Source organism: Pyrus communis, chromosome 7, assembly GCF_041283825.1.
Source record: "Pyrus communis isolate YQ-2024b chromosome 7, ASM4128382v1, whole genome shotgun sequence".
NCBI lineage: Eukaryota > Viridiplantae > Streptophyta > Magnoliopsida > Rosales > Rosaceae > Pyrus > Pyrus communis.
The window spans coordinates 29,752,921-29,814,139 of record NC_142571.1 but is presented as its reverse complement, the minus strand read 5'-3'; the positions used below and the strand labels follow the sequence as shown (position 1 = coordinate 29,814,139).

The window sequence follows — 61,219 nt, the reverse complement described above, 5'->3', positions numbered from 1 at the left end:
AAGAGTTTAGTCAAAAAGAGCAGCTAGATTAAGTTTGTCTCTAAATGGGGAAAAAAAAACAAGTATATCAAGCAACTTGATAGCGTCGTTTGGAACTACAAGTTGAACTTAAATTAAATTAAATGAAGCAGGAAGATTAGGAGAATATTTGGAAAAGACTTGGACTAGTTCTTCGTCAACGAATATGTACAAACCATTCATGGTTAAATAAAGACTTACACAAGTTCTTCGTCAACGACCATGTACAAACCATTAATGGTTAAATAAAGACGTACACAAGTTCTTCGTCAACGACTATATTCTCTTTTAAGAAAGAAGAGCTGATAGATGGGTGTGTGTGCGCGCGCGTGTGTGTATATATATATATATATATATATATGTGCGCGCACGCGCGCCTCCTTCTAGGAAATTTGAATAATATTACAACTTGAGCTAGAGGTTCATTCGTTTTGTATATCTTTCAATTATTGATTCCTCATTATTCTTTTAAGAGTTTAGTCAAAAAAGCAGCTAGATTAAGTTTATCTCTAAATGGGGAAAAAAAACAAGCATATCAAGCAACTTGATAGCGTCGATTGGAACTACAAGTTGAACTTAAATTAAATTAAATGAAGCAGGAAGATTAGGAGAATATTTGGAAAAGACTTGGACAAGTTCTTCGTCAACGACTATGTACATTGTGCTAATAAAATTGAATCCGACACAATTTTCTCTTCCACATTGCCAATCATTTGTTTCCAAAGAAAACCCCTGTTATCTTTCTAGCTTGTAAGTTCATCAATACATTATACATACCGCTATCAGTATTAGTTCATGCTTTCTTTCCCAAAGAAGTAAATTACTCTACCTGTTCATATATTCTTTCAATTTTTCAGGACAATCGGTCGAACGTAAACAGTGTCCAATGATGCATGTCACGAATAATGAGTTCACCATTCAATTCAGGTTAGTTTCTCTCAAAAAGAAAGGAAGTACGCTCTGAAACGTATTTCATAATTTAGAAAAATGATTTCCACACACTTTTGTTCTCCTTTTTGCATTTTTTTTTGTTCTTCTGGATCTTCAAAGTTATGGCACAAATTCGTGTTTTCCCCTTTTCTGATTTGCATTTTCTTCTCAGCGAAAGACCTTACAATCCCAACAGACCTAACCTGCAACCTGGAGGAGCTTCACCTGGTAAAAAATTTAAAAGGCCAAAAGTGGATCGACTTCTTGCAAATATTCCACCGTGGAACAAAATATTTGTAATTTCATGTGTGATTGCTGTGTCACTGGACCCTTTGTTCTTTTACATTCCATTCATCGATGAAGACAAGAAGTGCCTTGGAATGGACAAAAAGCTGAAGAATGTAACTCTTATTTTGCGACCGCTCACAGATCTCATTTTCGTAGTGCATATTATTCATCAAATTCGTCAGGCCATTAAATCTGTCAACTCACAAGAAATGGAAAATGCCGGTTGGGAATCGAAAGCTATGGCAGCAGCCAGGAAGTTGTCTTGGCGCTCGATGGTTACTGACATTCTTGCAGTTCTTCCCATCCCACAAGTATGACAATGAGAATTAAAGCTTGATCAATTTTTTAGATGTTGTTATTTGAACTCCAGAAAAATCGTTCTGCACTCAAACCAAGTTCTTTTTCTCTCTTATATTTACATGTTTAAAGTACAGAATGTCTTTTATGGAGCGCTAATAACTTTCTAATGTTTTTTGTGAATTATATGATTAGCTTGAAGTTTAACTAGCTTTGTTTGTTTGTTTGTTTTGCCCAGGTGCTGTTAGTAGGTGTTTTGCTTCAAAATGAGAGGCTCTGGATATTTGGAGAAAAGAAAGGTTCTAAATTTTTTTCTTCTTGCCCAATATCTTCCAAGGATTTATCGAATTCACCTATCCTCTAACAACCTTTCACGAACTGGAATATGGGCCAAAGGTGCATTCAATTTTTTCCTTTACATCCTCGCAAGTCATGTAAGTTTCTTTTTCATTGTCAATTTTACTCCTATTTTAGTCTTCTAAATTTCATTATGTCGTTTAATTCCAAAAATAATTTAGTCCTATTTATCATCCTATTCACCTTACCATTGGACTAACTCGAGCAGTAATTCACTTTAGTCTTAGTTTGGCAAAACTAGCTTTTGTTTGACTTAAACATTTGTACTAATTAAGGATTTACCCTTAATTTTACGATATGAAATTAATTAGCTTCTTGTTTTTTAGGTACTCGGAGCTTTTTGGTACTTTTTTTCTATACAACGAGAGACATCATGTTGGCATCGGGCATGCAAAAACCCTAGTATGGGATGCATGAGTAGTACTTTTTTCTGTGACAATAGTACCACTAGTAAAAAAAACACTTTGCGCGACGTAGGTACTTTCGTCGCGCAAAGTAAAAAATCGTTGCCTAAGGGTTTGCGTGACGCAACCTTCGTCGCGCGTTAATCGTCGCGCAAAGTCTGAGACGCTAGGGTTTGCGCGACGCTCCACGGCGTGCGTCGCGCAAAGTGCGTTTGCGCGACCAACGGAGTGCGTCGCGCAAATCCACTTTGCACGACCTACTTTGTGCGTCGCGCAAAGTGAGTTTGCGCGACGCACGCCGTAGCCGCGCAAACCCACTTTGCACGACCAACGAAGGCGTCACGCAAACTCACTTTGCGCGACGTACACATGGGTCACGCAAAGTGGGTTTGTGCGACAGAGCCATGTGTCGTGCAAAGTGATTGGTCGTGCAAAGTGGGGAGTAGTTTTGGTCAAACTTTTTTTTTTTTTTTAATTTTTGATAAATATTGTAATTAAATTCGAAAGAATAATTAATTAACCAAGCAAAAGTATTTAGTTATAAAATATATGAAAATGTACATACAATTTCTTCCTTTGAAATTCAAATTTTTTTTTTACATAAACCCCACTATAATATATTTTTCTAACAAATGTGGTTTGATGTTATACGTATACAAGATGGAATTCATTCTTTGTAAATATTTTAAATTGAAGATCAAATTCACATCCACTTGTGTAAATATTTTAAATTGAAGATCGAATTCATTCATTGTATTCATATAGGGTCAAGGAGTGTAGTTATAAAAAATCATCAAAATCGGAGTTAAAATAACCGTTAAATCGTGATTTTTCGTTTATAACCGTTGAAAAGCTTTGTCCCGTTACTTGATCTCTGAATGTTTTTTTTTTGTGATTTTTTGCTGATGTGATCTCCAAGCATATACAAACAATTTTGACGGTTTGGATCGTTGAAATTAGTTTTGGAGAATTCGTAAAATGATAGATTGACTAACACTTAGAGTTTATTTATACTAACATAAGATTTTGTGGTATCCACTTGTGTAAATATTTTAAATTGAAGATCGAATGCATTCATTGTATTCATATAGGGTCAAGGAGTGTAGTTATAAAAAATCATCAAAATCGGAGTTAAAATAACCGTTAAATCGTGATTTTTCGTTTCTAACCGTTGAAAAGCTTTGTCCCGTTACTTGATCTTTGAATGTTTTTTTTGTGATTTTTTGCTGATTTGATCTCCAAGCATATACAAACAATTTTGACGGTTTGGATCGTTAAAATTAGTTTTGGAGAATTCGTAAAACGATAGATTGACTAACACTTAAAGTTTATTTATACTTTCATTAAGTATAACATAAGATTTTGTGGTATCCACTTGTGTAAATATTTTAAATTGAAGATCGAATTCATTCATTGTATTCATATAGGGTCAATGAGTGTAGTTATAAAAAATCATCAAAATCGGAGTTAAAATAACCGTTAAATCGTGATTTTTCGTTTATAACCGTTGAAAAGCTTTGTCCCGTTACTTGATCTCTGAATGTTTTTTTTTTGTGAATTTTTGCTGATGTGATCTCCAAGCATATACAAACAATTTTGACGGTTTGGATCGTTGAAATTAGTTTTGGAGAATTCGTAAAACGATAGATTGACTAACACTTAGAGTTTATTTATACTAACATAAGATTTTGTGGTATCCACTTGTGTAAATATTTTAAATTGAAGATCGAATGCATTCATTGTATTCATATAGGGTCAAGGAGTGTAGTTATAAAAAATCATCAAAATCGGAGTTAAAATAACCGTTAAATCGTGATTTTTCGTTTCTAACCGTTGAAAAGCTTTGTCCCGTTACTTGATCTTTGAATGTTTTTTTTGTGATTTTTTGCTGATTTGATCTCCAAGCATATACAAACAATTTTGACGGTTTGGATCGTTAAAATTAGTTTTGGAGAATTCGTAAAACGATAGATTGACTAACACTTAAAGTTTATTTATACTTTCATTAAGTATAACATAAGATTTTGTGGTATCCACTTGTGTAAATATTTTAAATTGAAGATCGAATTCATTCATTGTATTCATATAGGGTCAATGAGTGTAGTTATAAAAAATCATCAAAATCGGAGTTAAAATAACCGTTAAATCGTGATTTTTCGTTTATAACCGTTGAAAAGCTTTGTCCCGTTACTTGATCTCTGAATGTTTTTTTTTTGTGAATTTTTGCTGATGTGATCTCCAAGCATATACAAACAATTTTGACGGTTTGGATCGTTGAAATTAGTTTTGGAGAATTCGTAAAACGATAGATTGACTAACACTTAGAGTTTATTTATACTAACATAAGATTTTGTGGTATCCACTTGTGTAAATATTTTAAATTGAAGATCGAATTCATTCATTGTATTCATATAGGGTCAAGGAGTGTAGTTATAAAAAATCATCAAAATCGGAGTTAAAATAACCGTTAAATCGTGATTTTTCGTTTATAACCGTTGAAAAGCTTTGTCCCGTTACTTGATCTCTGAATGTTTTTTTTTTCTGAATTTTTGTTGTTGTGATCTCCAAGCATATACAAACAATTTTGACGGTTTGGATCGTTGAAATTAGTTTTGGAGAATTCGTAAAACGATAGATTGACTAACACTTAGAGTTTATTTATACTAACATAAGATTTTGTGGTATCCACTTGTGTAAATATTTTAAATTGAAGATCGAATTCATTCATTGTATTCATATAGGGTCAAAGAGTGTAGTTATAAAAAATCATCAAAATCGGAGTTAAAATAACCGTTAAATCGTGATTTTTCGTTTATAACCGTTGAAAAGCTTTGTCCCGTTACTTGATCTCTGAATGTTTATTTTTTATGATTTTTTGTTGATGTGATCTCCAAGCATATACAAACAAGTTTGACGGTTGGGATCGTTGAAATTAGTTTTGGAGAATTCGTATGCCATCAATCAAGTTCCGTGTGTGTGTGTGTATATATATATATATTTATTAAGTAGATTTAAATCTATTTATTTTGTACGTATAAATTATAATTGACTGGTACACGGAATAGTACATACATCACGTGTCACGCGTGTCATTATAAAAATAGTGAGATATGTCATGACAGTAATGTGTGTGATAAAAAGTTAATAACTTAAAAAAAAAAAAAAAAAATTTCTCACCACTTCTATTAATTTTCATTTTTCCCTCTCTTTTTTGTTTCCTTTTCAACTTTTTCTTATCATTTTCACTTTTCCCTCCAACATCTTTCCCTAATTCCCTCACTTTTTTGTTTCATTTTCAACTTTTCTTAACATTTTCATTTTCCCTCCATTTTTTTTTTCAAAAAGGGCGGCAAGTTGGCAACGGCAAGAAATTCATTATTGAAATTTGAATGGAAACAAATCACATCAAATTTCAATGGATGCAATGCAATGCATCATATTCATGCATATTAAATTATTAATTCATAATTATTATAGTTTTTATAAAATTTAATATATATATATATATATAATTATTATAGATAGACTTAATATTTTGGGGGTAATTATTATAACGATGGCGCGTGAACGAATGTGTCATGGGTGGTAATTCATATAACAAGACATACTCGAGGCCAAGGCACGGTACGGGACGTGCGAGGCTTGTGTGTTTTGGTGTGTGGATTAACAAGAACGGATGCGGGAATGATGGAACATTCATGCATAGAGAAACGGGAATGATGGAACATTCATGCATAGAGAAACAAAAAATGAGAAATTTGCCGCACCCATCATATTCCGTCTTAATTTTCTGTTTAAAAGTTGTAAAGGTACCCTAAACTCCCGCACTGGTAACACGAATATTGAGCAAGGTCAATAACATCATCACTTAAAATTTTGATGATTTTTCTACTAGTTCTACAGTTTACCCTCCATACAAAATTAGCAAGGTCAATAAGTAAAATCTTGAGTATAACCAAAAGTATATTCTCTCTATCAGATATGCCCTTGTTACGCGGTAGAGAGTCAATGACTGGGTCAACGAAATTTCCTGCCTATTTGCAGTTTCTGCCTCCCAAACTGATTAAGTGGAGTAGGAAAAGTCGTTGACTTTGCGCGACGCACTTGCACATGCGTCGCGCAAACCTGTTTTGCGCGACGCCAGTCTTGTCGCGCAAAGTCAACTTTGCGCGACGCAAGTGTACGTACGTCGCGCAAAACCACTTTGCGCAACGCATGTGCACATGCGTCGCGCAAAGTTGGAAAAAAAGCGGTAAAACATTCTTTGTTTGGCGCCAAGATATTGCGCGACGTACAAAATGTCGCGCAAACGGCATTTGCGCGACGGTACTTTGCGCGACGGTACATTTCGTCGCGCAAAGTATGTTTGCGTGACGCACAAGTTCCTGGGTCGCGCAAAAGTATGTTTGCGTGACGCACAAGTTCCTGGGTCGCGCAAAGGCTGTTTGCGCGACGCTTTGTCTTTTAGGTCGCGCAAACATACTTTGCGCGACGAAATTTGGTGCGTCGCGCAAGATTCCGTCGCGCAAACATGTTTTTCTACTAGTAGTACTACCCCAAGAATCATTGCATTATCTCTGAATGAATCTTGTCCCATAAATGTTACTGCAAATACTACACCACCGTTTGATTTTGGAATATTTCTTGATTCCCTTCAATCTGGAAACACGGCGTCGTTGGATTTTCCGAGCAAGTTCTTCTACTCGTTTTGGTGGGGATTGCGAAATTTAAGGTTGGCAATTCATCAACAACGAATTATGTAAACATTTATCTTATTTTGTCACATTTCTTGATCATTCTTTGAATAAATTTTTTGCAGCAACTTTGGCACAAATCTGACAACAAGTACTTATGTGTGGGAAAACTTGTTTGCAATTCTTATTTCTATCATTGGATTACTCCTATTTTTATATCTCCTAGGAAATGTACAGGTTGATATTAAATTTCTGGGTTTATTTATAAGTGCTTTTAAAATGACTGAAAGTGTTTTTAGAAAAAAAAAAATTATTTTTGGTGCTTTCTGGAGGAAGCAACAGTTATATGCTTTTTCCACAAAGCACTTCAAGTGTTTTTCCAATATTCACTTGCTTTTTACCAAGATAGGTTCCAAAAATATTTTCACTAAAAGTCTTTCAGTCATTTTAAAAACACTCGCTCTGTTGTTTTTCCTTAAAATTTTCATTTAATGTCCTTCTTAATTAGGGTTTATTTTCAATGTGTAGTGTGACAACATGTGTATCAGTTTTTTATTTTTGGTGTTTAAATAGAATTACCAATAACAAGTATTTGTTGTGTGACGTACATACAGACGTTTATGCAATTGGCAACTACAGAGTCGGAGGAGATAAGACGGAAGATTAAGATGAAAGAGCGACAAATAGAAGAGTGGATGGTGAAAAATGATCTCCCAGAAGATTTGAAAAAAGAGATCAAGAAAAACATAAAACAAAAACTGAAAGAAAACAAAGATGCTGATCTGGAGAATCTGTTCTCCATTCTTCCTTGGTACACCAAGAAACCCCTAAAGCGTTTTCTCTTCATGAGTACCCTAAGGACAGTATGTGCAACCTCAACCCCTCTTATATCTTTACATGATTAATAATCTATGTGATGCGATTAATTAGATATGATTAAGCTAATATGCATGCATGCATATAACATGTATAGTACCAACGCTCAAAGAAATGGATGAAAAAGTGTTGAAAATGATCTGCGACTATCTGAAGCCAGTGTTGTACGACGAGAATAGCTTCGTTATTCAAACAGGAGAATTTCTCGATTGGATGATCTTCGTTACGGAAGGGTTTATTTAGACTTATGTGGGCGGTGATCAGAGTCGATATGGTGGTGGATCATCATCGGGTTCTCAATCCTCGTCAATGCCAACCAACACGTTTAAGAAAGGCTTGTTCTACGGCGAAAAGCTTCTCTACTGGGCATCATCTCCGTCCCATCTTCCTATCTCCGCCCAAACCGTCCAATGCCATACAAAAGTCGAAGCTTTTGTTCTTATGGCCAAGGACTTGACAAGTATAGTCTCCAAATGCTCCAAATGTGCATTGTGGCGGGATTCAAACAACATGAACCACAGTAGCAACAACAACAATATTAACGTTACTCATCATGGACAGCCCTTACTGAGTGGCATCGAGAGCTCTACAAGCTCGACGCCAAGAATCCGGTATCTCAAACCTGATGTACGCCCCCATTAGTCCTCCTGCACGTCCCATGTCCATGTACCTTATGAACAACTGTTCACGATTGTAGTTGCAGTTTTTTAGCGTTCTCTTTCTCCTGTTTTGGTCAACGTGGCATGTCTTTGAATTCTCTCATGGCATTGTTTAATGGGAGGAACAGAAAGGTCTAATATGGCCCATTGGGCCTGGTTTAAACATATAGATTACAAGAAAGTGGGTTTCGTTGTAAGTCGGCCCATTGGACCTATGAGGAAATAGTTTTTGTTTTGATGGACGGCACTTAATCTATCATAATCCAAACTAATTTTCCCACACACCGTTACAACTTGGACTAACCCTAAACGTGAATCCAAAAGTCGTTATGTTATTAGCGCACTAAAATAGTATTAGAACGCAAAATTATTATTCAAACCTAAACCCTAAGCCCTGAACACCTACCTGAGAAAATCGGAATTTTGAGTATAAAGTATAAAACCATAATTTAAAGTCGGATACATAATTATTTGATCGCCATAGTAAAATTTCCAATAACATTAATGTCAAATGTCCATATCATCCACAATTATTGAAATCCAACCAATGCCTCTAAAGGAAGAGCTTACCTATTTTCTAGTTTTCCATTTGCTACTCAAGCAACCGTTGTCTCTCCTAATAACTACTTCTCGCCGATTTGTCCTGCCGGCGTTGAAGATTCACGTAGCGCACTCACCTCCCTTCTCAAGAAAGCAGGCAACGCAAAGGCAGCTGAGTGCATCTGCCAAACAAACAATTATTTTGCTTTACAAGTATATCTAAAGCAAACGAAAAAGATGCAAATACAGCAGATTGCTATGTAAGCTGAATCAGGAAATGACTCCTACCTCGGAGTTATAGAACTTGAGTTCTCTCTTATGTTTGAGAGCTCCTTCTAACTTCTCAATAGAATTGACGGGGTTTTTGAAATCAACGGGAGGCCCCGCTGTCGAGCACAACAGAAAACCTATCACACCACTGCATGACAAGTAATCTCACAAGTAAGAATGATTTCATTATATCAATACAACTTCACACGGAAGCTCAAGACTTCTTTTCTATGCTAAAAACTTGTAAATATATGTAAAGGTTGAGAGTGAGAGAGTAGATTAATGCGAGGAAAGGAAACTGCAGTGTTACCTTGGATACGTGGGAACACTCGCCCAAGCATATTCGACAGACCCCTTGAATGTTTGATGGCAAACAGAGATCATATCTTGAATAAGATGTGTATGGAGCCACATGCTCTCTGCCATGTTACAGAGAACACCACCAGGCCTTAATGCTCTAGCTATTGTCTCAAAAAATGGCTTCTCTACAAGCTCTTGGGCGGGACCTGCATCCAAAGGAAACCGTACATTTAAGCACTAGATTTAGAAACCTTGTTATGAAAAGTCTTTACATTGCATATCGAGATCAAGCAAGGGAGATACGGAGGAGGGGGGCACAGAAAAGAAAGTAACCAGAAACAAACATGTCATCTGTAATATTTATACGAAAACCACAGCAGACAAAGACATCTTTAGATGCTCACAAATCAATTCAACAATAATTTGAAGTCAGCCAGCCAATAAGTGCACGGCAAAACTATTGTAAAAATAAAAAACATACCAACAGGGTCTGACGAATCAACAATTACAGCATCGTACTTCCCTTCAGGTGCAAGCCTTAAGAATTCAGTAGCTGTCATGGATTCAATATGAGATATAATCCAAATACAAAGTCAATTTGACATTAACAATTTAATCAACAAATAGTAAGTATTAAACCTACCATCAGCGATGTGAAGGTGGACGCGAGGGTCCTGAAATCCAACAGCTAACTGAGGAAAAAACTTCGTGGACACCTACAAAAAGCCAAACAAAAGAAATTAGTTAGTCATCTCATATTCTTAACATAAAATACATGGAGGACCTTACACCACTTACATCAATAACCATCTTATCTATCTCACATATATCAATATGCTCAACAGAAGGATGGCGAGAAACCTCCCTAAGAACCGCACCATCACCACCGCCAACAACCAGAACCTGCACAAAAAATCATATAAGGCGATATAAGAAAACAAAAACAAATATATGAAGGCAAAATGCTTCTCATTTCCAGCACAAAAGTAAATCAAACTGCAATCACCAGGCTGTCACCAAGTCAAATTATTATAAGGATGTGGGTTTTGAATTCATACTAACACTATTTCACATTCGATGCCCTATTCTTTGCCGAACAAGGAAACTGGTTCACAGAGCAAATGGTCATCTACAGGATAACTGCTGCCAAATCCACTCGCAGTGTGACAGAGTAATACCATTGTGCAGATATGGCTACAAAATCATTGCATCCAAGTCCAGCCAACATGAGGTAGATAGCTACAATTTTAAGAGCCAAACACTATATCTGATGCCTGGCTCATAAGTCATAACTAACAAGGGATCCCAAAATGTATAGATAACCTTTACAATTCATAGTAAGGTCAGCAACATGACCATGAGCTCACCTATTCGGGTTCAGTTGACCATTACCATCTTAAGCTTCCCATACAATACCCACTGAAACTACTGAATAACACCAGAACATGCAAAAGAAAAGTGCATGAAGAACATTCAAACTCTATTCAAATCCCAGATAAATTACTTTACTTTTGGAAATAAACGCTAAAAATTGATCTTAATCTAGTTATACGATCTATTCTCATGGTCATGGGTGATTGTTTGATCAAGAGATTCAGACCTTAAACACGCACAACAAAAAACACAAGGGATGGATCATGTAAAATTACTGTCTTGGGGGAGGTAATTGAACAAAGAGGTAGATGTGCTATCATCTCCTGGTATGCACATTCATCTTTCTCACTCAGCTGGACAAGGCCATCAAGAACAAGCACTTTTCCATATATTGAGGACTGCATAAAAAGGAATTCACGTCATAAATAAGAACAAAAGAAGGAACACAAGGTAGATAAACAACCAAATTCAACTGTCTTAACACAAAAATGACCAACCTCAAACACCAAAATCTCTTGGAACTCTGATTTTCCCCTATACAGAATATTTTCTACTTTCAGTGAATGAGCTTCACCTGAAAAAATAATAATAATAATAATAAAAACAAAAATGAAAGCCATCAAACACAACTAGATGCACGGAAACTATTTCAAGTTAGAGGTGCGAAATTTCAAAAAGGAGTATCTTTATTGGAAGCGAAAAAGTTTAAAGAAGCACTACTTTAAATGGTGAGAAAAAGAAAGAAGAAGACAACAATTACCAAAAGCTTCAACAAGTTACCAAATGAAATTCAGACCATGGAGTTGCCAATACAAGATATCGATGAAACGAAAACAGCTACTCCGTTCCTTTTATCTTTCCTCATTACATGAAAACATTGTAAATTTGACAAGGGGTTCCTCTAATGGACAAGTTTTCCTAAAGTAATACTGAGAAAGAAAGATCACAAAATAAGCAAGAGATCATGACCAGCAATAAAACTTAGCAACCTCAGTCAAGAACACAATAAAGGGATCTTGATCCAGACGTCAAAAATGAAACATGCGCTGTGTGGTATATAAAAAAACTACAATTGAGAACATGAAATGTGTGGATGCGTACAAGTACATACCTGACCACATCGGATTGTTGAAATAAAGCTTTTTACAAGCCTTCTCTGCAATTACAAAAAATAAAAGAAAGTTTCAAATTATACAAACAACCAACAAGAAGTCCATTTACAAAGGTGAAAAATCATAGATAATGACCAGAGCGAGACTGGGATTCTGAGAACCACCCAGAAACAACAGTAGGATGACATTTTGCCTCCGGCTCAGGGATAGAAGCCCTAGCCTTCAAGCAACAAGAAGGGATGGCCTTCTCCGAACCACTCCCGTTACTCGCCTTCCCATCCATAGTCTTCTGGCATTCCAAACCTCTTCCTGCGCCTCCCTCCATATATTATCTTTTTCTTATCCGTCTCCAGTCTCTAACAATCAATACATACTCATAAGTAACATATAGCGGAAAAAACACATTCGCAATGAAAACCATCTTCAAGAATTAAAAAAGGATTCTTCTGTCACAGCACAAACGCACTCATGTTGCACAAAGTTAAAGCATCTGTCTTGAACAATCAGATTAAAACAAACAATGTTAAAACAAATGGCATACCAGAAGAACTATCACAAAAACTATTCCAAGCTTAAAGGGTTTAAGCTAAAGCATCAGGAATTAAAAAAATGTAAAGTTTAAAACTTTTTGTTTAAGTAAGCTTGATTTGCACATAGAATCTTCCTATTAAAGCAGTAAGGATTTGACTTAAGTCAACATCCACAATCAATGCAAGATCTTTTCCAAACTAAATCACATCACAAAATTCACAACACAAGCTATTAATCTACTAATTAAATCATGAATTTCTATCACACACCACCACAAAGAACGAAAGAATCATCTGAAGCTATTTAATTTATGTACTGGGTCCCAAATAATTTTTTTATTACCACGAAGCCTTGGCGGAAAACCGAGAATAGTGCGTTCTAGATTCATGCAGCCGACTCCAGATTCTATTGCATTAAAAAAGAACTAAATTTCTGAATAGTACCAGACTAGTTCCAGCATTACCTCAGCAACAACGACCACAACTTATTATTTTTAAATTTTCCAGTCAAACGCCGCAGAGTAAAGTCCTAACCACCGTCAGACCTAACACCGAATAAAGAAAGTATTACCCACCCAGAGAATCCCAAAAACTTCAGAAATCAGGTCCTCTGTACCAACAAGTACCAAAAGCAAAAGAAGGGAAATTAAAAGATAAATGAATTAAATTGATATATTCATTGTTGTTTTCTCTCCTGAAATTCTGTTTGGCTGCTGAGAAACCTTTCGAGCAAAAGGAAAAAAAGGCCTACGTTTCATTTGTTTCAGCAATCAACAGAAAGTAAAAGTTTTTTTTCCATTTCTCGGCCACAACTTTCCCGGGAAACAACAAAAGCCTAGGGTTTTAAGCCATTAGCAAAAGAGGGTTCCCAAAAGCGAAGGCCGAGAGGGTGAGAATATCACTCTGCTTATGCAAAATTAGGAAAACTAATAAAAAAATAAAAAATGGGAAAATTAAGATCAAAAGAAACCCACATTTTTCTACAAAACTTGCAGAGCGGCAGAGATTAAATAGAAAGAATGAGGGAACGTACAGCAGGTCGTTGAGACGTAGAGAGAGAAGCAGAAACCAGAGATATATATTTAGAGAGAGAGAGAGAGAACGAGAAGGGTTGTTCTTGCCTGGGGTTGATCACAAATTGGGTTTTCGTGACGATTCAAGTGAGCGGGAAACGAAAATTAGCACAAACTGTTTTTATAGCCACACTCGCACTCTCGCTCTCTCTCTCTCTCAGAAGTCTGTCGATAAATCTTTGCTCTGCCTCCTTCTGGTTCTCTCTGCTAACTTCGGTGTGCACGAGGACGCCGACAGAGACCAAGTATTTATACTACTTTTTCTTTATTATTCTTTAAAAAAATATTATTTTTCTTTTTTGAAATTACAAAATTTGCAGGTGATGCTTCCATGTGTCGTATGTGGTACGTAAAGAACTTTAACTTAAAAAAATTGTGTTCGAATTACAGTCATAGACTTTTTTACTTATGATTAAAACTGTTAATATTATAAATTGCTCTGTAAAGATGAATAAAAAATAAAGTTATTTAGTCGACTAATTATAGCAAATACATAAACAATTCATAATGCTTCTGCCAATTTTATTCCTATGTTTAAAACAATTCAACCACCAAATGGCCTAATTTTAATCGATTTTTTACAAATGCTATCTTTATAGAGCTATATATAATATGAACAGTTTTTATCATAAGAGAAATGCCTACTCTTCAAGTAGCGAAATAGTATTCATACAAAAATATAATCTCTCTAATATTTTCAATGTTATAATACAAATCTAACAATTCAAATCGTTTATTATTAAATTTACCATTTCAATATCATAAAATCGAAAATCGTATCTTCATCAATATGTATCAAATATACGAAGAATCCATTTATAAGAATCTTAATCATCTTTTTTGGCCTCTCAATCTGGACTAGGGACCTTATGTCCTTTGTAAGGTTTGTTTAACTTTTCAGAGTTTATCTGCAACTCTCTAACATGTGACGTTTCTTCAAATCCTCCCAATTTAACCTTCAACAAGTTTAGCTTAGTTTCAACTTTCAAGTCCTATTTCTTACGCGGTCGGTGTGAGGAGTGAAAACGTCAAGTTCGGTTTTGAACATACTACCAAATTCACACAAAATCTTTCTTTCATCATGTGGTTCTGGTGTCGACTGAAGGAAATGATTTAATATGGAGATCGGCGTGAGTTTTACTAAAAAGTTAAATAGTCGATTAATTTAGTACGTAGATGGAGTTTTACCTCAGTAGCGAAAGATAATATTGATTAATATATATTGGTACGGATTCGATCCCTTTTGATTCTCTTTTCCTTTAATATTTAATAATTTAACTCACTAAATGTCCAAAAAAATGAAAATATACAAAAGGATGTCCAAATAAATGTAATTAATTTTTGTTGTGATCTTTTTTTTTTTTTTTGAACACACGATGTTATCTACACAAAGAGGGAAGGGGAGTAGGCTTAGCCTCACAATGTCCTAGCAATAATATGGTACAAATTCGCTTTTGGCGAGAATTGAACCTAAGACCTCTCACTTACTAGTGAAGAGGAATATTACTAGACTGTAATACTAAATGACAATTTGTGTTGCGATCTTTAAAAGACGATTAAGAACTAAACAATTTCGACTACAAAGTTTGTACACTAAAAAACATTGGTCGCAACTAGTTGAACAACAATCGCAGTTATATAATGAAGCTAGAATTGCACATATGAGAAATGTTAAGGAGACTCTCTTATAAATGAGACTCTCCATGGACTCTCTGCAACTTCATGTTTTTGGCATAATGTTGGCATGAAAATTAACGTTAAACTGTGAGGTAAGAGGGTTCATAGAGAGTAATCTCCTTAGCATTTCTCTTGCATATATATTTTGGCACATCATAGCCATTTTATCCAATTTTATTGAAACGACAGAGCGGGAAAATAGGTCAAATCGTGATTCTCATTACTCACAAATGGCTAAATTTTGTGCGCTAATTCTCATTTGATTAGCGAATGATGTTGATTGTTCATTGACTAATCACGTTTTTCCTCTCGTGGAATGTCATAATCTTATCTTTCCCACACGTAATTTTCTCAAATTTTTTAGTGATAAATCATAAAACTGTACTTTTTGTTTAAATCAAAACAATACTTAATTATAGGGTAAAAGATATTGGTGGACAACATGTTGCTCTTGCATAATTTGCTAAGTTTGGTCTTCTTTTCCTCTAATTTGACAAAGTGCTTAGTTACACCACAAGTTGCTCAATCGTGTGCGTGTTGCATAATAACAAAAATATTGATCATCTGCCCTCTTATTAGTTAGAAGTTAGATTTAATGGTAGTTAGCAATTGTTTTATACATAATTAGGATTTCTTTATGCATGGCGTCAAGTCTTTCTTAAAGAGATAAGTGTTGTGCAAATCTCATTATTGACATTGTTGGTTGTTTCAGGGTTTAAAGCATCATTTAAGAGCTTTGATATTGGTTTTCTACATATTAGATTGGTTAATCACCTCAGTTAATAAAGGCTCGTTTGATACCTATTTCGTTTTTAATTTTTAATTTTCACTGTTTAAAAAGCTGAAAATTCAAACCTTTCTTAGTAACTAATTTCATTTTTCTAATTTTAAAAAATAAAAATAAAAACTAAAACTGAAAAGTGAAATCCTCAAGGCCAAATTTTGAAAACTCAAGAAATAGTGAAACTGAAGACGACATAATTATCAAGCAGCCCTAAGTAGATCAACATTGAACAACATTGAGTTTTTTTTTTTTTTGACAAATGATAGTATCTACACTAAAGGAGAGAGAAGTGGGTATCACAATAAACTAGCAATAATGTGGTTTAATTTCGCCTTTGGCAAGAATCAAACCTAAAACTTCTCTTACAAGTAAAGAGGAATACCACATAAATCGTAATACTAAGTGACTTGAGCAACATTGAGTTGAAAAAGTTTTGTATGTGTATAATTTACGTATAAATAAACTTGTGGTTCATGCTGAACATTATCGTTCGAGTCTGGAAACATCGAGAGAGAGATATTTCTCCATTCAATCTTCCATCATGTATGTTAAACAGCGTCCACGTGAATATCTAATTAAATTTGTCGGCACTGAGGATTCTAGCTAGCTTTTGATTCATCCATTCTTGTCTCGCTATACTGTCGGTTCCTTCAATCAGTGCCTAAAATCAAAAGGAAACCAACAACGTACGGACTTCAGCAATTATATAAATAGAGGACAGCATTATTTTTGCATGCATGTGAAACTTATCACAGACTTCACAGTTTATTGTAATAGTCTGTGCACTGCTAAATCTGTATATCTTACTGTGTACTCACCAAGCACCAGGCATTTTTCCATTCCTACATTTAGTCAATTATCAAATATTTTGAGCAATTCATCTTAATTAACAATACTTTTACTTCTATCTTCGGGTTTAGGGTATACCAAGATTTATTGTTTTTGGTAGCAAAAATAATGTACGATAACCTGGTGGGTACATTTTTGCTCGTGGTCAAATAATAGTAATGCTCATCACTATGGGTGGAGCTACCTTGGCCTAGGGGGTGGATGCCCCCACTCATTTTTTGTGAAAATGTGTACTTTTCTAGTTGCTTGTGACATTAGCATCAACTTTTCTATGTGCTACTATCATCGTTGAAAGAGCATTTTCAGCGGTGAAATTTCTGAAGATCGATTGAGAAATTGGATGGGAAATCAATGGATGAAAGATAATATGGTTATTTTTATAGAGAGAGATATTTGAAGGTATAGGTAATGAATTTGTCATGCAATGCTTTCAAAACATGAAACGCGTCGAGAAATGTTGTAATATGTTGTATGAAAAACTTTATGGATTAATATATAAGTATTTCGTTTTGTATATTCTTGAGCTTTTTAATTTGTGAGTGTTGTTTGAGGATGCCCCCATTCATGTAGACATTTGACTTCATCCCTACTCACCAACCTACTTATTACCATTTGATGAGTTTAAATTTTGAAATTTGTGTCGATCCACTACATGAATCTCAAAAGTTAAACTCATCTAACGATAATAAATAAGATAGAGAACATCATTATCACTTGAGGGTGATAAGTAATAATAAAGTAATTAGATATGCACACAACTCCTTAATTGACAAACAATTAGTAGTTTTTTGCTCGCTTTTCTTATAGTGGGTGCTACTGCTAAGGGTATATATATAAACCAAAAACGAAGAAACTCCTTGTGCTTTTTACTTTGGTACGTACTACAGGACCATTGGTTTGAGGTGGAAAGACACTAGGGTTTCATAAAAAAAAGAAAAAAAAAACACTAAAAATGGTGGTGCTTGGTTGTTTGTTATTTAAAGTATTTCTGTCAAATTTTTACTGGTCTCTTTCACAATCAATTCCAATTCGGATACACGTTTCTCTTTTTGAAATATGTCCTTGTCATTTAGGGTTTCTAGTCCATTTACAACGTACAATGGTGGTTGGATATAGCCATCAGCCTAAATGATAAGCTTTCTCGCTTTTATTGATTAAGCAGGATGTATATAGATATGGGGGATAAGCTACATTTTCATCGGCAAATTAAGCAAAAGATGAGTCACTCTTTCAACATGTGTATTAAGAATCAAGAAAAATGCCTATCGAAATCATACCAAAGAATGATAAATAAAGATGTCATTGCAAAGTACAAAAGTAATTTTAACGCTATGCGTACATCTTTTTTCTTCATATGTTACGATTGATACCAAATCTTGCACCATCTCTTAAAGAGACTTTGGAGCACTGGAGTTCTCTCTAACAGAACTGATTCTCGGTGACAATATACTCGTAGTATAAAAGTCTTTGTCAAAGTATGACCAATACTAAGTACAACGGACTTTAATAAACCATTAAAGAATGGCAACCACAAATCCATGACACCCGTCCTCATACGTCGAGAATAAATTACAACATCAAAGGCTTCCATTGATTACGTGATTATCACTCATCAACCTTCTTACATACAATTGATGTGGCAACTCTAAAGTCTTGACTCTTGATATGGGATCGGTAATTTTCTAATCACCAAGTAATTTATTAGATAAGGATGTGGGAAAGATGACTAGAAAAGGTTTTCAAGTAACACGCGGCATAGTATTTAAATGAGTGCAGAACATTCGGTAGATAAAGGACAATATTTTCCGGTGGATGCCGTAGTAGAGTAGAAAAAGGTGTTTATGCACTTCTTAATATATAAAAAAGGGTGTGCATATTGTTATGTTAAACAAGCATGCATGTAAAGTTAAATCGTAAATTCATAAAATAAAGAAGGAAATCATTATTCCCTAATCACGAAATGCTTCTTCTTTTCAAAAGGTTGGGGAGTTTGGTTTCTCTCACATCTCATGATCATACCCAAAGTTGATATTTCATATGGGAATTAACTTGGCTCCTCAATGAATGAGGAGAAGTTCCTCTTTAAATTACTATGTACGTAGCCGATTCACAGAACTTTATGTTTATGATCGGAAGCGTTCATATTATAAATCATTATACAAAAACCATCTTTGCAATTAATTAAATATGAGATTGTATAAATCATCAAACTATATAAAAACATACGAACGAATTTGATAAATGAATTAAAAATGGTATATCTATTTACTACAACTGATTAACTAAAAACCTTGATTTTTTGTTAAAGTAATCTTTATAGAATAATTTATAATATGAACTGTTTTTATCATAAGTACAAAATTTTATAAACCGTTCACTTAATGAATTGAAGAGAAACTCCTACTCAATCTTGAGGAGCCAAGCCTCTCTATTTCGTATATATTTGTAGTTACTATTCAATTGAGCATCTTTATTTATGCGTCAACAATCTGTTGGTGGATAAAAGGACTACACCCTATCTGAAAATTCCACTTCCCCTATAAACCCCAAAAATAAAAAGTAGATGGAACTTGATGACCTCGGTTGTGAAAAGCAACCATACTTACTAATACACTTCAATGCGACTTCAACCCCTCTCTTTCTTTACAACTTAATCTACTAACGATATCACTTGTCCAGAAAAAACAAAAAAAAAGATAAAACTAACCGAAGCCATTGTAAATTGCCCTTTATTAGGATGTACTAAAGGGCTTATATATACTCTCTTATTACCCCATTAATTTAAACAGCACAGATTCTACGATTCTAACACAAATGAATTAGTATCGGAATAATGAAACAGCCAAGAATGATCGACACACATACATATATAAGCTTCAATTACCCAATTAACAAAGGAATTATGTAACTTCAAATTCGAATGTGTAAAGGGGTAAAGAATAATATGAGTTAACTTATGAAAACAGTATATTTACTGAAAAAATAAAATGCATGCTGGCTAGCTGGCTAGCTGGTTTTTGTGAGGTCGACGACAATCACACTAATGTTATCTCTGCTTCCCCGAGCCATAGCTAGGTCAGCCAAGATTGCTGCTGCCTCGGATGTGCGACTCCGGACATTTAGGAGAACCCGATGTTCGTCATGAATGGAAACTCTCCTCATTCGGCCATGAAGACACTTCTTCACCACCTGACATGCTACGTCGTTTGACATAACATCCCACAGTCCATCGCTGGCAAGGATGAGGAATTCATCCTGGTCGGTTCGTTTGGTCACCGTCACCTCTGGTTTTGATATCACATATGGCCTCAGGTAATGGTCACCTGCACCCCGAATTAATTTGAAAAATCACAAAATCAGTGAGGTGTACTAGCAAAGTTTCTATATTAATCCGATACTCTTGTGTATTTTGAAAATTAAAGCAAATTAGCAAGCGGCTCTTTACTACAATAATAGAAAAAAGTTGAACCTTTACATGATGGCGTGATTTAAACCCTATTGATAGTTAATCTAACATCTAATCTAACAAAATCAAATCTATCATTTGCCCAAAAAAAAAGCTAATTAACCTAATGCAGGTGAATGTTAATTTATAACTGTTTAAAGGTGACATTGGTCATTCACTTGAATTAGGCTCTCTCGATTTGCTTTGTCTAATTAATAGCAAGGATATTATTTGGCCCGAGATACCTAGTGATTTTATTTGTAATGCCCTTATTGGGGATGGTTGTTAACTTATACAAGATTAGGGTTCATGTCCCGCTGTTTGTATAATGTACGTACCTATTGATCTGGAAGTGGCGAGCACACCGAGTACACGGTTTCCGTTCCAATTGATGACCCTTCCACCCGCAGCTTCAATTCTCTTCAACTCATCAACTCTGTCAGGCTTATATATGCACGTAGAAATTATGAAACGTTGTATGAATGGAAAAAAAATGTGTTCAGCTAGCGTAATAAGATTTTCGAGCAGCCATAAATGGTATTTGGTTAAACCTAATCATTTAACTTAATAATAAGGTACATAAGGCGTTAAAGAAGACTTGTAGCTCAAACGATTAAGTTCATTCATTCTTGCATACGAAATCATGAGTTCAATTTCCTCCTTCGGCCAGTATTGTTGGATACAAACTACAGTGGAAAAAGTTAATTCTCTTCCGATTGTTCCAAATACTAATTACTTAGGACTGGTTTGGTATTGTTGTACTTTGAAAAAAAACTGTTTCTGCAATGGTGTGAGAATAAGCAACTGTAAAATAAAGCAACAGAGTGTTTGGTAAACTTTTTTTTGTAAAAGTGCTTTTGAAAAAAAAAAAACAGTATTATAGTGTTTGGTAAACTTTTATGTAAAACAGATGTGAAAAAAAAAAACCGATTTTTCAAAGCTGAGTTTTGCAGCTTCTTGTTTTTTATTTTTTTTTTACCCAAAACTGTGAGAAAAAAGCTGAAACTGAATGTTTACCAAACACAAAAATAGCTCTCAAGCTTTTTTTTATACCAACTTTATTCAGAATCACGTACCAAACCAACCAAACCAGGCCTTAGTCTAATGTTGTTCTTGCTACCTGCATCACATATTAACTACCCCTAATTTTTTCAACAATATATATTTTTGGAGTATATTTTCTGTCTTCCTTTTCAATTTTATAGCCAATATTATGCAATTTCCACTCAACAAGGTATCCTTATCCTATATATATGTAATGTGAATTTATAATAATTACAAAATCTGGAACAAATTGTTGGCATGTGTCACATATATTTGGGCCTAATTTGCCCACACTAATTAGGGTTTTTTTTTTTTTTTTTTTTTGTTGGATAGTTAGAATAATGCTTTATAGGTGAGCTCATTCACAATCATTCGAAACGAAGTTAGAGAGATACATATATAAAGTTTGTTAATTACGCACCTTATGATCATTGGACAAGGCCAAGGCAACACCCCCTCTTGACAAAACAGCCCTAGAATCACCACAATTGGCCACCACCACCTGCTCCTCCGTCACCACCGCCACCACCGCTGTCGCCCCAATCATCCTCGCCGCTGCAATATCCCTCACCTCCCCATCTATTTTACCAAAACACTCATCCATCACCGTCTCCCAATCAATGGCATCACCTTTGTCATCATTTTTACTTATAATCGCTTCCATTTCCACCGCCTCTGCCACCACCTCATGCATCCTCTCCCTACAAGCCCCGGCCACGTCGGGCCCACCGTGCCCGTCATACACCCCGAAAAAGTCAAATTTCCCAAACCCTACCTCCACTCTCACCGCATCTTCCATTTCCTTCCTCATCCCCTTCACAGATACGACGCCGTACCCTCCCCTCGCTTCCAAACCCTCACTATCCCTTTTCCGTCCTCCTTTATCTGATCCGGCCATGGACCCAGTAGACAACACGACTTCGTTTTCCGATGCCGAAAAAGACACCGACATCATCTCCATCGAAGCCCCAACATCTTTCTCTTGTTTCTTCAGCTCCAATGACTTAGGATCTTCTGGAGCATGTTTCTGGTCGTCGTCACCGGTGATCTTCACCTGGATATTCTTCGTATGACACGTGTACTTCAGTCGCCGGACTCCGAGTCTCTGTCGCCGAGCATTCTTGGTTTCGATGACGAAGCTCTGTCGTCTCATCTTTTCATTCATTCTACCGCCTGAAAGTGAAGGGCTACTTTTCTTCGAAGAAGGGCTTCTTTTCAATTGCATGAAAAAGCTGAGAGACGTAGACCAGCTTCTAATTTCAGCCGTTGATTATTTCTCCGCCGTCGGATGATCGCCAGGCGTGTTTATGCGGACCACTGGCTTGGAATTTTGAGAGAGACGTGGACGGTAGGATGCTATCCAGGACGCGTGGCGCGAAGGAGGTGCCGTTATTGATTCTTGATTGGCTACGAGATCTTTTGGTTCAGAAGGGGCCCACAGGAAAATGTGTACGTGGCGAGTGGTGAGGGGATGCGGTGGTGCCTCTCATTACTTTCTCGGGCGTTTCGGCTCGCTGACAAGAATGTTGACTTGTGAAAGACGTAGCAACACGTGTCGGATTTGGACCTCGTACTATGTTATTGACGATTGTCGTGTCTGGTTTTTATTGGTTCAAATACTTTTATTTATTCAGAACACGCACTCATCCATTGAAATTTCGAAAATTAACAGAACGGGGAGCAGTTCATCGGCAAGCACTCTTTTTTAACTTTTTATTCATTCTTCTTCAATTCAAAGAAATATGTAAAATATAAAAATAAATGTGTAAATAACATAATTATATAATGATATATGCAGATAGACACATAAATAATTTTGTATTATCGAAGCAAAATGTTATTGTGACGAAAAAATCGTTTCATGTAAATTTTTCATTATACTATGTGATTTCTGATTTTTTATTACTGTTATGTCGTAACTAAAGTTTTGACAATGACTACAATGACTTAAAAACTCCAAGTACAAAGCAACTTAAAGTATACTAAAAAATCTCCAAAAATTAAATATATAAAAAATCGAATTATTTTTCAAAGAATGAAAATAATCACATGGTATAAAAAGCTAAAATTGTGCAAGTCTGCAAATGACTTGTAACTCAGTTAGTTGAGATTATTCATTCTTAAGGTCTCATGTTTGATTTCACCTCTTCATAATTTTGATGAATTAATGTAAATTATCTTACAGTTTGTCAAAAATAAAAATAAAAATTGTCCAGGCCTCTTCAACCCTTGGAGTAAAACCTAAATTTTTTGTTCAGAAAATTTAAGTTTTAACCCATAAATAGTTTTATGCTCCAACCCTTATGGCCTCAAATTTTAACCCCAAATTATTAAAAAAATGAATTTATGCTTTTTTTTAATTAACTTTAAAAAAAAATTATGTAGACTATCTTAAATTAATTTTATGAACATTTTAACCTAAAAATATTTAAATTCCGATAAATATTGAAAAACCACTAAACCAACACTATGAAACTCATTAAACATTATGAAAGAATATGAAATGCATGAAAGAATATGAAACACTGGTACTTACAAATGTTTTTGTAAGATAGTAAAGAAAAAAATTGGAAGAATTGTAGGAGAAAAGTGAATTTTGTGTGGATGTTTGAATAAATACATAGGTATTTGTAGAGTTTTTTTAGTGAAGTTTGAGTTAAACTATATTTTTAAATTATTTTAAAATTGGGGTCTTTATATCTTACTTTTTTCCATTGGATTTGATTATATTAGATCTCAACAGTTTGATTCAATAAATTTATAAATATAAAACAAAAAAAATTTAAAGATGAATTTGGGCCGTTGGATTAGTCAACGGTCCAAAGATCCAAACCGTTGGATTAAATCAAAGAGTTGTTAGGCTCTCAATTCTTGCTGACAAGCCCTTCTATTTTGTAGACATGGCCACATGCATGGGACCTAGCATGTCTGGTTTGGAAAAGTTGGGGGGGGGGGGGGGGGGGTGGGGGGGGGGTGAGGAGGAGGAGGAGGAGGAGGAGGGTGGGGTGTGCGGGGGGCGCGTGAGATTAAAACAGGCACGTCAAATCCCATGTAGGTTGCCTTTATTGGGCATGTTCAGTCGCACCAGTGGGGTTAAAACTTAAAAGCTAGCTGGTATTTGGCCCAACTCAGGCAAGTCAAATCCCATATAGGTGGCCTTTATTGGGCACGTTCAGTCGCACCAGTGGGATTAAAACCTAAAAGCTAGCTGGTATCTGGCCCAATTTTGAGTTTTAACTCAAAATCAAATTTTAGACCAAGGGTTGAAGTGAAATGGGATGGGTTTAGAAGCCAAATTTTGAGACTTACTCCAAAGATTGGAGTTAGTTTGAACACCTTATAAGGACATGTTATGTTACATATATTGTTGAGAATTATACATAATAACGTGGGAACGATGTTTAAACTAGTCAAATATAGAGCATGAAACACCTATTTTCAAAATAAAGCATGAAACACATATTTTACCATCTCATATTTTACAAGTATCCACAAGAGTATCGTGTCGGGTTTAGAGAGTGAAATACCACGCATTGGATTGTACTAGGGCTTTGAACTTTGCTCTTATGCATTCGTGAAACACATGTACGAAAGAGAATTTTTGCTAAAGTTATGCTTTCTGTTTATAGAGTTTTCAATTGTTTATACAAACAGAGTGAAAAAATGACGTATCATAGCTTGGGTTGAACCGCGTGGAACATGTGGAAGTGCCGGTGTCGATAACATTTTCCCAACTAAAATTTGGCCATGTGAACATAAGTGCTTCTGTCTTAAGTATGGTACGACCGATCTGAATTCAATGAGATGACAAGAGGTGATCTCACTGGGCCATGCAGTTTAGGAAGGACCAAAACAACGATTTACAGTTACTTACGAGGAACCGACGAACTTGATCATATGTCGTGCATCCCATTTCAATGAGGCATGTTTGGCCTTCAGAAGAAGAAAAAAAAAAAAAACCACTGAAACTCATCAGACTCGCAGACACGAGATATATATTGGATTAAAGTAAATTTGGTTCTAATTTGCTAAACCACTGAGACTCATCAGACTCGCAGACACGAAATATATATATTGGATTAAAGTAAATTTGGTTCTAATTTGCTAAATCGTTTTTTTTTTGTCAAATTGTTTTCAATAGATGGATTACATATCACATGCACTCATTCAACTTCTAATCAAAGTAATTAAGTTGGATCATATTAACTGTGATATGCAAAAGTTCTCTGTCCATGGCACACCCGTTTCTGCTAAAAAGGACAAAGAGTCGAAAATAAATTTTGCTCAGATGATGATATTGTTATATTATTAATGACATATTGATAGACAATCTGTACGCTACTTCCCCTCCTCCGGATTACAATGAAATGCGTGGTTTTTTCCCTACTTTCCAAGTTATCTTTTGAGATGGGAAGACAAAAATAGTACTGGCTGTGGTAGTTGGTGTTGGTATTCAAAGGAGTTTGCTAACTCAATACCAAAATATGTGGGTGATAAGTTTACAAACTCTATCACACCTCTCATTTTGCACTCTCAATAAAATTGGACAAGGAAAGAAATAGAGAAAGGAGGGAAGCAACAAGCTTTGGCAAAACACTTGGACTTTGATATATAAAAAAAGGTTTACAAACTGATGGAATAAGAAAGCTTACAAGCTTCTTCACAATTGGAAGTGGGATTCGGATGGGATAATTCTAAAGCCTAGCAAGGAGGCTTATTTATACAAGCAGAAAATGAATAAACAATAAGACAACACATGCAAACAGATCATGTGACCCTTGGACAGCTTGCACACAGCAGCTCACATCTCTTCTGTCTTTCAACACACTTTCAGCTAGCACATGGAGGAAACTTTAGTCTTTGTAGTTGCAGCATGTGTGGATACAACCTGTAAAGAAACTAGCAGCAACCTTTTACAGCCTGTTTTTATTTGAATTTCCAACACGCCCCCTCAAATCAAAACGCCTTCATGCCTAACATTTCACGTAATAACCGGAATGATTCAACTGGTAGTGGCTTAGTGAAGATGTCAGCCACTTGTTCCTTTGTGTGACAATAGACAAGCTCAATTGTCTTTTGCTTCACATGGTCCCTTAGAAAATGGAACCTGGTATCAATGTGCTTTCTCCTTCCATGTTGAACAGGATTCTTTGCAAGTTTGATTGCAGACACGTTATCCACATGAATCACAGTCGATTCCACTTGTGGATGACACACTGACTTCAACAGATTTCTTAACCAAATTGCCTCACACACGGTTGAGGCTACAGCAACGTACTCGGCTTCACACGATGACAAAGCAACAATTGATTGCTTCTTTGAAGTCCATGAGAAAGCTGTTGATCCTAGAAAAAACACATAGCCAGTTGTGCTTTTCCTTTCATCTTGGTCACCTCCCCAATCACTATCTGAATAACCAAATAATTTTGCATCTTCACCAAAATTATAAAATAGACCATAGTTTAGAGTACCTCTTATGTACCTCAAAATTCTCTTGGCGGCCAGCCAATGAGACTCCCTTGGTGTTTCCATGTATCGACTCACGAGTCCAACACCATAAACTATATCAGGTCTTGTGATTGTAAGGTACCTTAGGCTTCCAACCAAGCTTTTGTACACGGTTGAGTTTACAAACTCACCTTCTCCTTCCTTGGACAGCTTCAATCCAGTTGCAACTGGAGTGTTGACAATATTGCACTTGTCCATATTGAATTTCTCCAATATATCTCTCATGTACTTTTGTTGAGAGATGTAGATACCGTCACTTTCTTGCTTCACCTCTATGCCATGAAAGTATGACATTAATCCATTGTCAGTCATCTCGAATTCACTGAACATGGATTGCTTGAACTCATAGAACATTGCTTCATTGTTTCTTATAAACAACAAGTCATCTATATAGAGACAAATAATTAAGAACTCCCATTTTTCACCGTTCTTCATGTAAACTGAATGCTCGTATGGACATTTCTGAAATCCATTTTGGTGAAGGTAGTTGTCAATCCTTGAGTTCCAAGCTCATGGTGCTTGCTTGAGGCCATACAAAGCTTTCTTCAAACGATACACCTTATCTTCTTTTCCTTGTACTTAGAAGCCTTCTGGTTGTTCCACGTACACTTCTTCCTCAAGAACTCCATTAAGGAAGGCTGACTTGACATCTAATTGATAAATTTTCCATTTATGCTGAGCAGCAAGAGAGATTAGTAATCTTACCGTGTCAAGTCTTGCAACTGGAGCATAGACTTCATCATAGTCCACTCCATACTTCTGTTTGTAGCCCTTTGCTACAAGCCTTGATTTGTATCGATCCACACTTCCATCTGCAATGCGTTTGATCTTGTAAACCCATTTGACACCAATAGCCTTCTGATTTGGTGGGAGCTTTGTTAACTCCCAAGTGTCATTCTTCTCGATGGCATGGATCTCTTCTTCCATGGCTTTTTTCCAACAATCTTCTTCCACAGCTTCATTGAACGAGAGAGGCTCATGGTCTGCATAGAAGCAGAAAAAATTGGTTTCTTCTTCTTCTTGTCCATAAATCTCTGTGAGACTCCTTAACCTCACTGGAGTTGAGGAGCTGCTTTCCTCACTAGATGTAGGACCACTCCTTGCAATTCTGTGCACTGGAGTTGTTGTGATTGTTTGAGCAGGCTGTTGCTCAATAGGTGGTACAACTTCTGGTTCTTCAAAATCAGTGGAGACGATCTTTTCTTTACTGACTTCTTTGTTGTTCCACTTCCATGTCTCTTCCTCACTGAAGATGACATCTCTACTAACCACTAGTTTGCCAATTAGTGGGTTGTAGAGCTTGTATGCCTTGGACTCTTCACTATAGCCCACAAACACACACTTCTCACCTCTATCATCAAGTTTCCTCCTCTTGGCTTCTGGAACTTGAGCATATGCAACACACCCAAAAATTCTTAGGTGTGTAACATTCGGCTTGTATCCACTCCAAGCCTCTTGTGGTGTCATCCTCTTGACATTCTTTGTTGGACATCGATTCAACAAATAAATCGAACAAGCTACAGCTTCTGCCCATAACTCTTTTGGCAAATTCTTCTCCTTAAGCATGGACCTTGTCATGTCAAGGATGGTTCGATTCTTTCTTTCGGCTATCCCATTTTGCTGTGGGGTATAGGCAGCAATAAGTTGATGCCTAATTCCTTGCTCCTTGCAGTATGCTTGGAAAGCATTGGAGGTGTACTCTCCACCTCTATCTGATCTCACAGCCACAAGCTTGTGGTTACTTTCAGCCTCTGTGAGTGCCTTGAACTCCTTGAAAATTTTTAGGGCAGCTGACTTCTCCTTGAGAAAATAGACCCAAGTCTTTCTACTGAAATCATCAATGAAGGTAATAAAATACCTATTACCTCCATAAGACATGGGATCCAATGGACCACATATATCTGTGTGCACCAACTGCAGTGGTGCCTTTGCTCTCCATGTATCACCAACAGGGAACGATAGTTGTGCTTGCTTGCCAATCACACAACCTTCACATACTTGGCGTGTGGCTTCAATTTGGGGTAGACCACGAACCATTCCTCCACTTGACAGCAACTTTAGGCCTTTGAAATGAAGATGGCCAAATCGAAGATGCCATTTCCATGACTCATCTTCCATTACACCGATGTTGCAGCTTCCAATCTTTGTGTTCAAATTCAACGGAAACATCTGGTTCTTTAACATTCGAACACGTGCAATAAGCTTTCTCCTTGCATTCCTGAGAGTGAGAAGCATGTTCTCCATATGTATAATGTACCCTTTCTGGAGCAGTTGACCAATGCTTAGAATGTTGCTCTTCATACCTGGTATGTAGTAGGTATCGGAGATGTATTCTTCTTTACCATCCTTCTGGATGATCTTGATCTTCCCTTTGCCTTCAACTGGCAACTTTGAGGAGTCACCAAGACTTACAGATCCATAGGCCCCATCTTTGAGTTCGGCAAAAAACTCCTTCTTTCCATACATGTGATTGCTTGCACCAGAGTCCAAATACCAAACATCTTGTTGGCTACTGGAATCATGGTGTGCTAGCAAGACTGTAAGTTCTTCATCAGTATTTCCACTTGATTCTGCCATGTTGACATGCTCACCATTTTTATGTGAACATTCATTGGCATAATGTCCATATTGCTTACAGTTGTGACACTGGATATGCGCATTTCCTCGAGTAGATCTCCACTCCTGAGACTGACCTCGATTTTGTGCATAGCCTCGACCTCTTCCTCGAGCTCGTCCTCAGCTACGGTTAGATGAACTCCCACGACGTGAGTTCCACTGCCCACGACCTCCATTTGGTTTGTCAATATTCAACTTTGACTCCAAAGCTTGCTCTAGCGTTGTGGGGTTTGCATTCTTCTGAATGCGTTGCTCGTGAACTAGGAGGGATCCTAGTAGCTCCTCTGCGCTCATCACCTCCAAATCCTTGGATTCCTCAATGGCAGTCACCACATGCTCAAACTTAGATGTGAGTGACCGGAGTATTTTCTCCACAACTCGTACTTCATCGAGTCTCTCGCCATTTCTCCTCATCTGATTTACTATCACAATGAGCCTTGCGTGATAGTCGGAGATGCACTCCCCTTCATTCATATGAGCAGTTTCAAAATCTGCTCGAAGTGACTGTAACCTCACTTTCTTGACTCGATCTACTCCTTTGTAGATTGTACTGAGTGTATCCCATACTTGCTTGCTCGTTGTTGCTTCTGCAACCTTCTCGAACGTTGAATCTTCCAAACCCTGGTATAGAAGATACAGCGCCTTTTGGTCCTTCTTTCGTAAGTCTTTGAGAGTGTTCCTTTGATCCGCAGTATATACGGCTTCTTGCTCGGCAGTGGGTACAACATACCCACTACTGACAACTTCCCATAGCTCCTGTGATCCAGACAATGCTTTGAATTGGATGCACCATCTTTCATAATTTTCTTTCTTCAATGTGGGAACTTGGAGTTGCACTAAGTTGGACGTCATAACTGCTACACCTGCCAGAATGGTATTCTGGCTCTGATACCAATTGTTGGTATTCAAAGGAGTTTGCTAACTCAATACCAAAATATGTGGGTGATAAGTTTACAAACTCTATCACACCTCTCACTTTGCACTCTCAATAAAATTGGACAAGGAAAGAAATAGAGAAAGGAGGGAAGCAACAAGCTTTGGCAAAACACTTGGACTTTGATATATAAAAAAAGGTTTACAAACTGATGGAATAAGAAAGCTTACAAGCTTCTTCACAATTGGAAGTGGGATTCGGATGGGATAATTCTAAAGCCTAGCAAGGAGGCTTATTTATACAAGCAGAAAATGAATAAACAATAAGACAACACATGCAAACAGATCATGTGAACTTTGGACAGCTTGCACACAGCAGCTCACATCTCTGCTGTCTTTCAACACACTTTCAGCTAGCACATGGAGGAAACTTTAGTCTTTGTAGTTGCAGCATGTGTGGATACAACCTGTAAAGAAACTAGCAGCAACCTTTTACAGTCTGTTTTTATTTGAATTTCCAACAGTTGGATGGTAGAGGCCTGGTGATTCACTGACTATAAAACTTGAGATGCACGGGTAAATCTAGCACTATTTTCTTCTTTTTTTTGGTAAAGGAAGAAACATAATTTTTCTCCATACAAAAGAAATAGAGAGAACACAGAAAACAGAAATTACGTACAAATTGAGGGGAGGATGAGCAGAAGATTTTCCGGAAAAATGTGATGGCACGTGCATTAAAGTGTCACGTATGAACTATCACGATGGATAATTCCGACAGTTAAGGCAAGTAGCATTCATTTGAAGCCATACATCGATGCAATCTGCATGGAAGCAATGTTGGCATTTGAGGATGGTCTTCAATGTCTCCTTGGGCCTGTACGTGGACAAGCATATCGGGCACATGCTGTCGTCAGGCTTTGGTAAGCGCCGGCTTTCGCCAAGGACTCTTTTTGGGTAAGCCCTCGAGCCCTGGCTTATCAAGGCGGTGGTGGGCTGCGGAGCCACTGCGGAATTAAACTCAGGAAGAGTTATTCGCCCCTTTGTGAAAGAGTTGACCTTGCCAAAGACGCAACACAAAACCCCCCAAAACGCACAAGATTCCTGACACACCAACTCCAACAATAATAGCATAGCGTACGCTCCTTGGGATTCCTGATCGAATTAGCAATTCAGATTTAGATTAGATTAAGTTGTTGCAGATGAATAAGAGAAAGTGAAATATAGATTAGACACATGCATATGCAAACACAGCACCCACCATGTTGTGTTCGAGGAGTATTCAAGCTCGGTTGTATAGAAGTTGTTTTAGTCAACTAATTTAACTCAAATTATATACATATAATCGTAAATTTTGTTGATGGGTCGTAACTCATATCATAAGATAAAAAACTTGTGTAGTAGCATCACCCGCAGGAGATATTGGGGAGGTTTTCCACTGAAGTACGAGACGCTATGTTTTTGGTCCCTCTCAACCTATATTAATTTTATTAATGTGAGAGTTATTCTAATCAAACAACCGTTAACAATTTTCTCGGAATATAATGCACTAAACAAACTTTCCTAATCAGACTGAATATGTCGAGTTTTAATTACAGGAGATATTACTAATCTAATCTATACTGGAAAAAAAAAGTCTGAACTTGAAACACAACTATAAGTCGAAAAGAAAGAATTAATCTAACCACAATCCACCACTTGCCCATAATGTCGAGTTTATACAACCATTTCCCAACTCTTTGCGTGTATGGAGGTGTTGACGAAATAGGGTATAGACTTTAATTAACGGCTGGCTCTAATGGGAATAAGGTCAATCTAAACCGAAAGCTATGATGTTATGAACTTATGATTGCAGTGTGGAAAGCGTTGAACGCAGTTCCAGCAGAGGAAGACTCTGGTCTCGTTTGAAAGTGTTTTTAAAATGATTAGAAGCGTTTTTGGTGAAATTGATTTTAGGTTCCAAAAGTACTTTAAGTGCTTTTTGGAAGAAGCACCAGATATGTGCGTCTTTCAGAATTTACTTGAATTTTTACTAAGAATTAGTTTTAAAAACATTTTCACCAAAAACACTTTTATTCTTTTTAAAAACACATCCAAACGAACCCTCTAACACTTACAATTCCAACTTTACACTTATCTCCAAAAAAATTGCCAACCAATCACAACCTTGGTAAAATCAAATTGTTGACCACGTCCATTAAAATCCGAGTAATGTTATTCATACCATGTTTTTATATCACCTTTCTATACCACCTTAGGTGACATCTGATGTGAACTGCCATATCATTTGAAAAATTTGCAAAACCCAAGAAAATGAAGGAGAAAGACTCCTCGTATACCACAATCATAATTTAATTAATTAGTTTTTTCTTAATTATTAGTTTATTAAATAATAAATTAAATTTAAAAATCTGATTAATTCAAATGATGTGGCTGTCCACATCAAATGCCACACGAAATCACATATGAATAAAATATAATCAATTCTTAACTATTAATGAAATTAGCTATGCTTTCGTCATTCGACTATATATGCACGCCCGCGATTTTTAAGCATTAACATATCATCAACGGTTAAAAATCACGCACGTGAGTAAAGATGAATGCTCGTACAAAAAACTTTTATGCACACACCTCATAATTTGTACTAAACAAGTACTTTGAAAATGAAATTTAATTATATGGGAGATACGGCGGTGGTATGAGTAAAGAGTCGAATTCAAACAGTATGTGGAAGGAACAAATGTTTTACCGGTAAAGCTGTATGACGGAGCATGAGTGTTTGAAAACTAATAAAAATAGTAGAAAACAACTACAACTAATTAATCACGAGTTAGGAGCAGTAATAAGGCTAATTATTAATCAATTACGTCGTTGCGGAAGTCTTGAGCAAACAACTTGATGACAAGAATTACTCTTCACCCCACACCGGCCACCACGAGTGGCGCAACCGCCGCACCCTGGCCTGTCCCATGCAAAGCCCGAGATGGCTAGTCAGGTCCGACGACATAAACTCCTCGTACAACGGGAATTCAACCGGAATAACAAACGTACCGATTCGATTGCATGTCGATGTAGACGCCAAGTAATTAATCACCCTCGGAGAAGTGGTAGCAAAAACAGTGTAAGTAGAGCCACTCATGCAAGCAATAGGGTTTAATGTGTATTTCAAATAATCCAACGAGCAATTAAAGTACGTGAAACTTTCATTTGTGACGCCATAAAACGGTGAGCCCAAGAGATTGAGGGAAAAAATTCGTTGTGCGAGGCATTTGTTTGGATCGTTAATCCATATTTCTTGTTCGGCATAGTCTATACCCGGGAGAGCAAACTGTCCAGAATAAGGAAGGGTGAGGATTGTTTGGTTGGTGTTGTCACAGGACAGGTTCAAAACCGGGATAGGAGCATGACTCTGGCCCCTTTTTTTGTATCCCAAACGGGAATTCGATGACCGGCTCGCCGCCGCAAATATACGCCTCCATGCAATTTTCTAAGCTGCTTGCAAGGTATGAGGATGACAAGAAGAAGAGGAGGATGGAGAAGAAGGGCAAGATTACTCTGGGAATATTCATTTTTTTGTGGGGCAACAATTGATGCTTGAAAATTGGAAATTGGAATATGGATAGCAGGGCATACTTCCAATATGTATTGCATTAGATCATAGTTGACTTTATAGAATAAAGGCCAAGTCTTCATTCACTCTTCAATTTTTTTTATTTTAATATAATTTTAAACTTTGTAGACTAGATTTGATCAAATACAAAGGAGATGATCTTCTATTTTTCGGAGTAATTTTCAGCGTACTTAAAACTCCACCACATGGTATTGTTATTATATATGTTGTAAAAGTGCTATATATGCATATATCAATTGTCGTTCATTCATATTATCCTATAATGTTGCTATTCTACAATGAAATGCCTGTTTTCCTTCCCTACTTTCTCAAGTTATCATTTGAGATGGGAAGAAAATAATAGTGGCCGTGGTTGTTTGATGATAGAGGCCTGGTGATTCACTGACTATAAAACCTTGAGATACACCGGTAAATCTAGCACTTTTTTCTTTTCTTTTTTTTTTTTTTTTTTGGTCAAGGAAGAAACATAATCTTTCATCATACAAATAAATAGAGAGAGAAAAGAAAACAGAAATTATGCACAAGATTTTCCAGAAAAGTGTGATGGCACATGCATTAAAACGTCACGTATGAACTATATCACGGTGGAGAATTCCGACAAATAGGGCAAGTAGCGTTCATTTGAAGCCATTCATCAATGCAATCTGCATGGAAGCAATGTTGACATTTGGGGATGGTCTTCAATGTCTCCTTGGGCTGGTACTCGGACAAGCATATCGGGCACGTGCTGTCATCAGGCTTCGGTAAGCGCCGGCTTTCGCCGAGGACTATTTTCGGGTAGGCCTCGAGCCTTGGTTTATCGAGGCCCCTGGCGATGGTGGGCTGTGAAGCCACTGCGGAATTAAACTCAGGCAGAGTTCTGCGCCCCCTTGTGAAAGACTTGACCTTGCCAAAGACGCAACACAAAACCCCCAAAACGCACAAGAGTCCTGGCACTCCAACTCCAACAGTAATAGCATAGCGTGCGCTCCTTGGGATTCCTGATCGAATTAGCAATACAGATTTCGATTAGATTAAGATGTTGTAAACGATTGAAAGTGAAACAGAGATTAGACACATGCATGCAAACACGCGCCCAACCATGTTGGGTTCAAGGAGTATTCAAGCTCGGGTGTACGGAAGTTGTTTTAGTCAACTAACCTAACTCGCATTATCTATACAGTCGTAAATTTTGTTGATGGGCATAACTCATAAGATAAAAAAACTTGTGTAGTAGCATCAAGCGCATGGGGTACTGGGGAAGTTTTCCACAGGAGTACGAGACTATGTTTTTGATCCCTCTCACCCTTATATTGACCTTATTGATGTGAGAGCTGTTCTAATCACAACTATTTACAAGTTTCTTAGAACATAATGCACTAGATAAAACTTTCCTAATTAGACTGCATAATGTCAAGTTCTGATTAGACAGGAGATATTACTAATCTACTCTACCCTAAAGAAAGTAATTTAAACCCGAAACGCAACGTCAGTTGAAGAGTGAGTCTAACCACAACCCACCACTTGCATATAATGTCGAGTTTATACTGCCATTTCCAACTCTTTGCGTGTATGGAGGTGTTGACGAAATAAGGTTTAGTGGCCGGCTCTAATGGGCAAAAGGTCAACTTAACCGAAAGCTATGATGGTATGAACTTATGATTGCAGTCTGGAAAGCGTAGAACGCACTTCCAACCGAGGAAGAGTCTAGCGCTTACAATTCCAACTTCCCACTTATCTCCAAAAAATTGCCAATCAATCACAACCTTAGTAAAATCAGATTGTAGACCGTGCCCATTAAAATCCAAAGACAAATGAGTCAAGACCTAAAAGTCAATGCAGATAAGTTTGGCACATATATAATGACATTTTTTCATCTATTTTATGATTACAATTTATAATTATAACCATACGATGAAGTCACATATGAATGCAACATAATTAACTCTTGAACTATATATTAATGAATTGAGCTATGATATGGTCACTAGACGATATACGTACGCCCGTGATTTTTGAGTATTCATATATTTTTTATGATTAAAAGCGTGATTTTTTAGTATTCAGATATCATCAACAATTAAAAGTCACTCACGCGAGCAGAGATGACTGCTCCTACCAAAATCCTTAGCGCAAACACCTCATAATTTGTACTAAACAAGTTTTTTGAGCATAAAACTGACTTGAAATTTAATTATATGGGAGATTCCACGATAGTGAGAATTAAGAATCGAACTCTGACAGTATATGGAAGGAACAAATGTTTTACCGGCCGGTAAAGCTGTTTGACGGAGCATGAGCATGAGCATGTTGTTTGAAAACTTAAAAATAAGAAAACAACTACAACTAAATAAACAGGAGCTAGGAGCAGTAATAAGGTGATTAATCAATTACCTCGTTGAGGAAGTCTAGAGCAAACAACTTGGTGACTGGAATTACTCTTAAACCCACACCGGCCACCACGTGCGGCGCAACTGCCGCACCCTGGCCTGTCCCATGCGAGCCGGAGATTGCCAGTCAGGTCTGACGACATCAACTCCTCGTACAACGGGAATTCAACCGGAACAACAAACGTACCGATTGGATAGCATGTTGAAGTGGACGCCAAGTAATTAATCACCATCGGAGAAGTGGTAGCAAATACAGTGTACGTAGAGCCACTCATGCAAGCAATAGGGTTTAATGAGTATTTCAAATAATCCAACGAGCAATTAAAGTAAGTGAAACTTTCATTTGTCACACCATAAAATGGAGTGCCCGACAGATTGAGGGACAAAATTCGTTGTGCGAGGCATTTGTTTGGATCGTTAATCCATATTTCTTGTTCGGCATAGTCTATACCCTGGAGAGTGAACTGTCCGGAATAAGGAAGGGTGAGGATTGTTTGGCTGGTGTTGTCACAGGACAGTTCAAAACCGGGATACGAGCATGACTCTGACCCCTTTTTTTGTATACCAAACGGGAATTCGATGACCAGCTCGCCGACGCCGCAAATATCCGCCTCCTTGCAAGTTTCTAAGCTGCTTGCAAAGTATGAGGATGACAAGAAGAAGAAGAGGATGAAGAAGGACAAGATTGCTCTGGGAATATTCATTTTTTTGTGGGACAAAACTTGATGCTTGAAAATCGGAAATTGGAGATTGGAATATGGATAGCAGGGCAGGCACAGATACTATACACTTCCAATATATATTGCATTATATCATATTTGACTTTGTAGAATAAAGGCCAAGTCTTCATTCACCATTCAGTTTTTTTATTTTAATTAATTTTTAAACTCTGTAGACTAGATTTAATTAGATATGAAAGCGATGACGATATGGAACTCTTCTATTTGTCAGAGTAATTTTCGGTGTGCTAGTTAAAACTCCATCACATAGTGTTGTTATTATATATGTAGTAAAATTATATATATATTATATATATCAATTGTCGTTCTTTCATATTATAACATGTAAAATGATACATAATGACATAAAATTTTGAAGTACATAAAATATTTTCTTATTTTTGGACGATGATGATGGTGACCAAATTGAGTGCCCACGCAAGATCAGGATTCGATGGGAGAAGTAGAGAAATTTGGGGCTTCCTCACTGCATCACTCTTTGCCAGTAAAGACCGACCTGTTCAAAAGGTTTAGAGGTGGTCTATTGACTCGAATCATGTGGAAAACACTGTATGATTTTTTTAATTGAAACCAAAATATAATAAAACTGTGATATTAATTTTACCACAAATATTGCATAGGTTTAAGCCAATAATGGCTGCTTGATTAGGATACTAATTTGACATTTGAACTTGACATACTCTACTAATTAAATTAGAGAGCTACTAGACCCACCATATTGTCTTATTTTCCTATCCACGTTATAATCCTACCCACCTTTAAAAGTTAAAAAATTAAAATGTTATTTCGCCACCCACTATTATTCCCAAAATAACCTTTAATATATACATACATATGAAATTATAAAATTATCCCTTAAAAAATATAACAAATAATATGTAAATGAAAACCACTAAAGTATGCAAATTCATATGGAAACGACATAGATATTCAAATTCAAAAGAATTTGACAACGACAAATTCAAAAATATGATGAACAAATTCAAATAACTTACACATAAATTATTCTTCTACCTCTTCTATAGAAGCGTCATCTTCCCACCTGTTCAATGAAAAAGTCATCTTCTAAGTCCATTGATATTTTTTTACTTTCTCTTAATGAAAGGAGAAGAAAATATGAGTCAGGGTTTTAAGGTAGACAAATTGTCTTCCACGCCCAACCTTTTTTTTTTTAAAAATTAAGCAAAATAAGATAATTAATGTCCTTATCAGTCTTTTTGTAAATGAACAAATTTGTAATTAAAAAAAATCATTAAAAGGTGAGTGGGAAGATAAGACATTGGGGTGGAAATAACATTACTCTTAAATTAAACAAGAATTAAAGTTTGCATTATTAATTTTTTTGATAATATATTAAAAAGTCCGGTATAGAATTCTTCTGATATGTGAAATTTGGGATTGACTTGCTCCGCTTAATACTGCCATATCCGTAACTGTTGTTAATACAAAACTAATGGCCTTTCAACTATAATTTATCTATGGTTGGTTTGTAAGAGCTACATATTTTAATACCCTTAATATAACCTTTACTATTTTCTCTTATCAATACTCATATATCATGCAACGTATATAAACGACTAATCGTAACATTATCAAATAAATAAATCTGATTAGATATACAAATATCATGTCACCAAGGCTGTATATTTTCAAATGAGTATAACATAGACGACGTGACAAGTCCTATAAAACCATCACACCAATCTTATTCATGTGACATGTAAGAATCTCCCATTACCTAGATGGTCTTAAAAATTGATGCAAATAATTACAATGGTATGAGTTTCATATCAGACCATCTTGGATCAACGTACAGTTGAGATGTGTTGTATTTTGCGTCATGCACAGCTTGAAATGGTCAAGCTATATATTGAAAGGATTAGATCGATCAATATATAGAGCTACAGCCAGTTATCAAATAAAATTATAGATTGATGAAATCCAACGGTTGGTGGTTCCAAGCCACAGACATAGTCCACCATCATGACCAATGGCAAAATGGCGACGACGATGTACGTGTGTGAGATTAGGGCACGGCTCACTGTGGCGCTCCTGTTAGCAGCAGGACTTGTTCAAAGTAATACATGGCAGAAAAGTAAATACAAAACAAGAAGTTTAAAAATATATATTATCTTTTAGACGAACGATTGTTTAATCAAAAGCGAATGATTGCTCCTGAATTATAAATCATGCGGCATTTGGTTATGCAAAAATTATATGGCACTTGCTTTTAGATTAATAATATTATGGGTTCGCATTTGATTCAGCTAGCCTACCATTGCTTATAGACTTGGAAAGAACCAAGGACCGAAAAATATGTCTGAAAACCGGAAACGTGCAGCATATATATAAAGTCATGAGCACACACATATGAAAAGGATCAAGGGACCCGTGCTAGACAAAATCATAGTTTCAGGTATAAGATACTATCATTACTATCTGAATAATTAGCCATTAAACCAATAATCGCAGTGAACCAATTGTTGCAAATTCTAAGGTGGGTAGAACCAACTTTCTCTTACCTCTAATTTAAATTAGGTGGTGCTACTCATAAATATTTTTTTACCTCACACACCCCTCTCAATTCTGACCGTCGAACATTGAATGAATAGAAGAATATTAAATGACATAAATTAACAAGAGATATATGAAAAAAAAAATTGATGTGTGGATAGCATCACCCTTTAAATTTGTTACCCATTTTCAACTTCTTATGTTAAGAGTTCAGTTGACCCCAAAGGGAAAAACACTCTTTGTTAGGATGATGAGGGGTTTGTCTACGGTAGATTAATGTAGTGAATGCGAATTTGGAAACATCATGGGGCTCCATTGAGTTGTGTAGCACCACTTCAAGAATAACACCATTTGATTTAAAATTTGAAAATTAATTATTTGGAGGTAGTCGTACCTAATATATTAAGAGGAGGCTATCCAAAACCCTAAATGATGAGTACCAATTGAAAGTACTATCATTGCGACTCATTGAGGACTTGTTTGAAATTTTTTAAAAATAACTGAAAACATTCATATAGAAATGTTTTTAAATTCTAAAAACATTTAAAAGGATATAGAAACCTTTTCGTAGCGTGGCATGTCATTGGCTTGTCACGACTGACTGGTGATCTCCTAGAGGATCGCACTGCCGATAGGCTTTGATCTTAAGGGTTCGAGTCATAGCATCCGTGCGGGGACTTGAAGGGTTAAGTTTCTTCGTTCTTGGTTTCATCTGGCGCCGTTTCGAGTTAATTTAGCTCATCAAAACAAACAAATAACCAGAGATTTCGATCAACAATGTTTATTGGTTGGGTACCCATGTTTTTATTTTACTCATCGAATTCCAGATTACAATCAATCAAATCACTGCAACACAAAATCCAACTTAAACAACGAGAAAATTCTCCAAAAAAAAGTAAAAAAATTACATAATATTATGATCATAATACGATCAAATCTGGAGAAAAAGAAAACTCAAAAATCAGAGCAGCGACCGTTTCGCTCCCAATCGCCGAAACGGGTGGGCTCCGGTCCTCTGGGCCCACCGACCTCGCCGGTCTCTTTATTCACAAAGCCATCGTCGTTATCATCATCATCATCATCTTCTTCTTCAGCTTGTTTTTCGAGTTTTTCTACGATGGGTTCACCGTGCTCCTTGCTGGGTTTTTCGTGCTGGGTTTGCGATTGCGAGGCCGACGAGCACCGGAGCCGACTCACCGAGTTGACGCCGGCGCGAGTTAGAGGTTCGGTCGCGGAGATTGTCGGGATGGTCTTTGATGCGAATAGACGGCCCAGATTGATCGCCATCTCTGTTGATTTCTGTCCTTTCTTACTCTGCGAGATAGGGACGAAATATAATTAGGAGGCGGAGGGAATACAATTGTGGTAGACATACGGCGTCGTGTCGTGAAGTCGTAGAGCCACGTGTTAGAAAAATTTCAAGTATCCAAACTATTTGTATTGGAAAATGATCCTTGTTCCCCGGATTCTTTTCCTAGATCTAGAGAATCTTGTAATCGTTAAAATGATTTCTGATTGTATAATATATGATGAACAGTTACGATTACAAGATTCTTCGGATCCTTAAAAAAAGAATTCGGTAGAAATCCTTTTTCATTTGTATTATGGCTTGATGTATTTAACTGTATATTTAGCATATTGAAAAATCTCTCGCTATACCAACTTTACTAGGTTTAAATGCAGGAGATCCTTCTGCCCACCTGCCAGACCACATCATGTGTCATAGACAAGTGACTTAGGGACAACTTTTGTGTTCGATAGTCAAATCATGTCATTTCCTGTTCCGCTTGACTTCATGTGGTTACAACTTTAATACAAAGAGAATGGAAGACAAGATTTTAAGGAGAGAGGATCTTGCCGGATCCTTTTGCGAGGATTCTAGAAATTCTTCAATTACATCTATTTATTATGTATTGTACGGTCAATTTTTATCCAGTATTGTATTAGATTTAATTTTAAATAAAATAATTTCTGACCGCATAATTTACGATGAACGGATATAATTGAAGAATTTTCAGAATTCTCATAAAGAGAATCCGACGAAGATCCCATTTGATTCGACTAGAAGACACGAAAACTTGTCTTCCATTCTCTTTAGGCAAAAGTGAGACTAGTGTCGCACTTATTTGTGTCTAACAAATGACGTTGTTCGACAGACATACGTAAGAATTTATCCCTCAGTGGGCTTGTTGTAGGAAGGTGGTGTAAAAGCCTAAAAGACAATTAAATCGTTAATTCAGTTTTTACTTCGGCTTTAATTTCAAATTCTGCTCTTAAACAAAATAATTTTCCTTATAATAATATTTTTAAATAATTGGTAAAGAACCAAAACTGTACATTTATTCCTTTAATAATTAACCACGCAAAAACACCCGGGTAAAAAAATATAAACAAATTATAATTTATTCTAAAACCCCCAAACCCAGCTCCCGCTGCAAACTAGTTTGATTTTATAGCCACCAGCTCCTGCTTCTGCTGCTCCTTCCGGCAGCAGCTCCATCCGAAACCGAAACGTGCTAATCTCTCTGTGCTTTTTGCTGCTGCTGTTTTGGTTCTTTAATAATAATCTTCGATGATCGTGGAGCCATCTATGTCATCACTGTGTGTTTGCTGGTGCCTGTTGGGTTTCTCTTGCTGAGGTCTTGGTGCCTCTTGCCAACATTTTGATGGCTCCCATTGCTGATGGTGTGGTCTTCTTCTTCGTTCGAGAGGTACTTGTCAACCTGTGCAGCGGCTTGCCTTCCCTCTGAGATTGCCCACACCACAAGGGATTGACCGCGCCGGCAATCCCCAGCGGCAAATACCCCATCCACATTGGTTGAGAACCGACCATAGTCCGCCTTGTAGTTTGAGCGTTGGTCACGTTCCAAACCCAACTTCTCTGCTACCGTCTGGAACAGAAGACACAGAAAAACCTAGTGAGCAAAACATGTATTCGAATTTCCAAGAAAGCCTGAATGTTAGTGGATAGGAATTCAAATTACTAACCGCCTCTGGTCCAAGGAACCCCATTGCGAGTAGGACGAGGTCAGCCTCGAGGATCTCCTCAGATCCCTCGATTTCCTTGAATTGGAACCGCCCAGTTTCATCCTTCTCCCATTTGACACGCACCACCTCGAGTCCTTTCACGGCCCCATTCTCATCTCCCACAAATCTCTTTGTCAGCACCTCATAAGTTCTTGGATCTTTGCCAAACTTAGCTGCAACTTCTTGGTGCCCATAATCCACACGGAATACACGAGGCCACTGCAAATCCAAAGTAAAGAAAATAAATACAAAAGACGTGTAAGAATACACTTACAATGTCATAAAACTTGGTTAATCAGCGATCCAAGCAAGAGCGATGTAAGAACAGACGGACAAGATTTTACAGTAATCCAACCTGTGGCCAAGGGTTTCCTGGAGCCCTTTTTCGTGGTGGCTCAGGAAGAAGCTCCAAATTTATGATGTTAGTGCAGCCATGGCGAACGGATGTTCCAATGCAATCAGTGCCAGTGTCACCTCCACCAATTACCACAACTTTCTTGCCCTTGGCAGAGATGTAGTTACCATCCTCAAGATTGCTATCTAGTAAGCTTTTGGTGTTTGCATGAAGAAATTCCATAGCAAAATGTACTCCTGACAGCTCTCTCCCTGGTACAGGAAGGTCCCTGCAAAAACATAACAAGACAAGAAAATAAACTTAACTACTGTTTACCATATTCAGATACTTCCGTAGCTTCACGAAGACTATATATCTACAGGATTTCACAAGTGTAAGTTACCTTGGTTTTGTTGCTCCTACTGCTAAAACAATGGCATTGTTCTCCTCTCGAAGGCGATCAAGTGAGTACAAAGGATCATTTCCAATATTAGTATTAACCACAAAGTTGACACCTTCCTCAGCCATAAGGTTAACCCGCCGTTGAACTATCTCCACTTTATCAGTCTTCATATTAGGCACTCCATACATCATAAGCCCTCCAATTCTATCAGCACGCTCATACACAGTCACTGTGTGGCCTATTCTGTTTAGCTGATCAGCAGCAGCTAGACCAGCTGGCCCGCTTCCTACAATGGCAACCCTTTTCCTGCAATTATAAGAAAATATCAAACTAATGATTCGTGCACAGAAAATTTGCGAAATAATATTCTGATAACAGAGCATCAATCTTAGGCTGAGAAGAAAACCATACCCAGTTCTCTTTACGGGAGGTCGTGGCACCATCCAACCTTCCTCAAAAGCCTTGTCTATGATGGCACATTCTATGCTTTTGATAGATACAGGATTCTCAATAATACCCAGAACACAAGAACCTTCACATGGTGCCGGACAAACACGACCAGTAAACTCAGGGAAGTTATTTGTCTCGAGAAGTCTCTCTAATGCTTCACGCCACCTATTCTGGTACACCAACTCATTGAACTCTGGTATTTTGTTACCAAGAGGGCATCCAGAGTTCTCCTGCAAATTTAGTTTAGAGAACGTATTCAGTAATCGGTTGAGGTAGTCTGTCCATAACTAGATAATTCTCGAATCTCGATAACAGGTAAAAGAGCCAACAAAAGAGTACAAGTTCTCACCTGATGGCAGAAAGGAGTCCCGCAGTCCATGCAACGGGCTGACTGAGTCTTCACAAGTGGTCCAGGTTTAGTTTCCTCCATAACTTCCTTCCAGTCATTCATCCGAACATTAGGATCCCTATATTGAACGCCCTCGCGCTCATAATAAATAAAACCACGATGTTTAATAGCATCAGTGACCTGAGAAGGCCTTTTCAATGCTTCAGCATCTTCTACCTTCTGCAAAATTCACCTCTCATATAAGAACCTTTAAGATTAAAGAATCCATAGAGATTACCAGGACGCAAATTCAAAATAATCATATTTCTGTATAAAAACTTTAAACCAATTACGCTTGTAATGATATGAACACTTTCAGACAAAATGAAACCAATGTGAATACTATGAAGATCAGAGAATGTATGTTCCACATATACTGACATTATACTCGTGAAAACAAATCAGAAGGGAGATTCCCACAAAACAAAAATTCTTTTGTTCGTCTAACACAAAGGGGGGAGAGAGAGAGTGTGTCAAAGAGAAGGCGAACTCATGCTTATCTGTAAGGGTAAACAATTCAATTACCTGATTGGATTTCCCATTTAAAGATGCAGCCGCCAACTTCTTAAGTTCTTCAAAAGCATCTTTCTCTTCAAGCTCTGGCTCATCTTCCTTGTGCTCTATAACCTGTTTGGTTTCCTCTTTCATATCTGCAAGAACTCGCTTGTACTCTCTTGGGATAACCTTGATAAACTTAGGCAGAATATTTTCAAAATCAGCCAGCACCTGAATGGCCAGCAGGCTTTTTGTGTGACGTTGATGTTGTTGTATCATCATTTGAAGAGTCAGAATATCTTCTTCTTCAAGTGTATCAAGATCTACAAGCTCAGGATTACATCGAGACCGAAATTGTCCATCCACATCATAAACATAGGCAATACCACCACTCATACCAGCAGCAAAGTTCCTGCCAGTTTTCCCGAGCACAACAACAGTGCCACCTGTCATGTATTCACAGCCATGATCACCAACACCCTCGACAACTGCCTTAGCCCCTGAATTGCGAACACAAAATCTCTCTGCTGCCATTCCATTGAAGTATGCCTCACCACTAGTGGCACCATATAAAGCTACATTACCGATGACAATATTTTCTTTTGGGTCAAACCTGCTTCCCTTGGGAGGATAAACTACAATCTTTCCACCAGACAGACCTTTACCAACATAATCATTACTGTCACCCTCAAGCTCAAGCATGATTCCAGAGCACAAAAATGCTCCAAGACTCTGTCCTCCACTTCCACTAAATTTGATATGAATGGTGTCAGCAGGAAGCCCAGCCCTGTTGTAACGTTTTGTCACCTCGTGGCTAAGCATTGTACCAACAGCACGGTTCACATTGCAAATTGGTGTCTCAAAATATACAGGAAGAGCTTTTTCCAAAGCAGCTTTAGACATAGAAATTAGCTTGTGATCAAGAGCCATATCCAAGCCATGGTCTTGTTTCTCAACACAATATTGTGCAGCTCCAGGCCGAAGGTCTGCTGCAGGTCGAAGTAACAAAGATAGATCAATATTGTCAAGCTTCTCATTGTTTTTAGTCACTTCTCTATCAACTTCAAGCATATCTGAACGACCAACCATCTCATTTATAGTACGGAAACCAAGCTGTGCCATTATCTCTCTGAGTTCCTCAGCTATCATAAAGAAAAAATTAATAACATGTTCAGGTTCTCCAGCAAACTTCTCACGAAGTACTGGATCTTGAGTTGCAATACCAACAGGACATGTGTTCTTGTGGCACTTCCGCATCATAATGCAGCCAAGGGTTATGAGAGGTGCAGTGCTGAAGCCAAACTCTTCCGCACCAAGAAGTGTAGCTATGGCAACATCTCTTCCAGTTTTTAGTTGGCCATCAGTCTGGAGAGTTGTGCGGCCACGAAGATCATTAGAAACCAAGGTTTGATGAGTCTCAGCCAAACCAAGTTCCCATGGAAGCCCTGCATTCTTAATTCCTGTCCATCTAGAGGCCCCTGTCCCTCCATCGTGTCCCGAGATCAAAACATGATCAGCATGCCCCTTCACAACTCCACTAGCAACTACTCCCACACCTACTTCCGATACCAACTTGACACTAATTCGAGCTGCTGGGTTAGCGTTCTGCATATCAATAGAACAGAATCAACATCCAAATTAACCATGCATTGCTCCACAAGCAGTAGATGCAAAATCATTCATCCATTTAAAGGGAGTTAAAGAGGATAGCAGGGGCATAGAGCAGTTTATAGGATCCATTACAAAAACAGAACATACCTTAAGATCATGAATTAATTGGGCAAGGTCTTCAATCGAGTAGATATCATGATGGGGAGGTGGACTGATAAGACCCACACCTGCAGTAGAATTCCTGGTGACAGCAATGTCTCCAATAACCTTGTGTCCAGGAAGCTCACCTCCTTCACCAGGCTTGGCACCCTGGCAAGACAAATAAGTTCAGTTTATGTTCAACTCCAAGAAACATTTAATGTAGGAACGTCGGGGAAAATAGAAGAAAAATCCGAGGTCCAGTGTAAAGATACCTGAGCCATTTTTATCTGCAGTTCATCAGCATTCGTCAGATAGTAACTTGAAACTCCAAATCTCCCACTGGCAACCTGCTTAATTGCACTCCTCTTTGGATTCCTTGAACCATCTGGAAGAGGCTCCATACGAGATGGCTGCTCACCTCCCTCACCTTTTGGAAGGAAAAAAAAAATCATTAGCAATATAAAAAAGCAATGGTTGATGTACTAGAAAATATCCAAGTAAAGATTTGAGAAACAAACCTGTATTCGACTTTCCTCCAATTCTGTTCATAGCAATGGCCAGTGTACTATGCGCCTCCAATGATATTGATCCATAACTCATAGCACCAGTACAGAATCGTTTAACAATCTCGCTAGCAGGTTCCACTTCATCCAAGTGAATCTGCTGGTCTGTGTTTTTAAATCTCAAAAGACCCCGGAGATTGCAGGCTTTATTTAATTCATGAATGAGCTTGGAGTATTCTTTATATGCAGCAACACTGTTAGTTCTGGCAGCCTCTTGAAGTTTTGCTATAGCAACAGGATCGTTTAGGTGTACCTCACCACCTTTTCTCCAATGGTAATCCCCAGGATTTGGTAGCGCTACAGCTTCTGCACTTCCTGGAGGATAGCTTCGAGAGGGAAATGCCAATTCGTGCATATCAAGTTCGTCGCGAGCTAGCATCTCGAATGTTGCACCCTCAACTCTACTAGGGGTTCCTGCAAAGCACCTCTCAATTACTTCAGATGCAAAACCCAAAGCTTCAAAAATCTGTGCACCCTTGTAAGAAGCCAAAGTAGAAATCCCCATCTTGGCAAGAACCTTCATCATTCCATATGTGCTTGCTTTGAAGTACTTTTTAACCAGTTCATCTTTGGAGTATATTGCACCATTAGCTATTGGTGGAATCTTTCCGTCCACCTGCAGCCTCCAAATGGCCTCTATAGCCAAGTAAGGGCAGATAGCATCTGCACCAAAACCAACCAGTGTACAGAAATGGTGAACTTCACGTGGCTCAGCAGATTCAATTATCAACCCCACTTGTGTGCGTTCAAGGTTTTTAACTAGATGTTGATGAACAGCGCCAACAGCCAAGAGGGAGCTTACTGCAACGCGCTTTGGGGAGAAGGCTACACATTGAAACAGCGACAAGTAAAACATAGTTTTCAATTAAGTACTTAATATTTCAAACTCAACGGTAAAATAAATAAACAGGCCATACCTCTGTCTGAAAGAACAAGAGTGGTATATCCCTTCTTTATTGCTTCATGTGCTTCAGAACAAATCCTGTCCAAGGTTTCCTCCAATCCTTCCCTACCACATTCCTTGGAATAAGTTATATCAAGAACTTTACAGCGCCAACCTCTATAGTTCATTTTCTTGATTGCTTCCATTTCATCAATGGTTAAAAGAGGACCTTTGAGTGAGAGACGATGACATTGTTCTTCGGTGGTTTCTGTCAAATCACCCTCTGGACCAATCATGCATTCCATAGAAGTGACTACCTTCTCTCGAATGGGGTCAATTGGAGGGTTTGTTACTTGAGCAAACATTTGCTTGAAATACTCAAAGGTAAGCTTTTCTCTCTTAGACATAACAGCCAATGGGGTATCATTTCCCATCGACCCAAGAGGCTCTACGCCATCTTTTGCCATGGGAAGCAACAACATTTCCAAGGATTCAACTGTATAACTGTACAGTGTATATATTTCAGTTACATGAAAGTCAAAAAGGCTATAACATAGGTAAGACAAGGAAGAACCACATACCCAAAAGCTTTCAGCGGTGCCAATAAACCGTGGATTCCCATGTTTTCCATGGTTTCATCATTAGTAGAAGCCTAGAAGACAAATGATATATAAAAATCAGAATCAACCACAACACAAAATCTAAGAAAAAAACAACAAAGGCAACTTGCGTATATAGTTAAGTCAACTTACAGGAATAACTCCAGCTATGGACGGAGGGACCCTGTCAGATTCATGAACAGAATCTACAATGTCCTTGAGCTCAATCTTTTGCCTTTGAAGCCACTCCCCATACGGCCTTGCCAAGGAATATTGCTGCTTCAACGCTTCATCATCCACCACAACGTGGTTCTCAAAGTCCACCAAAAGCATCATTCCAGGGTTAAGTCTTCCTTTCCTGCTGACATCTTCCGGTGGAATGTCTACTACGCCAACTTCACTGGCCATAATAACCCGTCCGCTGTGAGTGACGTAAAATCGACCAGGTCGGAGTCCATTACGATCCAGTGTAGCTCCCAAATAGCGGCCATCAGTAACTGGAACAATTATTTGTTAGCACGAAAGTACACAAAAATAGTAACTGATGTAAATGTATTACCGAGTCCAAAACTATTTAGAGCATATATTACATGATATGAGAGCTGGCCCATCCCATGGCTCCATGAGAGATGAGAAATACTCATACAGGGCTTTCCTATCCAGGTCCATGTTCTTGTCATTTTGCCATGCTTCAGGAATCATCATCATGATAGCTTCAGGAAGGCTTCTTCCAGCTTGAACCAGAAGCTCAAGGACACCATCAAAAGCTCCTGCATAAAGGAACAGCGCTTGTACAATCAGACACTAAAAAAAAGGGACAACTAACCTATTACGCTCTTGTAATATTCCATTTAGTGAGAAAGCATATACTGATTTATCCTTGTATTTAAATTAAAATTAATACAGAGGTGCATGCACATCCTAACTCAAATTTTATAAACTCACCTGAATCCGAAGAATTGGCATCCACAATGGGTAACAGTTTTTTTAACTCGTTTTTTGATAGACCAAGTTCCTTACACTTCAGCAGTCCCTCGCGTGCCTTCATCCTGAGTACATTTTACAAGAACATCAGGCAATTACAACATCCAATATTGACAAGGGCACGAGGCACAAGTCATCAAATGAATGAGCACAAAAGTATGGTGCAAAACCCACTTTCAGCTAAAAAAACATACCAATTAACATTTCCTCTGAGGGTGTTGATTTCACCATTGTGGCCAATGACACGCATAGGCTGAGCACGATCCCAGCTGGGAAAGGTATTTGTTGAGAATCGAGAGTGTACCTGCACAAATAATCAAAAGAACAAACATTATCATGTACAATTCCATTTTCTTTATTCATAATATGGAAACCCGATGCTAAAAACCACACACAAAATCGTCTTCAGGCAGCTCCAGTAAAAACCATACTGCAGCAAGTACAGTTTAAAATCCTAAGCTATACTTCAACCAAACACTATTTCCGTCCACCACTCATTCGTACTTTTCATCCTCAACAACTGATCATATAGAGCACTGCACCAAGTTTCTGCAAACATGATTTACTTGATAATGAGGTTTCTTACCAACTCACCCAATGCATCCAATCCAGCATCCAATTTCAATTAGTAATCAAGGGAGTGGAAGAACTTAAGAGATCATTCAAACCTCAATGCCTCAGAAGTCATTCCTCAACCTTGCACCTCTTCAGTTACTGGTTGTTCCCACGCTGTTTGTGGAGCATGGAGTTAGTGGAGAAACAAAACAAGTGAATGGATAAAACATTTACCAGGGCCATGTAGCTCGTAAACCTTTCATTGCCTAGATCTGCATAATAATAACCCTTCAGCTGAACGGGCTTCAGCTGACCTTTGTAAACAACAGTCCTACATAAAATCAAGAAACAGAATGAATTAAATGATCGCATAAATTATAAAACTTTGTGAAAAAGAAAACATGCTAGATATCTAAAGAACAAACCTTGATGACAGCGAACATATATAAAAGTCTTTAGCACCACCATGTTCAAGGTTTAATGCAGCTTGGATAGCAACCATTGACAGCCTTCTTAGTATGTACATCTGGAAGGAAGGAAGTGCAAAACAGAATCATACTATTAGGTAAATACAAAATTAAACTACTCGTTTTTTTGTCTCTAAAATAACTCCACATAGACCTCAAATGGTTGATTTACAACATGGGAAAAAATACCTGTCGTTCGATGTCAAGTTTTGACTTTGGAGTCGCAGTAAGGAACACTTGCTCAATAACAGGTTCAGTCTGCAAAGCAGAATTCCCCAAGTCCGAGTTATCTGTTGGAACAGATCGCCACCCCAGAACAGTGTGTCCAAGGGACTCTGCAACCTGAAAAAATATGAACAATATTCACATAAATGCCATCGGACAAGAAATGAACGTCACGATTAGAGATAGTAATTAACACTATTACGCTAAAAAGGTCGACCTAACAACACATGGGCATGCAAGAACAAAATGACACAAACAAGTTAAGCATTCTGCAGGACAAGTGCGTACCGTCCAATAAGAAATTATACGAAATTATTCCCTTTTCATTAGAACATTTGGCTAAGCAACTATAACAAATGTACTGAGTTCAACAAAAGTGGTAAAGCTCAAATTGACGTGCGTCAACGGAATCATAAGATTACCTTTGCAAATACTCTTTTGCTTTCTTCTCTTCGGCTCTCAGATGTGGGCAAGAAGAACATTCCAACAGCGTACTCCCCTGCCGGTGGAAGATCAAACCCGGCATCTTTGGTTACCTGAAAAACAGCAACCCAGTAATTATCAGTGCTGAGTATGCAGAACTTGGTAACAGTTAAGTTTTTTTTTTTTTACTGATTAGCTTAAAAAATTACCTTTTTCACAGAAAATTACCAAGCACATCAAATATATGAAAACAAAAACAAATTAAAATTAAAATCTGAACAGAACCAGAAATTTCAGAAAGAACAAAACTTGGCTGCTTAAAAAAATGCAAGAGCTCCCGCTCTCACTCAATAACATCTTGACAAGTGTCCAAGTTGTTTGTTCAAGTTTTAATTTTCCAAATTTTTCGGACACTTGTCAAGTTATTATTGGGTGAGAGCAGAGCTCCTGTTTTTTTTAAGCAGCCAAGCTTTGTTCCGAAAGAGGACATGATTTATAAAGAAGACGTTACTTTACAAAGCGATATTCTATTCCAAACTATAAGAAAATTTGTATACAGTTACGAGCACATGATCAACCGACTAACCAACATCAAATATTTAATCTCATTAGAACCCGCCAAAATTCATACAAAAAGTAAATAATAAATAAAAAAAAATTCCAAAAAATTACAGGTAATCCCCACCTCCTTGTAGAAGTCGTGAGGAACACCGACGAGAATCCCAGCTCCATCACCGGTATTCGTTTCACACCCACACGCTCCTCTGTGCGCCATCCGCACCAGCATTTCAATTGCATCCGCAATCTTAAAAAAAAAGCCACAAAAAATCAATAAAACGACACCAAAACGCGCGTTCTAGCAATTTTCAATTCTTACGAGAATAAACGAACACAACGGCGTACCGTTTTGCGGCTGCCTTCGCCGGACAATTCGGCGACGAAGCCGACACCACACGAGTCCTTATCGAACGACGGGTCGTATAGCCCTAGGCGCTTCTCTGGAACGGCGGAGAGCATGTTGCGTACGACGACTCGGAGCTTCGGCGAGCGACCGGGACCATCGGAGCGCCACAAATGGAGCCTCTCGGATCCGGATGCCCTCAATCTGGTCCCGAAGAACTTCTTCGGGAGAGCCTTGCTAGATTTCCGGGGAGCAGAGCAGGAAGGCATGAGCGACGGTTTGGTTCGGAGCTGAACGACGGAACCGCCAGTGCTCGCCAACATTATTCAGAAATAGAATCGGATTGGATTCCGATTATTTGAGCGAGTATATAACAATGATTATATAGAAATATATATAATGACTTTGTCAAATATGTGCTTAGAATCTGAGTCGTTTCAGGAATCTTAATCCCGTATTTGAGAGTTTGATTAGGAGACTAACACAGGATTTAGATCCAGAGTAAAAGAGAGACTGAGGTTTTCCTCTGAGATCTGAAGACGACACCGTTTCGAGACTGGGGAGGAGAAAGACTGGAAGAGGGAAGGGGAGAAAAGGTCAACAAATTCGACGGTGTTTTCTATGCCCTGCTACTTCCTGGTGTCGATTTTCCCAGAAAGTAAGCGAGAAAGTGATTTTCCCGGAAAATAGTGAGAGAAAACTGAGAGAGGGAGGGGGAGGGAGGCAGCGCAACCAGGGAAATGGGTGGCCCTTTCAGCTTTTGGGTTTCTACAAGGAGAGGCAGGGCGGTGGTTTTATAGAGAAATCAGAAACAGGTTTTCTAGAGAGAGAAAGAGTGAAAGGCGCAGAGTGATGTAAGTCCTAGAGAGAGAAAAATACCGGGAGCGTGGGGACCACAGGAAGGGGAGGGGTGGACCCGGGGGTTAAATTTACCAACTCCCATAGTAGAAAATTTTTATTGTGATCAGGACACAGGTGGTATATAATGTGTTTTTATATAAATAATGGAAAGTTTTATTTTTTAAGTTATTAATTTTTAGCACACATATCTCATTATTTACGTAATAACATGTGTTGTATAATCCGTGTTCCAATAATATTGAAAAATCTGTCCTCATCGCTAACAGTTTTGTTTAAGTGACGTGGTGCATCTCAGAATTCGCAAAATGCCACGTGTGCAGTGCCCGATGCGGCACGCGAGAGCCGCTGATGGCGGGGCCCGCGTTTTAATACGTATTTTCTGTTTAACTAGATAAACTCGTTGGAAGTTTGCTTTTGTTGTTTTTCTGTTTTTGTTAGGCTGCCTCTTGGTGTACCCGAACCTGCAGATCTGACTAGGTTTGGACCCGACTCTGGGCTGCGGTCAAAATACGGTAGGTAATTTGCTGATTTGGATAACCGGGTTTTTCCCTTTTGGTGATGTTTGTCTGACGATACGCGGCCATCGGCATGCGATGATCGGCAGCCCGCAGATTCATACGCGGCCAACGGTAAGAGTTGGCCTTGGCATGAGAGGTGGTGAAGTTGCAGGTGTCTTTGGCATGAGTGTCATTGGTCTTCACTGTGAGGAGCAGAGGAGCTGAGCAGCGGTTTCTTTTTCAGAGTAGTGTAGTTGTGTTTTTGCTTCGTTTTGGGGGTGTTGTGGAAGCGCTGTTGTGATGGTTAGATTGGTCTTTGTCTTTGAACAATAAGTAATGTGGTCTCGTCTATCAACGATTACTTAATGTAGTCATGCTCTATTGTGATGACTTTTTGTGATCGCTTATACAGATTGCTGATGAAATACTAATGATTACGATCAATGAGATTTGTTGACCTTTTTTTCTCCATTGTTCTATTCATTGAAAATTTTGCAGGATTTTGTTTTAATGACTCTTATCTGTAAAAAAGTCTTTACAACTTTTTTCAAATGTTTTTATCTATTAACGATTTTACACATAATTGATTGAATAGATATCATAGATTACCTAACTTGACAAATAACCATATTTAAGAATAACGATACGGAGATAATAGTAACCGATCGTGAATGACAAGTTGGTTTAACAATACTTAATTTTTACTTAGTTAACAAGATTAATATTTGACTTTGTTTGGGCCCTAAATAATATTATTGGGCCGAGCATAGGTTTATGTTCGGCCCAAAGCTTTTCCTAACGTACTATGGGCTGTCTAGCGGTCGTAAGCCGCTCAGTTAGGGCGATCGAGTCCTATTGCAAGAAGGAGTGATTTGGATAAGAGGGGATGGGTCGAAGTCCTAGTACGATAATGAGTCTCAATGGAGTGAGGACGCTGAGATTTGAGAAGTGAAGGTAGCTGGATAGAGAGTTTGGTTCAAAGTCCTAATATGAGTAGGATTGGTCTAGCCCTGGTTGGACTAGGATGAGGAATCCTAATCCTTATAGTTATGATTCGACCAATATGAGATTGGTTGCTATAAATAGGAGAGGGTGGATCATTCAAACCCTCTCCAATTCAACAACACAAACTGCCCTGCGCAAACCTCTCAAACATCTTGAGATTTTTTATTTTATTTTTCCGCCAACACATCTTCAGTTTGGATAAATAGCACTGTGAAAGCAACCAGTGACATCTTCAGTTTGGATAAACATCACTGTTGCCGTAGAATCAACCAGTTTGGATAAATAGCATTACGTCGAGGCCGACTGGTTACCTATCCAAGTCTCGGTCGAGAAGGGCTTTCGAATCATTATTGGCAGAGGTCATCTTATTAGCCTTATCAGCAAAGTAAGGTGTTACAAGTTACTACATTTGGCACATTAAACGCTGAGTGATTTTATGATTGGATACTCACAATTGAGTTTCAGAGTTAGGCATTCTAATGACCGAACCACATTTACCATCAAGGCATACATCTCTTTTGAGTACATGTGTCCGTATTGTTTGGAGCCAGTTCGACATGCTTATACTCTTACGAATATAATCACCGTGACCGAACCTGGCGTCGACGATTCGTGAACTTCGCAGAACTAGTAGCCTTGTCTTTAGGCTCGAGAGCCCGAAGACCGAGATGTGTTTCTTCCTCATTCGCAGTTGCAAGATCAAGAAGTCAATAGCGCGTTCAACGCAACATCAACAAATTTTACTCCTCCGCTGAGCTCAGTTGACAAGTTGGCACGCTCCGCATCAACCGAATGATGTAGTTAGGTCATTAGTTACTCGGCCTACATGCCACTTAGGCTTGGTAGTTTTTAGGGTCAACAGACTTACACAGATGCAATGTTAATATTTATAGTTAGAGGATAAGCTAAAACCATGTTGAGATTTGAGAAAGAGAATTGTTATTAGCATTCCAAAAATCTCATTCTACACTCCAAACTTTCTATATTTGGAAAGAAAAATACACTTGTGAGGAGTGTAGAATGAGATTTTTGGAGTGCCAATAACACTTTATATATACTAAAACCCAAGGAGAACATTGTTCTAACCACAGTGTTTTTACATCTTGCCCCTGTTTTAATGTTTCTCCCCTCTTATTTTTTTCACCCTCAATAGTAAAAAGACGATAATGGCTGATTTAGTTATTGAACTGTCAAAAAGACGATAATGTTTCTCCCCTCTAATTCAATGATTATTCTTGAATAATTGAAAGGAATAATCTCATTTTTCAATTATTCAACCACATAATAAAGTTCAAACATATTATTGCCACTTAAGTGTGAAGGGTGATTTAGAACACCTTGCAAAGACAAAGATCTTGGGACAATTAGCTCTTTTTTACTAGTTCATGTTCGTTAATCATGTCAATAACTTACATTTTTCTCAAAATTTAATGTTCAAGTCGACTCATCATGTCCTTTTGTCTCGTGAGTGAACAAACAAATGGACAACAATGATAAAAGACCCCGTGGATGATGGATAAAAAGCATAAGAATGACTCAGTCGGTGTTAATGGATCGCTACTGTACAACCCTAGGGTGCTCAACAAAATGCTTCGCTTGCAACAATTAGCAATTGTCGGCAAGCTTTATCGACAAAACTCAACGGTTGTCGACATGTCTTCTCTCTCAACAACATCTATAAACACATCCTTTCACTCCCAAACAACTGTCAATAGTTTATGCTCGCAAAACGCTTTATTTTTAATGACTTGACATAAACAACGTCATATTTTTACCAAAATTATGAGTGAAATTACCATTTCTAAATTTTACATTGTTATTAGAGTAAATTATAGCCATGGTTCCTCAATTTTAACTCAATTGGAGCAATGGTCCCTCAACTAAAAATTCATTACCATTGGTCCCTCAACTCATCAAAATGTGCAGCTATGGTTCTTTAACTAAAAATTCATTACCATTGGTCCCTCAACTTTAATTCAACTAGAGAAATGGTCCATTAACTTTAACCCAATTGGAGCAATGGTCGCTTAACTTTAACCCAATTGTAGCTATGGTCCTTCCAACATGACTCATTTTGACAAAATTCTGACGAAATTGACGAAAAAAAATCATATCTGCACCTTTTGATGAGTTGAGAGACCTCAACTGTAGCAATGGTCCTTTCAACATAACTTATTTTGACAAAATTCTGACGAAGTTGAGGAAAGAGATCATAACTACACATTTTGATAAGTTGAGAGACCAATGCTCCAATTTACTCTTGTTATTAAATAGCTGCAACTCACATGTCGTCACCTAATCCCACATCCTAATTAGCCTATCAACTAGTAGGAGAAATTTTTAGTTGTGATACAAACACAAATGATACACCATGTGTTTTAATAGGAGTGGTGGGAAATTTTATTTTTTAAATTATTAACTTTTAACACATATATCCCACAATTTGTATAATAATACGTAAAGTACCACTCCATGTACCAATCACACTGAAAAATCTCTCCAACTAGAAGGTCGAGGGGGCATGGGATGGGACCAGCTCATGCAGCTGTCTAGATCAAAGGGACTATATCATGAAAATTTTGAATAAGTTAGGGCACTTTTTGAAAACCAAATTATAAGGACTCCTTTGTATCAAATATGAAAAGTACGGTTGCCCGACAGACTTTTCATCGTCAAAGTGAAAACCTTGTCTCGAAAACGATGTCAAATTTTGCGCAAATTCCAAAAATTACCCCGTTGAATTTTCTAATTTTGCAATTTTTATTTTAGATTTAATTTTTACATTTTTGGTTTAAGGAAACACCAGAAAAACACACACGTGGTGGGGATTTTGTGGTCACAACCTCTGTTACGGTTGGTGGGATTTTAACAGTTAAAAGTCAAGGCGCAACGTGGACTTTGGTTGTCCGCCTATACGATACGCTGTATATCAAATCGTTGGAGACTCGTTAAATGCGAGAGATTTTTTAATGTGCAAAGAATACGGGATGATATGTCATATGTTATTATATAAATAGAAGAAAATTTGTTTTGAATTGTTTCTGTATTTGTATAATACATATGACGTATGTGCTTGTATTCTGGGCAGATTAAAAAATCTCTCGAGGCATGCAAACTTTATTTTGTGACGATTTGTTTACTTTCACAAACCTAGTGGAACTTCTGGTTTTCCAAATCCATGCATGTGTAGTATATACGTCTAGGATATATTGGAAGAATCATCATTTTCTTTTCTTTTTTTCAGAAGAAAAAATTTTGAATGCTGAATTTCTAGTCTATTGAGTTAGTTCGGTAACTTACCAAATACATGTATTTTCACACATAAGAAATGAATGCAATGAGTTTTTTAGAAGTGAACAAACTTACCTATAATCACAATGTTGTGACAGTATTTTAAAACAATCTAACTTTTATGTGTTTTAACTTTTTTACATAATAATGTATAATTGAATTGTGGTACTACCATAATGGTATTCTCGTTACATGAGAGTTTAATATTGAAATTGAGTTTCCCTTTCATCATCTAAATTGAGTTTTCATTTCATCATCTAGTCAAGTAGGCTAAGTTATTTTTATCGAAGACATTTATAGGGTTTGAAGGTTTTTTTGGATTTTGAGTCTCCTTAGCGGTTAGCACCAAAGAAAATGAAAAGGAAAAAGAAAAGAAAATGAAAAGGAAAAAGAAAGATCAAGAAGCACAAGTTAATTTTATGTACCATACAAAAAGAGAGAATCGTATGTTCAGATATCGAAAGTTTGATACTTTGTAAATTAAACTTATGCCATTATACGTTATATCGTACGTGATTAACACTAATTACAATGGAAAATGATGATGATTGTTAAATGTGTACACAAATGCTTAAATAAGCAAGTTTTTAATATGTTCTTTGTAATAAGAGGAAATTAAATTGATTGATGTATACATACACAAACGATAAGTTGAGTTTGTTGTAAAAGTTGTTCTGGATTTGCATATAAAGACCTCGCATACCATATTACTTGTCGTATACAACCCAAAAGAAATGGCTTGGGTTGTATACGATTAAAATTTAATTAGAAGCGTAACCATGATCATGAATGTCTTTTTTATCGACGAGTATGTTTTGGCTGGATTATGCTCATAATTCATATTCTTACTAAAATTTATACGAACATTGACGGTTGAAATCTTTAGTTTTAAGAAATTAAGAGGACGTATAATTAAAGCATGAATTTAATGGGAACTAATGTATGTGGATCAAACTAGTTTTGACAGAGTAGTGTGTCAGCCTCTGTTATGTTTCCCTTTATAATTATATTTGCGAAGTAAGTAAATTCGTTGAACTCATTTTATCCTTAATTAGAATAATTGAGAGTTGTCATTTTCATAGAAAGTACCTTATGATGAATCAATGAAGACGAACAGATTAAACTGTTTGTTAAGATCAATCATCTATATATATAAAGTGAGAGCCCCAGTTTGGTGAAGCTTTATAAAATACCAAGAATGCCCTTATTTCAAAAAAAAAAAACAGCACAAACCCATTCCTATATAGAAGGACTATAATTGTAATACACAAATAAAATAGGGTTAAAATCGTAAGTCATGAGGCAAAAACGAAAGTAATATTTAAAATGAGGACAAGACAGTAAAATCAGTGGAACAAAACAAAACACGGAGAAGGCACACGGGTAATGGATCGGAAATTGCTATGCGTCTAACCGGGAACTGTTTTGCGGAAGGAGAGAACGTGCAGAGTGGGTTGAGGAGGAAAAGAAACGCCCTAATCGTGAAAAAAGGAGCAGTTTTGGTGGATGAGAGATATATAGAAGGACACAAAATAAGAACCTGAAAAGAAAAATCTGAAAAATCTTGCAGGAAGAGAAGATGGTACTAAAGCCATTGCTCGCTCAGGTTTGCTCTTCTCTAATTCCATGCAGTTGTTGGAACACTACACTCTTTTCATTCTTTTTGTTTTTTTCAATGGGTCACACAATTTGGTTCTAAGATGAGCACACAGTTATGTTTTCATATCTTGCAGCTTTATGAACAAGGATTGGGTGTTTATTTCTCTCTGGTGATTCTGTGGGTGAAGTCGGTTTCCTTTCTCCACTTTTTACTGATTTATCATCTATGCCATATAATTGTTTGGGAGCTTATTGGAATTTAATTCAATTCCTCTTTGTGTTTCAATTCAAACGTGGGAGAGGAAGCAGTTTTGCGGAAGGAGATCTAAGTAGAGCACAAAATAAAAGAACCTGAAAATAGCAAATTGAAATTGTTTTGCTGGAGCCCGGAGGAGAAGATGAAATTGGTGAAAAACCAACAAGAACTGGTCATTCGATAAAGTATGTGTATTTTATTTTATTTTAATTTTTTTTTTTGCTGTTAATTGAGTTTAATTCCTCCTCCATAGTTCTCAATTATTAATTAAACTTTTGTATTTTGTTCTCTGTCACAGTGCTCCTTATTCCTTACTGTTAATCTTCTCATGCATTTTCACATAATTATTGAATTGAATTTCTTCTACAAATCAGTCACTGGAATTTACCAATCGTGGAACAAACAAGTGACGAGGTTTGAAATTTGTTTTCTATGTAATTGATTTTGGCATTCTGTTTTTGGCTTGAGTAGGCTTTGGCAATGGGTAAGTTTTTGTTTTTGTTTTCGGTTTTGTTTGAGGAGGCTTTGACAAATTCCGGTCAGATTATGAGTTTCACTTTTGATTATCTTAATATGCTATACGTGTGCTATCGTAATTTTAAAAATTATTTGTTTTCATTCTTAGGATATTTACAAGAATACCCACAAAAAATGAAGAAGAAACCTATTGATAAGATCTCAAACAGACGTGTTTCTATTTTTACACCTGGTTGAGAGATATCTGTCAGAGTAAAAACTACTGATCTAAGCCAACTGATTCTCAAAGAGTGGAAAAAGAAGAAGCATGAGCAGTATGTATCCTAAATTATATACAAATTTGTTACAAGAAATCTAACATTATATATACCTTCAATATATAGGTGGCGCATGAAAAAGGCTGTGGAAGAATTAAAACCTTTAACAACTCCTCAGATCATACGTATTTGGAATAAAGTCCAACAAATAAGGTACAACACCATTTCTTACCTATTTATTTTTAATGGCATTCTCTATATCATTCTACAAATTAATTATCTCAAATTATAAAATAAAATAAAACAATTTATGGGTGCAGAAAAAAGATTAACAGTGGCCAAACAACTTTTCTAAATACGGTAAGTCTTCTCTTATTTTCATACAAAAGTATACTATAAATTCAAATTGCATTCAATTTTCAAATATAAATAAAATTGCATTTTTTGTCAGTTTTACAAACATCACACCCGTCTCAAAGTACAAAGGTTGAAGTACAAGATTAAGGTAATATTTCTTATTATTTAATTTTGTAAATATGGTTACAATTTATTACCTCAAACTTGACAAATATATTTATCTTTCAGTATTCTACAAGTAACTGGAGTAAAAGTATTGCCATGAGAAAATTGTCAAACTTAAAGGTATTTAGGTTAAGTTGCTTACAATCTTTATAGTTGGGATTGTGCATTATAGTTAGACTTCTTATTTTATCATCATTGCTTGCAGATTAACCATGAAAATCTAAAGCATCAAG

At 37.2% G+C, this 61,219-nt stretch overlaps 4 protein-coding genes, 1 long non-coding RNA gene and 2 pseudogenes across 14 annotated transcripts in view; 2 read left to right on the top strand and 5 right to left on the bottom strand.

Annotated features, from left to right (window-relative positions):
- Positions 1 to 615: 615 nt before the first annotated feature.
- Positions 616 to 8,805, top strand: LOC137733653 (cyclic nucleotide-gated ion channel 1-like; annotated as a pseudogene). The gene is made up of 9 exons (XR_015964250.1): positions 616 to 768; positions 876 to 945; positions 1,121 to 1,547; positions 1,772 to 1,967; positions 2,217 to 2,335; positions 6,847 to 7,026; positions 7,114 to 7,225; positions 7,603 to 7,855; positions 7,962 to 8,805. The product of XR_015964250.1 is annotated as a cyclic nucleotide-gated ion channel 1-like (transcript).
- Positions 8,806 to 8,971: 166 nt separating this feature from the next.
- On the bottom strand, positions 8,972 to 13,963 carry LOC137733652 (spermine synthase). 6 transcript variants are annotated; one of them, XM_068472798.2, is made up of 12 exons: positions 13,624 to 13,963; positions 13,114 to 13,194; positions 12,255 to 12,475; positions 12,119 to 12,163; positions 11,505 to 11,581; positions 11,283 to 11,405; positions 10,432 to 10,536; positions 10,277 to 10,349; positions 10,115 to 10,186; positions 9,644 to 9,839; positions 9,352 to 9,481; positions 8,972 to 9,245 (listed from the first exon to the last, which is right to left on the bottom strand). In XM_068472798.2, exons 3-12 carry the CDS (start codon positions 12,442 to 12,444, stop codon positions 9,147 to 9,149), a joined length of 1,110 nt encoding a protein of 369 aa, XP_068328899.2. In that variant the 5' UTR covers positions 12,445 to 12,475; positions 13,114 to 13,194; positions 13,624 to 13,963; the 3' UTR covers positions 8,972 to 9,146. The 6 variants fall into 6 exon arrangements, with proteins under 6 accessions (XP_068328899.2, XP_068328898.2, XP_068328897.2 ...); XM_068472797.2 differs by having other exon boundaries at positions 13,683 to 13,963; XM_068472796.2 differs by having other exon boundaries at positions 13,771 to 13,963.
- A 5,918-nt stretch (positions 13,964 to 19,881) lies between these two features.
- Positions 19,882 to 23,210, bottom strand: LOC137734147 (protein phosphatase 2C 51). Its single transcript, XM_068473442.2, has 3 exons — positions 21,943 to 23,210; positions 20,816 to 20,921; positions 19,882 to 20,355 (listed from the first exon to the last, which is right to left on the bottom strand). Exons 1-3 carry the CDS (start codon positions 22,744 to 22,746, stop codon positions 20,039 to 20,041), a joined length of 1,227 nt encoding a protein of 408 aa, XP_068329543.2. The 5' UTR covers positions 22,747 to 23,210; the 3' UTR covers positions 19,882 to 20,038.
- Positions 23,211 to 31,274: 8,064 nt separating this feature from the next.
- LOC137734560 (putative RING-H2 finger protein ATL21B) lies at positions 31,275 to 34,087 on the bottom strand (annotated as a pseudogene).
- Positions 34,088 to 34,675: 588 nt separating this feature from the next.
- LOC137734559 (putative RING-H2 finger protein ATL21B) lies at positions 34,676 to 37,280 on the bottom strand. The gene is made up of 2 exons (XM_068473803.2): positions 36,523 to 37,280; positions 34,676 to 35,129 (listed from the first exon to the last, which is right to left on the bottom strand). The coding sequence occupies exons 1-2, from the start codon at positions 37,220 to 37,222 to the stop codon at positions 34,729 to 34,731; spliced, it is 1,101 nt and encodes a 366-aa protein (XP_068329904.2). The 5' UTR covers positions 37,223 to 37,280; the 3' UTR covers positions 34,676 to 34,728.
- A 4,765-nt stretch (positions 37,281 to 42,045) lies between these two features.
- Positions 42,046 to 53,007, bottom strand: LOC137735015 (glutamate synthase [NADH], amyloplastic-like). Of its 4 annotated transcripts, none has more exons than XM_068474368.2 (22): positions 52,224 to 53,007; positions 52,006 to 52,125; positions 51,320 to 51,433; positions 50,862 to 51,014; positions 50,631 to 50,731; positions 50,440 to 50,536; positions 49,845 to 49,954; positions 49,612 to 49,715; positions 49,257 to 49,436; positions 48,820 to 49,163; positions 48,649 to 48,719; positions 48,102 to 48,571; positions 47,140 to 48,009; positions 46,894 to 47,048; positions 46,628 to 46,789; positions 44,900 to 46,474; positions 44,336 to 44,554; positions 43,948 to 44,216; positions 43,537 to 43,842; positions 43,155 to 43,422; positions 42,761 to 43,018; positions 42,046 to 42,663 (listed from the first exon to the last, which is right to left on the bottom strand). In XM_068474368.2, the coding sequence occupies exons 1-22, from the start codon at positions 52,542 to 52,544 to the stop codon at positions 42,361 to 42,363; spliced, it is 6,570 nt and encodes a 2,189-aa protein (XP_068330469.2). In that variant the 5' UTR covers positions 52,545 to 53,007; the 3' UTR covers positions 42,046 to 42,360. The 4 variants fall into 4 exon arrangements, with proteins under 4 accessions (XP_068330469.2, XP_088553146.1, XP_088553147.1 ...); XM_088697020.1 differs by having other exon boundaries at positions 44,336 to 44,551; XM_088697021.1 differs by lacking the exons at positions 50,440 to 50,536; positions 50,631 to 50,731; positions 50,862 to 51,014; ... (1 more) ...; positions 52,006 to 52,125; positions 52,224 to 53,007 and adding an exon at positions 50,237 to 50,364.
- Positions 53,008 to 60,117: 7,110 nt separating this feature from the next.
- LOC148696038 (uncharacterized) overlaps positions 60,118 to 61,219 on the top strand; it is a 1,396-nt gene continuing 294 nt past the window's right edge. The window contains exons 1-5 of the long non-coding RNA XR_015964913.1: positions 60,118 to 60,677; positions 60,785 to 60,824; positions 60,916 to 60,969; positions 61,050 to 61,106; positions 61,192 to 61,219. The exon at positions 61,192 to 61,219 is cut by the window's right edge and continues 294 nt beyond it. This is a non-coding gene — a long non-coding RNA (uncharacterized LOC148696038). The remainder of the gene's footprint in view (positions 60,678 to 60,784; positions 60,825 to 60,915; positions 60,970 to 61,049; positions 61,107 to 61,191) is intronic.

Excerpts from the sequence above, each read along its gene's own strand:
- LOC137735015 (XM_068474368.2), bottom strand. The coding sequence starts at position 52,544 with ATGTTGGCGAGCACTGGCGGTTCCGTCGTTCAGCTCCGAACCAAACCG. Across the intron at positions 47,049-47,139 it reads TGGAGGAAAGTCGAATACAG|GTGAGGGAGGTGAGCAGCCA; the intron begins GTTTGTTTCTCA and ends TCCTTCCAAAAG. Across the intron at positions 43,843-43,947 it reads CCTCCCGTAAAGAGAACTGG|GAAAAGGGTTGCCATTGTAG; the intron begins GTATGGTTTTCT and ends TTATAATTGCAG.
- LOC137734559 (XM_068473803.2), bottom strand. The coding sequence starts at position 37,222 with ATGAATATTCCCAGAGCAATCTTGTCCTTCTTCATCCTCTTCTTCTTC. Across the intron at positions 35,130-36,522 it reads CTCTAGACTTCCTCAACGAG|GAATCCCAAGGAGCGCACGC; the intron begins GTAATTGATTAA and ends TAATTCGATCAG.
- LOC137733652 (XM_068472798.2), bottom strand. The coding sequence starts at position 12,444 with ATGGAGGGAGGCGCAGGAAGAGGTTTGGAATGCCAGAAGACTATGGAT. Across the intron at positions 12,164-12,254 it reads AGAATCCCAGTCTCGCTCTG|AGAAGGCTTGTAAAAAGCTT; the intron begins GTCATTATCTAT and ends TTGTAATTGCAG. Across the intron at positions 10,187-10,276 it reads CCACCTTCACATCGCTGATG|CTACTGAATTCTTAAGGCTT; the intron begins GTAGGTTTAATA and ends AATCCATGACAG.
- LOC137734147 (XM_068473442.2), bottom strand. The coding sequence starts at position 22,746 with ATGCAATTGAAAAGAAGCCCTTCTTCGAAGAAAAGTAGCCCTTCACTT. Across the intron at positions 20,922-21,942 it reads CCTTGTCCAATGATCATAAG|CCTGACAGAGTTGATGAGTT; the intron begins GTGCGTAATTAA and ends TGCATATATAAG. Across the intron at positions 20,356-20,815 it reads CGCCACTTCCAGATCAATAG|GTGACCATTACCTGAGGCCA; the intron begins GTACGTACATTA and ends TTCGGGGTGCAG.